Below are 71,016 nucleotides of genomic sequence, written 5' to 3'. Positions count from 1 at the left end.
AAACTAAGAAAAAGTAAACATAAATATTTCACGCCATTCTGATTCGGACTTAACTTTAATAAGTAATGCTTCTTGTCGTGTTTTATGGCATCCACTGTTAGTTCAATTTCTCACCTGTTGATCCTTAAGCCACCCACATGAAGGGGCGTGACCTTATCGACGGTTCTGGAATAAACTTCGGTCATGAATCGCTTCATAAGAAACTGAGAACACGCGAAATTTCAGAGAAGCAGAATTTACTCCTCTGAAAACTAAAGAACGAAGGTAATTTTTTTCTTCCTGTTTTATTTTGTGATCTTCTTATTTAACGTTCAGTGTTTCACCTGTTTATTTTAAAGCTAACCACGTACTGGTAATAATGTGACCTTACGGTCGGTTACGGCACGCTTAACAACAGTTGAGGCCTCAAATGTAATAATTGTCCCTAAATGTAACAAAGGTCTTAAGTGTAAAAATACACTGGCCCGGATGAGATGGAGATGGAGATTTGTACCTTGAGTACTTCTTTTTGGTTCCTCGTTTAAAATTTTCTGGTATCCAGCCAGTGCTTTCGCCCAATTAAAGACCTTTCTTCCCCATTTTTAAAGAATCATACTCCATCTTGGAACGTGGAGCACGAACCAAACAGCGCAGTGACTTCCATTTTTCTTTGAGACTGGGGATGGTATGGACGGCTGTGTACCAAGTGAATTTTACTTGCAATTTATGAAAAGGTCCTTTCACAGCTCCTTAAATTCATTCATGTATAAGCCTTTTACTCATACGTAACTGCTTTGTTATTTTTACGGCTTTAAACAGGTCTAAGACAAACGAGCCCGCTGAAAACATTCATAACGGATAATAAATATTGATAAACAATTCCTTGATCTGAAATTTAATCTTTCCCGCTTTCCAAGATTCAACAGACCTACTTGGTGTCTGACAAATACGAGAACAAACACGAGACGTAGTGGTTAGTTTTCCTTCTTTTCCTAATATCAGGCTGGGATTGAACAAGGCCAGGTGCCGTTGGGTTTGTTTAGAACTCTGATCTGGTTTTAGAGAAATTTTACCAATACCATCATGATCATTTAAGAATTTGTTGTTTGCTGTTTTTCTTTTAATCCACCGTATTGACACTGCCCAAATAATAACCTTGTTTACCGAACAAATTTTTGCCTAAGCCCTTGTTTTCAGTTTCCCTTGGGAAACCTTTAATACCCAGGAGAAACTGGAAACAATGGCTATGCAAAATAAGACAAATAATGGAGAGTAAACAAGGTTATTATGGACAATATGAAAATGGTAAATCTCTATACAGATTTCAATATGGTGAAGAGAGTGAATCGCCAGGCTATGACATTATCCCTTCAGACCGCTGCATGTTTCAGTCATTGTGATTACTTTCAACAAGTTTAGGGCCACTAGTTATTCTACTATTGTTAGGACTTTTATTACGTTTAGGACCAAAATTTATTACACTTAGGACCTTTATTACATTTAGGGCCAAAACTTGTTACAGTTATAACCTTTATTACATTTAGGGTCATTTATTACATTTAGGGCATCGTCAGCAATCGCGACTGGTTAATTTTTCTTTAAAATGTTTTTCATACATGAGCTGTTCTCTCATAAAGAACAAAAATAATAAAACCAGACAACTCACAAGATCGTTCACTGTTTAAAATGCTTGAAAGAGCGAGTTTAAGGAGCAATTTCTCGTCTTTTTATTTTTTTAGCGTGACCGAAGTAATCATGATAAGTGTATGGCGTTTTTCCTCACTTTGTTCTCCCTTGTTTGACTGTCTTATGGCGAACTGCAGTATAATTACAAGTATTATGGTTTCCCCAGCAATAGGTACATTGTGCTTCTATAATATATAATACATAAATATGTAAAAACCTTCATCGAGGAGGTTTTCTTAAATTCATTGCTACTTCCCCTAAACTGAGAAAAAGTAAGAACAAATATTTCAGGCCATTCTGATTCGGACTTAACTTTAATAAGTAATGCTTCTTGTCGTGTCTCACCTGTAAGCCACCCACATGAAGGGGCGTGACCTTATCGACGGTTCTGGAACAAACTTCCGTCATGAATCACTTCATAAGAAACTGAGAACACGCGAAATTTCAGAGAAGTAGAATTTACTCCTCTGGAAAATAAGGAGCGAAGGTAATTTTTTCTTCCCCTTTTGTTTTGTACTAACATTACCAACTTTTTCGATTTTCAATTCATTCTCGTTCTTTTCTATCATTTTTTTAGGTGCTTGTACTTTCTAGAACGTAGCTCTTGCATTGCAATATCAAAGTACATTATTTTTCAAGGAGAAGTGACTTAAAGTCTGCATAAAAAGTGTAAGTCTGAACGACCGTTGATCGGAAGTATAGATCTGAACGTATTTTAAGTTTAATTTAATTTTTGGAGGGGATTTTATTTTACCTCTTAAACTTCTTCAAACTGTCGCTACGGAGAAATTTCACTTTTGTAGACCATTTTGTATCCTGGTCTCAGCTTCATAAAGACCTTTGATGAATAAGTTAGAAAAATGAATTACATAAGTGTCCCGATGGGGGTCGAAGCGAGTACTAACAACTCCGGCGCTCTAACCAATTAGCAATACAATGATAAACTTACCCCCGAACATGCGTGAAGACAAAATGCGTAACCAAAGTCCCCTCTCTTTTTATTTGAACAGACAGAGATTTCCAAGTACTCAGATCTGAACAGAGTATTAATAACACATCCAAAAGAGCAAATAATGGAACAAAGAATTAATTTTTAGAGTCAATTTTCTGCTGCAATCACCTCTGATATCTCCCCTGAGCGTTAGCCGTAGTATTGGGAACAGGAAGAACTACGTGAAACGCAAAAAGATTGCTAAGGAATTTCGCTCCAATTTATCAACCTATCTGAAGAAAAGCTGAATCTGAGTCTCATTTCTTGCCTTTTAAAGTATGTCACACATACGCCGCAGGAATCAAAACTAATCACATGAGATAAAGAAAATTTCTAAGGAAATTCGCCCCTCTTTATATTTATAAACCCATTTGAAGTGAAACTGAACTTAAGTCCCATTTCTTGCCTTTTAGACTCCGTCGCAAACAAGCTCTTTTGGTTGTTGGCTACGACAATTTTAATGTAAAGGCCTGTCTTTCCTTCTGCAGTTTAAAAAAATACGCAACTAAGAAAACGTACTCTGTCACTGTACCCATTGTAATGAGACTTTTTTGCTGTTCTTTGAAGGTTAAATAATGAAGGTGTTTTTCCTTGTGCTTGTTTGCGCTACAGTCATGCTTGTGTGTCCACAAGGTACGTGCCGGATTACTTAACAGCAACTACCCCCGACCCTTTACCCCACCCCGTCCCCCGTCAAAAGAGAAAAATGATAATAACAAAATAGTGGCACCCTAAAGTACGTCGTATTTGTTACTTTTAAGGGGGATGTGGAAAGAAGACAAAGAGTGTTCACCAGGTTGATACGAAGGAGGCCTTGCCACAGGAAGCAATAGTGAAATGGACTCAAGGGCATCATAAGAGAGTAAGACCGTAATAATACCCCATGAGCCTTCATTCTACGAAGTACTTATGCGCACGACTATGCGCACAACATAAATTCGGATTAACCGCTGATTTGTATAGGTAGTAGTATGATTTGTGGTGATATTTGGCATAAATACCTCGAGTGATATTTCAAAATTGTTATACGTAAGTGAAATTTGAGACAATTTTAAAACATCACGAGTGGTATTTATGGCAAATATCACGTACAAATCATGCTATTATTTGTTTATACTACTACCCGCAAAAGGTTTGTAATTTTCACATGTAGGTATTTCAAATTAAGCTGAAATACCACTGCTCTCTGAGCCAATCAAATGGCAGAAATTTCTCATGTAGTAGTATAAAGTGATTAAGTACTATTACCGATTAAAAAAAAACTCTGATTACAGGCAAAACAAAACCAAGAAAAGCCATCCTCAAAGAAAGAAATGTTTACAGATAGCTCAGGTAAGATGTTTTATTTTTCTCATAATCCGTTCAGATATGATACAACGCCACCACGCTCTTGCATTTTGCTCTACAGTCAATGTTGTCAAGACCTTCACGCAATCAACGTTGGCAACCCCTATCACAACTTGTGATCTAAGTTAATTCTGTTTATAATTTATGTATGTGTGAATGTAAGAGTTTTTTCTAACAAGAAAAGGCCTTCAGTTTGTAACCGGAATCCGGCCAGAATAAAGATACCCTGTGGCCCCACCGCCCCAAGGGAAGAATTTTTGTGTGGGGATGTCCTTAGCCTATACTAGACCTACAGTAGTTCAGCTGTTCTATATTAGAATAAACACCCAAAATCTCTCCCTGTCCTAGAGTGCTTATTTTCTAGAAACTACGGAGATCGCCACCACAGTCCTGCAATAACCTCGTCTGGACTAAAATCTTCAATCAGTTGATCAGATTCCCTGCAAATGATACGCTATTCTGGACTCAAACTCTCTGATTCTTGTACCTTATCCTTGACTACAAACAGCTTGCAACCGTACCTATTTAGCCCTTATATGGAAGTATCCCTTGGGCCTGTAGCCTCTTGTTTTTGTTTTTGTTACTATTGTAGCCCCAAGAAACGCTATTGATGACATGAAAAGGAGATTTGACAACATGAGAGCGGAGTTGGCAGCGAAGGCGGATGGATTTTCCAAACGAGCCAAAAAAATGGTAGAGCGAGCAAAGGCAGGATTAGTCAGTCTCGATACCCGATGGAACGAGCTTACACCAGAAAGACGCGGTGCAATTGCTGGAGCTCTGAACACTGCCGCTGGAAAACTTTCAAGTTTCAAGGACATTTCGGGTGATCCTATTACCGCGCTCAAAGGAGCAATTGAAATTGCAGCGACCTTTGCAAACATACTCCTGAGCCTCACGGGATGGTGGTAGGCGTGGCGCTTAATTTTATTTCCGGCTTTCTTAGTCTTTTTGGCCTGGGTGGAGGAGCAGTCAGCCGTACATCTATGCACCTGATAGTCCGGCAGGAAATTGAGAAATGGTATTCTGAACATATGACCAATATGGCGCGAGGAGCCATTGGTGATTTTGAGACTTCTCAAGCATTTTTAGATGGGGTGATTTCTGACTTAGGACCAGACCAAAAGCTAAACGATTCGACAGCAATCGCTCTCCAGATCCACATACCAGTCTACAGAAACATTGCATTCATGGAAAACCTCAAGGCGCAGATTGAAGACATGAAAGACGAGAATAGAGACGAAGACGCCCAGAAATGTTTGAAGTACATCGAGCTGTGGGCGAGGATGGCACTACTAAAGGATATCATCTTGCAGAGGATGGCGGCCATTATGCCTGAATCACAGCGAAGTATCCGTGCTGGATTTTACTCAGTTCAATCCAGCTTGCGAGAAAAGGCGCGAAATTGGTTTAAATTTCTTTGGGAGGCTGAGGTGGGAAGTAAAATTATTCCTTATTTTGATCCAGATGAAAAGGGTGTGGTCGATGAGTATTTGTCCACAGTTTTAGAGGAAACTAATTACGACCGCTCTATGGGAGGACTGTATAAGATATTCGTACAAATGGCACCCAACTCCAATGGAACTATGGGATTTTGGTGGGCAACACCTCTTGTATCAAGTGAGCAGATGGCATCCATTTTGGACGGCCAAACGCACGGATTCCCTCTAGACTTTACGTGGAAGCTGGTACCTCACGGAAATAACCTTTTTACCATAATCAGGAAAAAGGATTTCCCAGACGGAATCAATTGTAATGCTTACTTGAGCTGGATCCCCGATGGAAACTTACACTTTGCTACGGTGAAAAAAAGTGATCCGGTTCTGTGGGAAATTACCAGAAGCCGTGGTGAATACAGGTAAAAACGAGGAGTATAGTTAAGAGGAACATTACTGTAGGTAACAAAGAATTAGATAGAAGGTTGGTTAGGTTTCCTGGATTGTGACAGTACAAAAGGTGGTACTCCGAGACCGTACCCTCCTTTATGGACCACTTTTTTAACCCCCTTGTAAGTGCAATAAAATGACACCGACGTAATAAAAGCGACGCTGCGAGCCCTAGAAAAAAAATCCTATGGAAGTTGGGTGTGGGTGGTAGTCTGGTAGAGTGGGGGTTGGGGGAGGCTTAATGTGCATCGACAACAGAAAAGCAGCAAACTCAAATCATTTTACCTGTGTTACACAGGTGACCCAACACGTGCACAGCAGACCCAACACAAGATTAATGTTTTTTTGCTATTATAGTGTTTTTTCCCTCTGATTCCTATAGGAGGAGTAACTATTATATTTTATGATATAGACATGGTGTTTTACTAGAAAATTCACCACTTGTAACATTTCATATACACGAAACGACATCCGAGTTTAGGCCTTTCCCGATTGTGCTCGGCAACTTTTGAGCAACTTGTTGCGGTTCTAGCAACCTCGAGCAAATTTTGCCTTTCTGAGCAACTTTTGAGCAAAATATAGGTTTAGAGCACATATCAAGCACGAAACAGTCAACGATTTCATAGAAAACTTCAATTCATGCGAATTTCTTGAATGTTTATCAATTTTTTCTTTTAATTTTTTTAAAATTAAAAATCGATAAGTTTCCAGCTATTCTTCTTGACCGATGTTAGTTATTATTGTGAAGAACGAAAAATAGAGATTTTAATTAACGTTTATATAAAAATATCAAGAAATTTAGGTGGCACCTTTTGAAATTAAGGTAACAACTTTTTGGATTTTTGGCAATTTTTTGGCACTTCGAATTCCAGTGAGCAACTTTCCAGAATTTTACGAGTACAATTGTGAAAGGCCTAGAAGTATTTTCTACAATATTATGCTCATACGTGAAGTTCGCGAGAACTTCATGACCTTGGCTTTCCCACTCAGTTTTTGTATTTGCTTTTCTGTCTGTATAAAACAATTATTCCAAGAAATCGAGTCGTACATGAGCTAAGGCATGTAGGCAATGAGGTGCGCAGTGCCGAAATGGCTACAGTTCTTGTACGACGAGATTGACTGGAATAATTGTTTGATCATATCTCTAACCCCTGGATATGAAAAATTGGAACTAGTTTGTACGACAATGATTGACTTTGTTGTTGTTTTGTAAACAGAACCATTTTGTTCTCGAGCCTGATATTGTTGTCGAGCCTATGTGAAAAACAGCTTCGGGCTCTTTCTTGAACATCTTTTTCATGTACTTGTCAAATTTCTTCGAGTTAGGGCCTGTTTACATGGAGTGGGGGACCCCGGTCTAGTGGGGTTGGTTTCTTTTGTTTTCACGCTCTGGGGAACACAAAACAAAAGAAACCTACCCCACTAGACCGGGGTCCCCCACTCCATGTAAACAGGGTCTTAGTGAACCAGTCTAATAATTAAGAGTGGAAAAAGTAGGCAGAAGTAAAAAAAAATCAGTTTACGGGCTCCACGGATGTTTCAAAATGGCAGCAGTTTGTAAGAATTTCACTTTAGCTCGTAGTGCTGACTGAAATATCATGTCAATTTCGCAACTGATTTAATTTGCTCACTTACTGTCCAATAATTCCATCCCGTATTTGTTTTCTTCGGTTGCATTTTTCGGCATGTACTTTTCAAGCAAGACTTAAATTTCTCCTCTTCTAATTCATACGTCATACTAGCAAACAGAGCATTCTGCAGTTCACTATATTGTTAAACCAAAATAAAATTAATTTCTCCAGCCAATCGCAACAAATTCGCACAAAAAAAATGACCCAATCAAAATTCAACGCAATTAAATGTGGTCAGCACTAAGCGTTTTACTTCTGATTGGCACGAGATTCCTTAATAAATCGCCTCGCCTTTTAGCAATGCAAAAAAATTACTATCGCCAGTGAATTGAAAACCACTCATATTTTGAAATTTCTCTGATTCAGAATAAAAAGCAAAAAGGGATGTGATTCTGATGACGCGTGGTGTAATGCCGAGCTGTCCTGGAAAAAGCACGGTAACTTCAGAACTGGACAATCATGGTACAGCGTTTTGCTAGACCAAAGTGAAGGAAAATCGTGGATATTGAATCGGGTAAGCAAACACAAAACTCTCAAGTTTAACTTATAGGAACTGTGTCCGGGGCACCCAACGTCAATTTTCGGAAAATATCTGTTGGGAAGACGATTTGAGATCTAGAATTTTCGGAACATTTGTTGTAAAATTTCTTACTTGCCTGCCTTCCCTAGGATTTTCGAACATCCAAAAAATGGTATAATTGCCCATTTTTAACGGATTTTTACCCTAAAAAAGTCACCTAGAATTTCCGGGAGCCTTTTTTTCTGGCTGAAATTTTCGAAAAGGTAAGCTTTGATCCCTATAATTTTCGGATCAGTAGACTTTCAGCTAGGAAATCCGAACAGTTGAAAAATTTTTAGGAGATAAAAATCTGCCTATATCTACCGTTTAAATACTAAACTGATACGTTTAACAATGCTATGTTTAAGTGGTTTTGAACTATATTCTCGTTCGGTGCCCCTGATTAAAGGCCCTGAGACAGTATGCCCCACGATCTTAAACTTTGTTTTCACACTTGACGTTCTTTTTAGATTAAAGCTGGTGTTACAGTTTTTTCCGTCATAGGTCGTGTGAAAAATTGCAAAGAGTAACATACCTTGCGAAAGGCAATTCTTTGCTCAATCATTTCCCATGGCATTACTTTTAGTACGGCTGCAGCGAGTTTTCCAAACGCAACAAGTCAAATTGAACTATGCATAGTGTAACAGTGCTCTCGTTATATATTGGTTTTAATGGAAAATCAGATAACAGAAAAAAGTTAAAAGCTCAAAATTTTTAGCTTTTCACTTTTTAAGGCCGAAACATTATTTGAAATTTGTCGGCCTATTCAGAGGTTCATCTTTTCGATTCCACCAAGTACACTTATCTATCTATTTCAGAAGACCCCAGAAGTTTGTTTTTTCGATTCCCCCAAGTACACTCAGGGGCGGATCTAGGGGGAGGGTGCAGGGGGTGCGCACCCCCCTCCCTGAGATGACCTGCGGTTTTCTAATACAACTGGTATTCTGCAAAAAAAAAAAAAACTGTGTGGTTTATTGGTGTTAAGGTAGAGCAAGAGACGAGTGCACCCCCTCCTAAAAAAAAAACACCTGGATCCACCCCTGACACCGTGAGTATCTATCTACTTCGACTACATTATTATTTATTGCTCTAGTTCAACTATTGAGCACTCTAATAGCCGATGAGGATTTCAACTCAATGTTTGGTTAAATTATATTTATCAGTATATATGATATAAAGTTCTCGTTTTTGTGATTGAAGGAGTAACAGAACGTTAATTATTGCCCGCTCCATTCTGGGTTCAAGTCGTTGTTCCGAAGACAGACACTTAAAACAATACGATTCAATAAGTCAATAAAGGAACTTAAATCGTGCTTGTGTTAAATGTTCATTTTGTGTGCCCCCCCCCCCCCCCCCCCCCCCACACACACACACTCCGCCATCTTGGAAAACAGTTTGCCTGCCTGACGTTATTCCCGCTTCTCGTCCCCGTTCTCTTTACGTCTATCAAACTGGCCCCAGTTGTTCGAACGCCGGTTAGCGCTGCTCTTGAGTGAAATCTTAATCCGGGTTTCTTTTTCTTGTTATCGAAAGCACTTTCTCGAATAATTTTCTCTATTCTTTTTAGAGTATTTAGTCATCAAATTGTAGGAATTAAAGTGAATTCGCTTTTTAAGCTCTCATATTTGAGTTCAAATTTCGCACTAGCCCTGGGTTATCTTAACCCAGCTTCGAACAACCTGGCCCTAAAATTTAAGTGCAGGGCATATTGAGAATTGATAGAGAAGGAATTATAGATGACGTCATATCGCACGACAAATGACGGTATTTGTGCCAAAAATGCTCGTTGATCACGATTAACGTACATATAGCACATAAACAGTTCATATGTAGCCACATCATTGCTTAAATTACAGTGGCATACCAAAATTTATGAGGAAACGTTCCATGTTAACAGTAGCTCAAACAACGCACAATATTTGAAATTTTATGGTCGGAAAGTCGAGTCTACAAGAAATAGCAACTTTGGCGATTATCCGGGAGATATCAGACTCTAATCTGGAGACCGGGAGGTACGATCCAAAATCTGGAGTCTCCCAGATTATCCGGGAAAGCTTACAGCACTGAAGTGGGAAGAGGTTGTTAAATTAATTTGAGATCCCAACGTGAGAAGTACTAAGCTGCCGATCCAGTCCACTCTCCGGTTGATGCCGAACTTCCCGAAATGCACGAGGAGCTTGGAAGACTGGGTGTGCTGTCTGAGTTGCAACCTTTATAGTCAAAGTGATGACGGTTCATTACGTGGAATTAAAACCATAAATACGTTCATACACTCCCGTAGTTTTCTCGAAAACCACACCCGATTCCAGACCAAAATAAGCAAAGTCTTTTCCCGTTTTTAGACTAGCCTCCCACAAAGGCGTTCTTAAGGGTTCGTCCCGCGTTCCTGCCTGGGGCAGGAACGCGTGACGAACACCTTAGAACGTCTGCGTGGGAGGCTATTTTTAGACCGAAACGGCACAAAAACCAGATCAATTTAGGTTCTTGTAAACTGCCCACCTACCCCTCCCGTACGCTTACATTAACACTTACTTCTCATTTAGGGCAAAATGTTGTCTTGGGGGAGGGGTAGGTGGACAGTTCCTCAGAAACCTGAATTTATCCTAAAAACCTTACCCATGAGGCAGTACATACCTATATGCCTTATATACAGGGTTCGCACGCACCTTGAAAGTCCTTCAATGTTAAAATAAAAATTCAAAGTCCTTGAAAAAATGGAGTTGGTGCTGAAAAGTTCTTGAATTGCAATGTTAACTTTATAGTTTAAGTAGAACTCCAAAGAGGAAGGAGCAAACACATTAAGACCTTCGCAATAAAATTACTCATGTTGTGAAAGAACTAAAAAAGACATAGACTTAAGGCTCTTTCTTGCACTGAATCGAGTGCTTGAAAAATGGGGAAAGTGTCCTTTAAAGTCCTTGTAAAGTCTTTGAATTTTTTGTTCAAAAAAGGGTACAAACCCTGTATATAAGGGAGTACCTATCCCCCTCCCCCCGCTGGGGAGGGGAACCATTGCCCCCTGTAAGGTAATCCAAGACAGTCTTGGATTGTGGATTCCATGCTGTGGATTTTGAACTCCAGAAACTGGATTCTGAATTCCTTGCCAATGGAACGTGGATTCTGCATTCTAGATTCCAATCGCTAGAAGGAATTCTTCAAGCTGAATACTGGATTACAAAGCCCAGCATTCCAGATTCCAGAGTTTGCAAGCAAACAACTTCCAGGATGCCAGAATCCAGATTACCTTTCATTGGTCTCTCAATCTTGTAAATGTTGTTCAATTAATGTTCTTATCTCAGATAATTTTTTTTTGTTTTGTTTAATTTTTGTTTTTGGGTATGGTAATGTGTGCTAATGCAGTTAAAACAAACGAAAAATAAAAATTACCTGAGATAAAAAATTAACTACAACATATACACTGAAACCTTCTACAACTGTATGGGTAAATTTGTGTGTTCATAAGCCAAAATTAAGGTAAACAATGATCATACTATGGATTCACCCATAGAATATTAATTTTTGGGATGGCACCATTGAACTACAAATATGGACATTTAAAAAACTAAATGCACCTTTGGTCTTGTAGTGTGTTAACCTCCTTAAAATTAAACTTTATTGACCATAAAAATTTGAAGTTTACACAACTGAAAGTCTATCCTGTCATGTATGAAAAAATCCTTGATTTAAAAGAAGTGGAAATAGCTTTTTTTATTTTGATAAATATAATAATAATACGGCTAAAACAAGTTTTTAATGCCACATAAAAGCAATTCTGAAATATTATGTACCAACAAGGTTTCCGATTGTCAAACCAGTTGGGCAGGACTGTAAACAAAACGTTGGTGATATGCAAAAACTAGCAGCTCTTTCTCATTGCTTCTTTTGACATTAGTTCTGCTCATTGTAGCTAATTTCTTAAAATAACAGTCTAGCTGACTTAATTATGGTGTTACTATTGAAGTTTAATCAGCTGTATCTCAAATTCTAACGTACTGTTTGGTGGAATTGGTCCCATCTTCTTATTTCCGTACCTATGAAGAATGAAAAGAATATTATTGAACTAGTGAGTACTGTAGATCCTATATTAACGTCCCCCTCTAGGCCTATCTATTTCGAGCAGGTTTGAGGCAGGAGGGCGGGTGTTGAAAGGGATCACGGGCTTATTTGAGAGGAGGGGCTTAACAAATTCAGCCAAGGTGATGGTATCATTTTTCCTAAAAGCTAGAATGCAAAGTGAACAAGCTCTTTATGAGAAGTTGAAGGTCATTGTAAGCTGAAAATCAAAAACAAATCTGAACTTCCACAGGAGTCCCAAGCTCACATTACAAGGGTAGAATGCAATTTCCACCCTACATAATGTGAGCTTGAGATAATCAATCACTAATCTTTATTTATTCTTGAATTGAAAGATAGCAATAAGATAAATATCTCTGAGGATAAATAGCAAAAACAAATAAATAAACATAAATATTACAAAATTCTGATTTTAAATTTGTTGCTGACTGCTGCACCTTTTGTAGTTAATCTTACCAAATTTTATCTTAATCAGTCAGTTGATCAATAATATTACTTTATCCATATTTTGTACTATTACTATTAATATCTATTTTTCATTTTAATTTATTATTTATTACTAAAGAGACACGAGTGTTTTACTGGAAAATATACAACTCGTAAAATTCATAAAGACTACATCCAGGACCCAAGTGGTTTATTTTCCATAATCTCACACGTGAGTTTATCGATGACGTAATTTCGGTAATTTCCCTCTATTATTTTATCAATGTCTTTTTGTCTATATAATAAAAAGAACATTACGCGGCGGCTTGAAGATATGAAGTTTAGTTTCTCGTGGCAAAAACAATAATTATTTTACTCACTTGCTACGCTTGTTCGTAAAATATTGTTTTGCCACTCGAAAATAAAATTCATATCTTTGCGCCACCGTGTAGTATCCTCTATATATTAAATTAATATTAAATAATAAATGAAAATAAAAAATAGATATTAATAGTAACAGCACAGAATATGAAAAAAAAATTGGTCAACTGAGTAACTAAAAATAACATTTGATAAGATTAACTACAAAAGGTGCAGCAGTCAGCATCAAATTTGAGATCAGAAATGGCCAATTTAAATTTACTTAACTCTGGAATAGCTCTAATATTGTTAGGAAGGGAATACCATAGCTTACAACCATGATAAGAGAGAGAATGAAGCCCATGTGTGGTGGTGTTAACTCTTGGCGCAGTTAGGATATCTATGCCCCGCAGATCCCTATTACAATTTCGAAAAGTGAATAGCCTAGATATGTATTCAGGGCTTAAACTTAAAAGATGCCTTTGAAACCTCCAACATGTAAATTAACCACTCCTGATCAGTCCACATGACGTGTGAGAGTTGTGATTAATTACCATTTATTATTTTTTGTTAGTGAAGTTTAAAAAAGGAGGAGGAGGGCTAATGAAAATTCTTCCCCTAAAAAAGGGATGATTGTTAGGGGGCAAAAAAATCAAAAACCAAAAAAATCTATAGAGCTTCCAACAAAACCCCACAAATTCTTTTCCCTTATTCTATGACTGGAATGCATTTAATGTTCAAACAAACACAAAACAAGTTTTATCAGGTAGAACTATGCCTGATGTTATGAGAATAAACACGTCCTTTCTATTTTAACCCCACCCTTAGACCCCTGAAATTAAATATACGCACCAAGTATAATACCATTAATTTACAGTACTCATGCAAGCTACATGTGCACAGTTACTACTAACAGTGGTACCTCGATATAACGAAGGGCCAAGAGACTGGCAAAATTTGTTCGCTATAACGAGGTTTCTTTATACTAAGGTTATTTTTCATATATATTACTATTACTGGGGTAAAGAAAATCATTTGTTATACCCAGGACTTTGTTATACAGAGGTTCGTTACATCAAAGTTTCACCGTACTGATAACTTACCCTTGTGAGGGGGGCACTGTAAGTCGTCTTTTGCCTCCAACCTGCATTCCTGTAAACAAGGTTGAACAAAGTGTGAAAAAAAATCTATGCATGAACTTATAGTATAGCTTGGTAGTTTCTACATGTAGCTGTGGCTTACAAAGGTGTGCACAGCAACCCCACCAGGGTTGTAGATAGCATGAAGGAGGATGAAGGGGAACCTAATATTATCTTATCATCTTATGACAATTCCTTGAATAAGTGCCAAATCCCATGGCAGAGATTCCAACCCTCCCAATTTGCTCAGGAGTCTCCTGATTTAATGTGTTACCTCCCGCTCTCCCAATTTTTGCAGATTCTCCTGACTTATCATGAAATTCTGAACAGGAAAAAATTGCTTATCTTGAGTATTTTTGTGCAATCTGAGCATAAAATGTTTCATATTACACTTTCCTATCCTATAATGTCTCACTCAGTCTCTCCACTGAAAAACATTGCAGTGTCAAGTAGAAAATGCAGGAAATACTGCTTGAGAGAAATTAAATTTGCCAAATTTCCTGGTGGGGTATAAACCCCAGACCTTAGGCGCTAAAAAGTACTCCCTATTTTCCTTAAAAAGGGGTTGGAATCTCTGTCATAGCTAAATTAGCAAAACTACCTGTAAGACCTCTCCCTCACATTGACCTAGATCTCAGACCTCGGCCTTGACGTATTGACCTCGCTATCGCTTAGTCAATACAACAATAATTAAGGCCTTGATCTAAGATTTCCCTGTAACGACCTCACTCTCAGTTAATAAGTAGTATTTAAAACATGGAACAAACTCAAATCAGCTACAAAAACAGCTTTCCATTAAATTAATGATTTCCAACACCAATATAATTCTAAAATAGAAACTCACCAGCTACACCTAGATCCCAGCCTTTAATAACCTCCCCTGCTCCAAGTCTGAATGAAAATGGACGTCCGCTTAAACAAGAATCAAATTGTTTCTTGTTCTTGGCTAAATTACCCTTATAGTACACATGAACCTGTAGTAAAAGTCAAGAATAGGCATTATAATGTACAAGGTTTCCAGAATGATTATGAAAGCTAAAGTGTGCACCCTCCTTAAAAACCTCTCTATCTCCCATGGCCCCTTGCAACCCCGTCCCCCTACCCCACCCTTTTTTTCAAATGGATCACGCTTGTCAGGACAGTCACTGGTCAAGGATCGCGGAATAAAAGTAACTGTCCATTAAACCAAGGACATGCTTACACGGGGCATTTATAGTAAGAAAGTAAATGGAAATGCAGGTAAAACCATTATGATATTTAACTGTTGCAAATCAATGGGGATTTCAAGTGAGTTTTAAACTTACTTGAAAAGTTAGAGATGAATAAAAAGTTATAAACAACATTAATATCAGGAATTTTCAATGGAGATACACTAAGGTTGCATTATAAAAAATTAATAACCTTGCTGCATTGAGCAATATTAACCAGCCATCCACCCACAGAGATTTGTCGAAAAAGATGCCATTTGAAGTTAGTAAAGCTGTTTTCTTGCCATTACCCAACCAAACATTGTTTTCTAGTCAAGTAATTTTGAACCAACACTTCTTTTCCAGTGAAAAATATTTGTTTTATGGTTATCGTTCCTGTAAAGTTGAGCACTCTGGGAAATTGTTCTTCCAAGTGAAATCAGAATTTGTTTTCTAAGTTTAGGTATGTACAGATGGTGAACTTGTAAGAATTGGATATTTTAAAGTGACATTGCAAGCAAAGTACAGATGGACATTGGCTGTGTTTGAAAACACATCCAGCTTATCCTTTGGGCAAGCAGCTTTCACATTTTGCTTGCCTTGGACTACTTCTTGCTCATTTTAGTTAATAACTTTGTTAGAGGATGAATTGCCTTGACCTTTGCCCATTGACCTTTTACCCGGCAAGAAAATTTACTCTTCCCAGACTATCAGACGGGACTTTTCTCGAGCCCTGATTGGGACACAACTTTCATCCAAACTCTCAGTTATGCAGGATGTGATTTATAGTTGCAAACATCACAGTATGACTAAAAAATAATATCTATTTCCCCTACATAAATTATTAAAGCATGGAAGTTAATTACATTAAAGAATTTTGTCACAGAAATCGGTACGAGAGATGCAGTGTGTGCACAACACAGACAGATATGGGTGATTGTCGTGCTAATGAGTTACACAAATTCAAAGAAGTTAAGCTTACTGTTTGTCCTTTCTTGGCTGTTTGTCCTTGCCCTCTTTTAAGATCTTCCACAACAGTTCCACCTGGTAGTTTTCTTTTCGTTGTCTGTCATTTTCAACAAATATTGCTAAGCTTATTTCATGTTCACAAGTCAGAAAACTTGCACACAAACATAACTGTACTTAGTACATGAATATATTTAAAGAACCCCCCACACCTTTAAGTAAGTCTCTCAATAAGCACCGCACATGAGAGAAAAAAACATAATAAACACCTCTTCTGAAGAAGATGTGCCACATTCGCCCAGAAACAATACAATTTACATTGATTTTTGGTATTGGTAATGCCGAAATGCAAACATCAATGTTATTTTTTTATGTTATGGAAAGGAAAATACTGACACTTTAAGGTAACTGTTACAGTTGCTTAGTGGACAGCACTATCTAAAGTTTCAGCAAACGGGCCTAGGACCCGTTTCTCAAAAGTCCTGCTAACTTTTAGGGCCCAGAAACCTGTTTTATGTTTGCAGTATTTGCATTCAAGATAAAAGTTTCAATAAAAGTGAAAATGATGCAATAACATTATCAGTTAACAAAGCGAAATTGAATGATTTTTTAGCTAGCAACTGCACCACTATTCAACAGGTTGTGATTTTAAAATTTACCTATGGGCCAAAAAGTTACCAGGCCTTTCAAGAAATAGGCCCCCAAAGTATATCAGCAATTAAGCTAATTATTTTATACATGTAAACCATTGTACCTCAGTGGCTTGTGATTGATTGCTGTTTTTTGTGGGGCTACCTTGCTTGTTTCCAAGCTGTTTATCACTGGAATTTGTAAGAGAGTCAATTGGCTTTACTGGACTGGAAGCACTGTTCTGACTTTGCTTATTACTATCCAAACTATTTACATTCTCTGCCTTCTCTTTTCCACGTAATTTTTTCTTGGCTTTCTTTGTCAGTTTTTGAGGTTGTGTTTCTCCATTTTCAACTGTTTCATTTTCTCTTCTCTTCAATTTCCTCTTCTGTTGCTTTGTAACTTTCATTTTAACAGCTTTTGAATCTGAATTTACTTTCTTGTCTGGACTCCATTCTTCGTCATCATCATCCTCACCATCATCATCATCATTATCATTATTGTCATCATCAAAACTGCTTATTAGTAGTTTGCGATCACTTTCAGTTTCTTCTTCGTTCATACTCTCATCCTGTCTTTCTGAATGGTCTTTCTTTGAGTTCTTTTTCTTTTTGTCTTTTTTATTTCTTTTTTTCCGTTTTGGGTTGTCTTTTGACGGATCCCAGTCATCATCACCACTCTCCTCATCTTCTTCCTCATTGTCCTCATTTTCATTTTCAATGTCGCCACTTTGAAGTAACTGGCTAAGAGTGATTTCATCACTGGAAGACTCATCTTCATCTTCAGAATCACTACCTGCTGAAGCTGTTTCAGATTCTTCACTCTCACCAGATAACTCTTCTTCATCTTCTTCAAATTCCAGAGCATTTGGCTCGTCCATCAAATAGCCTAGCCAGAGAGTAATGTTACTGAATTAATGAGACTTAGAAGGTAGGGATTCTGGGATCTTATCAGAAATATGCAAAGAACAGTGTGATGACAATGTGGGTGTGGGAGTTACCCTGTCCAGAAAGGTCTTGCAAAAAAACTCAGAACTAAGGGATCCAAAACTGGGGGAAAGATTTTTGTTTCCAAGTCTTGGGTCTTAGGGGTGTTAGCAACCCTGCTATCAAGACACCTAAGATTTTAATATAACCTCAGATGAAAATTAGGCATTCAGATCACCTATTTTAATATATTTTTGTTTACTCGTGTCAGCAACAGCCTGAACAGCAGCAAGCCATCCCGTTAATTTGCAAAATGTATTAAAATGAAGTACACGTAGCATGAACATTTTGATCACAAAATTTGTTCAAAACTGGGGGTGAAGCTTGAGAGAAAACTGTGTATTTCCCAGAATCATGATCCCCCCCAAAACAAAAACAACTTAACAGATCAACCTCAAGCAAGAGAATGCTTATAAAATTGTGATAAATGCCTTTTTGTTAAATTCACTACTGCTGAGGACCTCTATGGCAATTCATTAAATATAAATGATCATTTTAAGAAGGGCCAAGTGTTCTGGTTCTATATACTAAAGAAATTGATGTTTCAGTGAATATCAAAATATCAAAGCAAGCTACACCATTTAAAATCACTTCTTGATGACAAAGTCCTACCATCAGACAAGTCATTATTTTGAAGGGAGATACTTGGAAAAGTCTAGGATAGCAGTGTCCACCGTATTACTGCTTGAAGAAACATTTTTTTATTCCCCTTGATCATAGAGTACTAAAGTGATGACGTCATAAAAATGAAATTTCTGAAATTATGGGATTTGTCAGGATATTCTGAAAGAACAATGTCCAAGAGGCCTACTTGCCAAAAATGAGCATTTGGGGGCAAATTGTCTCTGAGATCGTAGCCCAGTTATACTCAGAAAACTCCATACAAACCCTTCTAATTTTTTTTTGGGTCGACCCAAAAAAAGTTTAGAAGGGTTTGTATGGAGTTTTGTAAGCATAACTGGGCTACGATCTCAGAGACAATTTGCCCCCAAATGCTCATTTTTGGCAAGTAGGCCTCTTGGACATTGTTCTTTCAGAATATCCTGACAAATCCCATAATTTCAGAAATTTCATTTTTATGACGTCATCACTTTAGTACTCTATTTGGAGGTTTTTTAGCCTTTAACAAAGAGTTTTGAAAAAAAAGTCGCGCATATACAGTATATAAAATTAATATTTGTTCAAAAACTGAATCATAAAATTGTTGAAAGTTGGTAATGGGATGGCCACTGATGGGTGCTGCTGGAGCATAACTTTACAATGTACTTGTATTCCTATTAAGAGCTGACATAATACTAAGTCACGAGCAACTTGGCTCTTGATGTAAGGGGAGAATGTTTTCCAAATAATTTACATATATACGGCTATTTCAAGAAAGGTTGTCTGAAAAAGTACACACGACAATCAGGAAAGGTATTGGGGCGGTTTTGAGTTCACTGTTCTTCAAAGAAATTTGCAAGAATGGCACGAGAGGCCATGGACGTATGTTTGCGATTGCTAAAGGAAAGCAACAAAAGTAAGTTCAACAGCTACAGAGTCAGGAACAGTGTATTGATCATGTCCCACATTACGTACCTTTCGGGATTGTTGCATGCACATTTTATCCGACAACCCTTCTTGAAATAGCTGTATATATTTCTAAACTCAGGCTGTGGTTCATATCCTGGTGTTTACAGTAATCTTATAAACCTGTTAAATGAACATCCCCGGGTCCTTCCATGAAGAAAGTTATCTCCTCTCCTTCAGTGAAACAATAGTCTAACGGCTGCTGTGGAATTTTTCCAGGTTGCAGTGTACACAGCGCAAATTGAGCTTTGTCAACTTCAACCATCACAGTAACTGGCAAAGATGAACAGTTTTGAAAGCCTAGAGCAGCCATTGACAAATGGAATGATTTCTCCACTGTTTGAGTGTATCGCTTTCCAGAATCAAGAGTCACCCCTAAAACACAAATGTGGTCAAAGTCAGAAAATACTTCAAAAGGATTCATTACTTAGTTTTACAAAATAATGACAAAAAATGATAACACTACCAAAGAGGTTTAATGGTGCACTTCTAAAGATACCATAAAAATACTATCATCCTCACTCAGTGACCCATCTACTTGCGGGTCCAGCAGTGTCTTTGATGCATAGAATGTCTGAAAAGACGCATAAGTCATTTGTGTGAAGGAGTTTTTCACTCCAGGGGGTGGGGCAATGGTAGCTTTTTGTAGAGAAATATTGTTCTTGGTCGCTGGGGATTTGTAAACGCCATTGTGTAAATAACTTGGGTAACAGCCCCCCTCCCGACCTGGATGGCCTGACACTCGAAATCGTTTGATGAAAAAAGTGAATTTCGAGGAATCTATGTTGAATGACTTCCAGGGATTCACCTAAAATACGGAAAGCATGGACTCCCACGTGCATGCAACATTGTAAACAATCCTATCAAATTAAAAAAAGTTACGTCTTAAAATGCCTATACAATTTATACCTAGTTTTCAAATTTTCACTGTCGTGAGATGTACAACATGTAAGCTTGCGTAAGCTTTTTACCGAATTCTGCTAGCAGCGTGTTTCCAGTACACAGACAATTATCGAGCAAGTTATTGATACGTGCGCACGTCCGACCGTCTAAAACAGTCGAATGTACTCCTTTGATTTGCTGCAGATTGTTATTTTGCTACTTTGCTATAATACGTATATACGTATATACTAACCCCAAAACATCGTGATCAAAGTAGTTATCCGAAAAAAGAGATCAAAATCGTTAGTTTTGATGACTCGATAATCTTACTTGGACGCCATTTTGAATTACGTCGGGCCTGCGCAGTGGAACTGCCATAGCGAAAGGGTTTCTGGGTACATGTCCTCTTTCAGCCTTCCTCTTCGAAGGTGAGATAGCGTTCAATGTGCTGTGAATATCAACAATTATCTATCCCATCCTTTCTTATAACTTCTCCAATAAATTAATTATGTAAAGAATAACCATTACTCCTTCTCTTTGGAGTGTTAAATTTGTACTCAAGCCAGGGTTATTGCAAGGAATTTAATGTTTAGAAAACCGATCTTTGATTCCACTTTCCAACTAATGTATTGCTTTTGTAATTTCTTCGTTTTGCATTTGTGGACGCTTTTTAAGAGCAACCACGTTTTATTTCTTAGTGATTTCATTGCCTTGAGGCATACAGTTTTGAATCGTGCAAATGCTGTGTTAATGTTTGTGTCTATCACTTGAAGGGATGTTGTAGATGTTCGTATTAAAAAACAAACGTTCACGTTTTCTAGGTAATATAACGCAAAATGACTCGGTATTCAACCGATCCCGAGAATCCAACGAAGTCGTGCAAAGCACGAGGCTCAAACCTCCGCGTGCACTTCAAGAACACGCACGAAACAGCTGTGGCCATTAAAGGCATGCATATCCGCAAGGCCAACAAGTACCTGAAGGATGTGGTTGCTAAAAAACAGATCATACCTTTCCTCAGATTCAATGGTGGTGTTGGTCGTAAAGCTCAGGTATGCTCCATCTGTATGTTTATTCAAGAAACCATTAATAAAAAGGGAAAGACCTATTTTTTTAACCTCCTTTGGCCATCCTTTTTCTTTTCTTGTTTAACATCATGGATTGGGTCAGTCGGTCGGTCGGTCAGATGGAAAAAAAAAAAATCTCGGCAAGAAAGCTGGGATTAGGGGGCCTGGTACCCCAGCATAGTAGCGAGCCTGGAAATAATAAACATGGTCACAAAATCAATGTGGCGGAAATTGCGATGGTCATTGTCATAGATGGCGAAAGATGGAAGAGAAAAAAAAAGGGGTGGCCTTTGGGTTCAGCTATTCTATAAAGGATTGATATGGCTGTCAGGTGATAAAAACAGCTGATGTGTTGTGAATAGCTTCCAAGATCTTAACAAAAACAGACATATGAGAACTGTCACTATCCCTTTTAATGCTCACTGATCAAAAACCAATTGCACAAGATCCTTTTCTTCTTACACCTAGCCTATTTTTATCTAAAATTACAGAGTAAACTGAGAAGCTATCTGTTAACAGATCTGCTTAGAGTTCATTTAGTAACGCAAGCGTCACACATTCACTTTAGTTCTCAACAGATGTTTCACAGGGGCGTAGTTACCTGTACGCATGGTACGCGCTTGTGATCTGAAAAAGTTGAGGCAAGAGAACATAAAGGTCCTTTATGTTCTCTTGGTCGTGGGTAAATATAAAATAAAAAGATTATAACAAAAATAAGCAAGTAAAGATAATTATTTCATAAAGCTCAGCTTTCCCTTTTTGTTAGGTCATGCGCATTAATTTTTAAAACTTACCAAATAACCTGGAACAATTTTACAGCAATTCAGAAGAGTTCAAGTTGTTCTAATGCAAATTTGTTTGTTTACATTGCTGTCATAGGCCCTTTTATCGATAGAGTTTTACAAATGTATATTAAAGGGATGATCCACTCACTACTTACTGTACATTTACAGGCTGCTTTATGCCACAGTCATAATAGCCAGATTTTGTTGGACAATAGTGTCAGAGCAAAGAGATTAGAGACCTTTAGTTTTTAAGACGAGTACAACAACGAGTTCAAGATTTGACTTGGAGCTTTTATGTGTATTCTCAAAAAATAGACTCCCCGGAACGCTTCATTTTACAATTTTTCACGAGAAAAGTTAGCTATGTTACCTTTAGTGAAGGAGGTTACATCCTCTCCTGATCGCAAAATGATAAAACTTCTAAAACATTTGATAACTTGTTTCCGCCACCTCAACATTCTCACTAAAACTCATAGTAGAGTGATGACAACTACCACATTTTCCCACCAAAATGACACTGGTTCATGTGCAAGCACTACTAGGACTAAGAAAATCTTGTACCTGTTGTCGTACTCATCTTAGAATCTAGAGGTCCCTATTTTTCAACAACCACGTCAACCAGAAGTGGACATCTTACATTCTTGGGCAATGCTGTCGTTCAAATTCTCAGGCAAATTGTCTCTGTAAGAGTAAAGACACTAAGCAAGATAAAATTGGTATTGTCAAGGCAAAATAAAGGGGAAAAGGCCCCTTTTCTGGTTGACATGGGTGGCTCTAAAACATCTTTGCTCTTTAAGTTTCCTATTATAAGAGTGCCAACTTCTCGGCAGCGCTACTTACAAAAATTAGGAATGAAACTGAAAAAAAGAAAGGAGTTTACAAGATGGAGTATTCCCAATACAGATCCCTACCTACCTACTTTTTTATGTACCTCCTTACTCACTTATTCACATCCTTACTTCCAAATGTAAATACTTCCTTCCTTACTTACCTATCTGCCTGCCTGCCTTCCTGCCTGCCTACCCATCCCCTCTATTACCATTTTTCTGTACCTATTAATGGTTACCACTAGAATAGAAAGGAATTTATTCAGTACAAGACTATGCTGTAGTAGTGCCTGGTTACCCCTGGCACCTAACTTTTGTTCCCTGGATGGCAAGTAGAAAATTTTAGTTTTTTCATAGCAGTCATAGGCTGGGGACCCTTGATTTCACTGGTTCAAAGCACTGGGCTTCCTCAAGTTTTCTTAGAGCCCAGCCTTGCGGTGTTTGTTTGACGTAACAAAAACCCTGCTGATCGAGAAACCATTAATTACTTTTAGGCCAAGAATCATAAAGCCCCAGGATCCCAGGGACGATGGCCAAAGAAGAGTGCTGAGATTCTTCTTCAGCTTCTCAAGAATGCTGAGAGCAATGCCGAGTTCAAGGTGAGTGTACAATGTAGGTTTCAGGTCAATACAGTGGTACCCTGCCTTCGGGCCACCTTGGTAATACTGTCACCTTGTTATTACAGCCACTTTTATTTGGCCACCTGGGAAAATGGCCATACATTTTCAGGGTGTTCATTAGGCATCAGAGATTGGAGAATTCTCCATTTACTGTGCAGAATTCTCTGACTAACATTTGGTAGCTTATGACGATTTTTTATTTTGACATGGAGCCTCTCTCATGATATTCTCCTGTAACGTTACACCTTTCTCCTGCTACTAGGAATCTTAATGAAAACCCTGCATTTTTTATAAAAAAAACCCTTGTTAATACGGTCTCCCATTAAGATGGCCAAATTTTTTCGGCCCATTGGTGACTGTATTAAGGTGGTTCCACTGTATATATTTTGCACTGAAATGAATTTTTGTACTTGGCATACTCATGCACTCTTACTTTCATTGACCTTTACTTGTGGACAAGCTATTCATTTAGTTTGTAAGTTTTCTTTCCGTGCATCGTTAAGTCTGTTTGTGTACCATCCACTGGAACCATAAAAATGTTCTTTTCTTGACATGTGCGTTCTATTTTTGTCCAGGGATTAGATGTGGACTCGCTGGTGGTCGAGCACATTCAAGTTAATGCGGCTCCCAAGATGAGAAGGAGAACCTACAGAGCACATGGACGTATAAATCGTAAGTCACTTTTTATTTTTATTGTAAATGCTTTGAAGCCAGGAGTCATGTCATAGGAAGTCAAGTACAATTTTCTTGAGGAGCGTACATCATTGTACAGTAAGTCCTGAATAAGGCTGTTAGTGACTGCTATTGATGTTTTGACAACCAGTGCAGAAGCCAAATGAAAGGCTCTGCTAGCAAGGTGATGTGCCACATTTGGATTGTTATTTTTTCATGCCCATCACTATGTAAGTTACCGATCCCCACATAGTCAGTGATGACTGTTGAGGCACCACAGATGACTTGGTTAGAGTAGCCTGCATAACTGGCGGGATCACTGTAGTGTGGGAGTGTTGTATTGTTTTTGCAGTGGAGCCACGAGAAGAGTGGGTACAAGCCAATTTGAAATCTGGGTAGCATTCAAAACTCATAAGAAATGTGGCAGGTGGTATTTTCCCTTGTGGTTCCGCCTCTCCTTTGGCACAGTAGCTCGGCTTCCAGAACGTACCCCGGCCACAAGAATGTGCCAGCTATGCAGGGTATAGGTACAGCAGTGGGGTAATTTTATATGCTGTTTTCCTTGTTGATTGCAGCGTACATGAGTTCGCCATGTCACATAGAGATGATCTTGGCAGAACGCGAGCAAGTGGTGCCACGAGGAGAAGATGAAGTTGAAGTTAAAAAAGTTTCCAAGAAGAAGATGGCGCGAGAAAAGATGAAGTCCAGGGAATAGATTCCCGCTTTGAATGCTGTAAAATAAAATTTCTCAAATTGGAAAACGATTGTTTATTGTGTTTAATAATATACTATTCCATCCTTGATCCACTGTCCACAGCGCCACACTGATATAAAATGATTCGCACGATCACGCAATACAAGCAACTCCTTCTCAACTCTGGTTCTCGCTATTTGTACTCGCACAATACTAAGGCGTTAGTTTTCTTATAACACTTTTTAAAGGTCATGGCAAATTAACTTTGTCAATTTAGTTGGCAAAACAATATTTTTGTGTTTTATTCCCCAGGCATTCTAACCGATGATCAGGCCTTGTTTTAGTGATCTATTTTGGGAGATATAGGGAGGGCATGATCGCAGTCTACAGGCGTTGCAGCAGAGTTGCCTGTGAAACTAGTTTTTCAGCCTAATAAGGGATTCAAGACCCACAGTGGATGTAGACTGCAAAACAGCCGTATTTTTGCGTATTCAAGTACGCGCGAGCTGTCCAAGAAAAGGTCTGGAGCGAAGCTGAAAATAGAGAGCGAGACTGCGACGAGACGCAAAAAATACTCCAGGCTAAACTCCAGGGCCCGGAAAGATGGTTAAGTTTAACCCAGGATTAAGCCAAATTTCAAGTACGGTTTTCTCGTCTATAAGAACATGCAACTCGAGGTTACAAATTACTGTGGAGCCTTTACTACGAGAAAGCAATGCTTAGGAATATAAAAAACAAAAACGGAACAATTTTTTAATCCTGGATTAACGCTAATCGGCCTTTCAGGAACCGAGCCCTGCAGGCTACAGGATAACGCTATCCACCGGATAAATCACTATCCACTGAATAGCGCATCACACTGAATTGGTTTCCCTAACACTTATCCGCTGGATAGTGATTTACCCGGTGGATGGCGCTATCCGACTTTCGATTAACTGAGTCTAGGTTAACGTTCGTTTAAAGGTTATTGGAAAACTTCCGTTATGGCGTGCCAATAAGTAGCCTGTGTAGTGGGGAGGGGGGGGGGGAGGGGTGGGAAGGGGAGGTGTACACAGGCTGGCCAAGACGCTTATATTTTGTCGCAGATTTCCCAAGTAGAACCACGATCCGCGGGCGAGTGGTTTCACTGCAAAGTTTTGAACATTTTATGGCGTCATTTCTATATATGGTCTAGAAAAGTGTAGCCCATGGAAAATTGTGGTCGATTTGTTTTTTACAATAACATTTTTTATTTTTTTACGAAAAACCAAAAACAAAACAACCGGCACTGCGTGACATTTAACGTCATTTCCATGGTCTATTTAACAACTATCCCTCGAGCCCGAATGGGCTCTGAGTCGATAGCACGGGCTACTGACTCAGAGGCCATAAGCGCGAGAGGAATAATTGTTTTAGTAAAATCCAACTAGTTGGTCAAAAATATCGGGAAAAAATTTTTAGCTAGTTAAAGCTAGACTTTAATCCTTTTTTGCCGCCAAAAAGCGCGCACTTTTCGCTACTAGTGGGCTATAACCCATATAGCCTCGTAGTAGCTCAACCAATCAGAACACAGCATTGATAATAGACCACTAGTTGGATTTTACTAAACTCTCATAGACCATGGCTCTCGACCAATCAGCGCACGAGGATTCGCTCAGTTATTGTAAAATTTCGTTTACCTTCTATTGACAAATGGTACCTCTTTTATACTTTCTGTTTAGTACTTTGCATCCTTTTAACTGCTGTAAATGCATTGTCATTTAAATAGGAATGAATCACAAACCTAGAACGTTTTCCCGACTTCAGTAACGCCATTAAATTCATCTGTTCAGGCCTTTGGGCCCTTTCACAGACCCAAATGACAGATTTCCCTTCTCTTTCGTATACTTCAGCGGGTAAAATCTCTACCCTTTCATACACCTGAAGCCCAAAAAAGCTACGCCTTTCGGGCGGGGCCTCCCCGTATAGGCCGTTATAGGGGTTACCCCCTCCCCGGGGGATAAACCAAAGAACGTGAATGGACTAATGGTAGAGAAAGCCCCCATAACGATTCAACAACTTCATGATGGAAAAAAGCACTATTCTAAGATTGATAAAACCTTTTTTGGTGCGAAATAGCCACTTTGAGGTTTCGTTTCAGTAGAACTTTAACCTTAGATACCGTATTTATTCGATTAACCGCCCTGGGCGCTTATTAAATTTTTGGACCTTGAGAGTGGGCGCTTATTCGAGGTGGGCGCTTGTTCGAGGCTGGGCGCTTATTAAATTTTCACCATTTTCAGCAAGTAAAGTATGTTTATTTTGCAACAAAACAATAAATGCTAATAACAAAACGCGAGGAAGTAACAAAGCAAGGTTTCTGTAAAATACTCTGAAGAAAACTCCGTCCTCGGGAAAGTCTCTTATTAAAGTTTATTCACTCAAGTGGGTGGGGTGGGGGTGAGCGCCTATTTGAGTTTGATTGGGAGGAGGAGGGGGTGGGCGCTTATTCGAGGCTGGGCGCTTATTAACTTTTTCTGCCTTTAGGATGGGCGGTTATTCGAGGTGGGCGCTAATTCGAGGTTGGGCGCTTATTCGAATAAATACGGTAAGGCCGAACCGAATCAGTTTAGCAACTCTCACACATTCTTACTTATCGCGCTCCAAGAAAGTAATGGGTCCACCAAGTGAGATAGCCTGAATTTCAGACGATTACTTCGTGTCGTTTTTACTCCTTCCAGTAATCGGCTCCTGCTCCCTCAGTAAGCTGGGAGTAAGGAGAAGAAAACGACTCGAAGTAATCGTTTGAAATTCTAGCTACCAAGTGAGATAGATCTATCTCACAGTTTGAGATAGATTCCTTGGAAAATGATCCTCTGCATAATGTTTAACTTTCAGGCTGTTCTGTTCTGTTCTGTTTTTTCTTTTGTTGTTGTTTTTATCTAGCACGGACTTTGAGTTTATTTTTAGAAAAATATAAACTTAGCTGAAAAAAGCTTTTACCATCGCATCATGGGACTCGCGCGGGGTTCAGGATTCGCACGATTTCGAGTCCTTCAGTCCGTGTTGTGTCACTTTTTCTGTAGCCTTTTTTGCATTATAACCAAGTTTTTTTTTTTTGGAAATACGTAAGAAGGTTTTTTTTTTTCCAAAAAAATACAACATGAAAGTGATTTTGATTGTTTGATTTTGAAAAATCCCAGAACTTAAAGTATTAAAATAATAATTAATTCTTGCTTGGACACATATGGGTTCGTCTTGGCCTGTTGCAATGTGAACACCGACTTCTCAGTGCACTTTTTAGCGCAAAGAGAGGCAGTTCATACTGAATCACAGCGGTGCCGAGTTGCTCCTTGTATGCCTGTTATAAATGTAACCAAGGCTGCTTTCCTAGAAACAGCCAAAGCAAACAATAAACAATGCCGTGCAAAGTGACACGAGGGTGGAGTGGGAGTGAGACAGAGTTCATAGATCATGACGTCATCGACACCTTCTGCTTGAAGGTTCAAAAACTGCATCATTTGCATCATGCAGAACAAAGAGAGTTATGGATACGTTTCTTCCGTCTATTTATGAAGTTAACGACCTTTCAAAGTGAGTGTTTCTCGATAAAACATTTCTAGTGCCACACTGAAGGACTTAGAATTATGGAGCTGAAGAGAATCGAGTGGATTACGCGCCAAATGAGGTCTAAAGGTGGTTAGTAAAGTTTAGTCTGGTTAAGGAAAGTATGGATGGAATGTCTCTAACCAAAGAACAATATGAACAACGCTGGTTCCACTTGAGATATAAACACTATGACTGAAATTAAGGCTTCTTCTTTAACTGTTTTTAATTCTCCACCAACAAACAAGGCTTCGGGAACCCAAAGTAGAACTTCTCTACGGAAGGATGTCGTTAATGAAGACGAGATCAGAACGTTTGAATTCGAAGGTTGCTCGTCGGGCAATTTTGGAGTTTCACTAGAAAATAAAGCCACCGGAAGCTCAAATCGTACAAGAAGTGCTTTGGGGAATATAAGAATTGCTGAAATATCGCCTGATGGTTCAGCCAAACAGGACGGAAGGCTATCGGTCGGGGATCGAGTCTTGGAAATTAATGGCCATGATTTGAGTAGGGCAAGTTTGGAACGTGCAAGGTAATCTTCATCAAAGTTTACAAATAACCACAACAGGTAGTTTATGAGTGGAAAAGAGTAAATGAATTAATCTCGTAATGTGGATTCTTTTGGCATGTGTTTATAACAAGGGTTAATTCTAAGGTGGCCAAAGTATTTGTCTGCTCTTTGCGACGAATGCAATCCCGATCTTTTTACTGATTTTACTGTGTGAGCGCTTTACCTTTTCGTAATTTATTCAAGGTACTTTTAAGGCTAAAACAACTTGTATTGCTTGTGGTTTTAGCATACTTGTACGCTATTTTCAGATGTTGGCCCCTTATGTTTGTGTTGTAGCCTAGTAGGTGTTTATATCTCTATTGCGTTTTACGTGTTTTGTGTGACCCCTGTCTATATCAGAGAATGTATTCTCCGAGAGTCTTGTTGATGTCTTCTATTTTTCCATTGTAGCGTTGCTTTATAATTGACACCTTGGAAAAATGGAAATGAGAGCAACTCATTAATTAATAATTTTTGTTCGTTTCCTTCAATCTGATTGTAAAGAGGCTAGACTAGACTAAATTAAGATGTTATTTGTCCGATTCGAAACCTAGCGAAAAGTACAGTATTCATTTATTAAATTCATCCCCTTTAAATAATGGAATCATTTCTGTAGATTTCACTATGAAATTGAATAATTCTTGCAAAATTATTTTCTTTGCATCAAATGCCCATTCAACTAATGCCTTTTTTAAAAATTCAATATATAATAACAATTATTATTGGTGTTAAGTATTCATTTGCAAATGTTTTTCTATAGGTGGTACTTGGGCAGTGCATTGCGAAGTGGCAAATTAAAAATACTGGTTGTTCAAAACACTGTTGAAGACAAAAACACAACTTTGACAAATGGTGTTGAAAGCCCTATTGAAAAGATACCTCAGGCGTTAAAACCGGTAAATAAATAATACACAACTCTCCATTTTGAAATTATGACTAAAACTTTTTGAAATAATAAGTCTCATAAATATCTTGCGAATTATGATTGCTTTAGAGGATATAATTAGATTAAAATGCCAGCATTATTTCCCATTGCAGACCATTGTAAGGACAGTTAACAAATAAGCTCATGATAATATTGCCCTTTTTTGGAGAAAATGGTTGCAAAAGATGCTCTCTAGATAAAGTGAATTTAATATGAAAAATAGAATTGTTATTAAAATAGTTTTTCATTTTGGTAATACTACAATGTTACTTTCAGTCCATGAAGGTGCAGAAAAATGTGGTGAAGAAGATTCATATTTTGAAAGACGGTCGAGGGCTTGGAGTACAAATATCCATGAAGTTGAACCATGTTACTGGTGAAAAAGGTGTCTTTGTCAGTGATGTTAGCCCAGGGGGAGCTGCTGAAAGGTTAGCTATTAATAATAGTTTTTTGAGGGTTAAAGTGAGTTTGAGCTCAATTTTGCACTTTTTTTAAAGTCTTTTTTTTTAAATCAGTGAAATGTATCAAACATTGGACACAATCGAGAGGAGAAGTTGATACATCATGTTGCCATGGTAGCAAAATTTGCGGATCCCAACAAACCATGGTCCTGCAGATATGACAGGAAAAAAAATGACATGTAATGACTTTCCTGTGCGTCATTGCACTCAGAAACAAAATGGTACCCGATTACTTTTCGACAATGCAAATGACCGTCTCCGTCAAGAAAGATTGTTGAGATCCAGAGATTTTGTTTCCATAATAATGCAATGTTACTCTGTTCCTCTCTATATAATAGTATTTTGTAGACATGTTGTCAGTCTTAAGTACAAAAATACCTAGTGTGCATGTAAGAGATGCAGTCAGTCACACAAGATAACAAAAGGGACACTGAGGACTGCACTCAGATTAGTTGTGCATTATACACACATATAGTTTGTTAGTCACACAATGCACTAAAAGGTGTTCCGTATTTCTAGCCACCTAAGGTAAACAGCTGTTTTACAATATTATTAATTTGTTTGAAAATCAGGGCTGTCATTAAGATTTCAAGTTGCTGGGTAGATTATACAAGTAGGCGGGGAATCAAACAACTTGGGATTTTGTTTGGTTCTATTTTTCCTCTTTTTCACTGCAAAAGTAGGTGGGGGTATCATTCATGATAGCTGGGGGAAATCCCCGGCCCCCAGTCCTTAATGACAGCCCTGAAAACAAAACTATCGTATAGTAGGTTAGTACCTTATAAATCACTGAGACACTTACATTTCTGGTCACTTTAAGTGCAGTTGATATTGAATGACAGTATTGTATTGTAGGGTGAAGGAGTTATAATCTGTCACATATTGGGTTAAGTTGCTTATTGGTAAACAATCAACAGTGAAAATATTTTTGTTTATGATTTAATGGCTATTGTATTTTGGTCTCATGGCATAATTTGGTTTTAGGTTTGAGCAGTATAATGGTTGACTAGTATTTATAATGGAACATTTATTTGTTTATTTATTTACAAATTGATATTCTGTTTCTCCTTTAATTTTGGGAGTTCAGTTGGGTTAGATGCTTATAATTCAATGAGCTTGTAACCTACATAAAGGATTGAATCCTGTTTCAGGTTTTTATCCTTAAAATGTGAGTTAAAGTCTGTTTTCATTAAATGTTGCAGCCTTCGTCGAAAAGTGTATAGATATTTTAAGAGTGAGGGCTAGGGTCCAAAGTTACTTTAATTTGAGGTAGAGTACATGTAGAACAAGAACAGAATTTCCGGGTGAGGGAGGTGAGGGATGGGAATTAACACTTTTGTAGTGGGTGTATGGATGTTTTTTTCATACAGTCGACTCCCGACAATTTGAACCTTCAAGGGAAATAGAAAAAAATTCCAGTTATCAAGGGTGAAATTATATTGAAAATGATCTGAAGGGAAATGAAAATTGCTTTGAATTAGCCGGAGGTTCATGTTAGAGAGGGTTAGAGTCACTGGGAGTCGACTGTATTTTATATAATACATGTAAGATGCACTCTATCTGACTACACCTTGGTTTGACAGTGATTAGCTGATCTGCATGGTTGCATTTAGCCAAGGTCATTAATAAGGTCATGAATATCATTAAAGGCTGTTAAGAGTATGTTCAATATATAATATGTTCTTTAAATAAGTGTTAACATTTTTTATGGTTTTATTTGACACTATCCTTTAAAACCAGTAAAAAACTCAGTAGTTTTCATTTGTTGACTGGCATTTATGTACATGTAGGGATGGTCGTCTCAAGGAAGGTGATGAGTTGTTATGGATCAATGGCCACAGCTTAATAGGTGTTACTCAACTGGAAGCTGTAGACCTGTTGCGTGCATCACCCAAACTTATACAGTTGGTCATTTCTACTCAGGTTAGTCATTGTTTACTAGTGATATGAAAAATAAATGATAAGTTAATGAAATAAATGGGGAACAAAAACTGTAGTCGGAAAACAAAATAATATACTAATAAAATAACTTCAAACTGTGAAATGAAGCCAGGGCTGACCAGCTTTTATTTTTACTGAACAAAAAGAGACTTTGTGTGTGTTGAACTATGTGTTTAAGGTCAAAAAATACCCTAAAACAAGGAAAGTTTTTAACATTTTTGAAAGTGACAGCTAAAACATAAGGTCATGGAAAACATGAAAGGGTCATGGAAAAAGTCAAGGAAAGTCATGGAATTTGAAGAGTTCAAAAGAGTACGAACCCTGTACCTTTCCATCCTGATATTAGGGAGACTTTGCTTAATGACCACAACGGTGGCAAACACTTCTCTTAAAAAGTAAATTCACTCTGTTGCAAAATTCATGGATCCTCTTATTCCATGTCATTCAATTTATCAAATGTTTGTGAATTTTTCTGGGGTTGAATTCTAAAGGACTGTATCTCATTTTAAATAAAAGAATTAGAAAATTGTTATCTCGTGTTCACGTCCTTGAAAAATCGTGAAATTAGAAAGTTTCATGTGACGATCAAAAAAGATGATACGCAACTCAGGTACCACCACCACCTAGAAAATAGCTCTAAGCTAATCTAGCTATAAAGCATATGCTTCTTCCCTGTTACTTTAGTCAGACATTGGAACCCCCTTAATAAAGTCACCAATGGGCCAAAAAAGTTTGGCCGTATTAACATGAGGGTTTTTTTTACAAGAAAATGTATGGCGGTTTTTGCCAGGCAGCCAAAAAAAGTGGTCATAGTAATGAGGTGACCGTGAGGCAGTGTTTCACTGTATTATTTAAAACAGAGAAAAAAGTCCAACCACATTTTCCTCTTCTCAAACGAAATTGATGACTTAGTAGGACATTAGTCCTTTTAGTAGGGCATTGGTCTTTATAGAGGTGATTTTGAAGTGGGATGTTGATCAGTGTTTCAGTTTGTTAGAGGCATATCAGTGCATTTTAGCAATACAAAGTATAGGTAATTTAAACATTATAAAATAGGAAACTGAATTTTACTACAATAAAAAGTGAAAAAACATGTTAATTACTGTAATTGGGATAGAAGTAATAATTTTTTCTTCCATTTCTGAGTTCTCAAATTTATCCTTTAGGTAACCATTAATGGTTGTTGTGTTGCTCTCTTGATAGGGTGAAATGCCTTCTGGTGGAAAGAAATTAACATCCAGAGCTCGGTCAGGATCACAGGAAAATGTTCATACAAATTCAAGAACAACTAAAACTGGCCAGCTAACCAAGCAACATCGAGCTGCCTCAACAGACAGTCTGATTAGCAAAAGCAGGAAAAAATCCCTGGATCAGATTACAACTAGAAATCCCAACAAACCTCTTGCAATATCTGGAAACGGCTCAAAAGACGTGACCCCTAAACAGAGGCAGGGAAGTGACCCTTTTAGGAAAGAGGATCACATTTTAGACATGGAAAATGTTAAAAAACTTAAAGAGATGCAGGAAGAGCCAAGGAAAAAACAAAACAATTTTCTGTTAAATGGAAGTGCTTCAAACATGGCCAATGGCCAGCGTCGGCTGTCAAGTACTTCATCTGAGAGTTCAAATGGAGGGTCAAAGTTTAATTCTGAGGATGTCTTATTATCTGACAGTGAACCAGTTACTCTTGAGGATAAGCCTCTTTCAAAGTCACCTGCAAATGGTTCATCTCCTAAAGCATCATCCTCCCCAGTTGTACAGTCTGTAAAGAAAAGAAATATTCCAAGTCCCTTGTTAAACATTCCAAAAGGAGAAGCTGGCTCTAATAAAACAGGCTTAGCTCCTGGTCAAATCTCACCCTCCCTTCCCCGACCTCAAAAACCAGGAGGCTTGGGTATCGCTTTCCCTGCGAGATACCTTGGGGAAGCCTCTCCCCAAATGACGACAGTTGGTGTTCCTACGCCAGTTAACGTCATCGGCAATAATGATCGTGACTCACCCCAGGCTAAGCGGAAAGTGAGTAATGATGCTGCGCATAGCAAGAGCAGTTCAAAAGGAATAGAAGAGGAGGTCATGACAATAGTCCTTGTGAAGGGGATGAGTGGTAAAGGCCTTGGATTTACTATTGTCGGAGGTAAGGGGTCCCCTCATGGTGACATGGCTGTTTATGTGAAGAGTATTCTTCCTGGAGGTGCGGCAGAAGCAGATGGCAGAATGAGAAGAGGTATGATAGAAATCTTTGGTGCCTTATATAACTTGTAAACATATATTTTTCATTTTGGTGTCTAGGGGTTTATATATAGACAAATACTGTTAATGATTTTAAAAAAAAATATAGATACAGGGCAGTATGTGTATAATGTTGGCTCCAAATATTTTCTCATTGCTTTCTACAAATTAATATTGTAATTTGGGTCAAATATGACATTTTTTTGGATAACAAAATGATGGACAAGAAAATATGTGGGTCATGGAACTAGTTAAATATGAGGAATGTAACGATTTTTTTGTACCTATCCCTGGTGTAAGTGCAAGAACAAGTGGTCGCTCACAAGAGGTGGTTATGGGAAAAAATCAACAACAAAATAAGGTCAAACTGTATATGATTATAAATGTGATTACATGAATTATTTTCTAACAAGCTAAAACTGGCAAACAGACAACTGGCAGTAATTAATGTTTCGTATTGAATAGGGCTTGTTACTGTTGAAACTTTGTACATAACATTTGCATCAATGTTGCAATCTACCTTTTTACCTACGGGATTATATTACAGCCCTCTTTTTTGTAATGATCGGTCAGCATGCTTGTTCAGCACTTTCTAAAACCAAACTTTTGTGACATTGCAGCAGTGTTTTTCATATAATCATACGTGATCATGCTGGGTGGTCATTTATGAGAAACAGAAAACAAAAGAATATGTTGAATTTCTGGTTTAAAAAGAGGTCCCGGTTGTTTATAAGGAATTTAAGTAGTGATTGCTTATGAGAGAGTTTTTGAGACAGAATTTGACTGACAAACAAAACAGTTTTCCAAGTGGTCACTTACGGGAAGTGGTCGCTTATGAAAAGTAGTTGATAAGAGAGAGTTGACTGTATTTTGAATAACTTATTTATTATTTTTTTTGTTATTGTTTCACTGTCCTTTTTTATACGTGTAGGTGATGAATTATTGTCAGTAAATGGAACATCTTTTGAAAGTTTTACTCACCAACAGGCCTTGGATACTTTCAAGGTAAACTCTGAATAAATGCTTCTAACTTTTCTATTATTAATTGTTGTGGTCAAAAATGATTAAAAGTACCAGTAACTTTATTCCTTGGAAACATAACAAATTGGTTCAGGAGAGCAATATATTTGAGTGTAAGGTCCGGATCAGATGCCGATCTTTGCATTAGCTGAACCTAATATATTAAATTATTAAAATACATGAAAGGTCCTGTGTCTGAATCAATTAGGAATGCCTATATATTCAATTTGGAACAGCTCAGCTGATCTTCACGCCTAGCCTGGCCGGGGATTCTGACTATGGAACAACTTTGGAAAGGCTTTGATTCAGACGCCAAACTTTTCATGTTTCGAGCCTAAAGTATTAATTATATAATGTATTTTGCAAGCAGTTTGACCAGAATGAGCATTTTTCTCCTTTTGAATTTAGTTCGGCTGGAGTTAAGATTGACGTCTGAATCAATTCAGGCAGTCTAAATAGTTTGGGTCGGCCTTAATTCAATTAGGTTTGTCTCATCAAAAAAAGGCGTCTGAAGCGTGCCTAAGTACACTCAATATCTTTAACTGCAGCTAGCAAGGCTTGGTCTCCATATCCTTGGGGTGTCAGGATACACCTGCAATTCTCCCATCAAAGCAAATTGAGATGTTTATGCCTCGTGACCCATCCTCCAAACTACCCTATATTTATATTTTTATGAGGAAGAACTTGCCTTCAAATTAATTAAATAAGGAGTTTAAATCAACCACTGCTGTGTAATGCCCCCACAAGGTCACATGACTGAAGATCATACCTTAGTGGTAACACACACTACTTATAGTCAAAAGAGTCTAATAAAAAGTCTGTATGGTCTGGTTTCAATAAATGTTTGCTTCAGGTCTCCATTTTCGTTGTGTATTATTGTTGTTCTTTAGGTTCCTTTTGGTTGAGGTTTTCTTTGATTTGGAAAAATAAGTCTAAGTTATTTTTGTTTTCCTTTGTATCAAAACTAGATAATGGTAATAGTTCTGAAACATTGGAAAATATTATCATAACAATATAATCCTAGCCCCATTTCCAGGTTGTAGCAGGGCTGCCTAGTTGTTTTGGCATGAGTGCAGAACTCATATTTACGAGAAACTGGGTCCATGAACACCAAATAGCTAAATTTCTATCCAGACAAACACCAAATAAAACAAATGCAAGAATGGGCTGGCAAAAAATATAGCTTGATGGACGCTCTCTGGTTTTTGAGAAAAAAAATTATCTGTTCATGTTCTGAAAACATGTCAAAAAACAGGCAAAATGACATGTTTGGAAGAAAGCCCATGAGGAGGCAAGAATGTTAAGATTTTTAATAAAACAATATTAGTGAATTTGCCTTTCAAATGTTATGACTTACATTAGGCTATTATCCACCTCGGCAACACTCTTTTTTGATCTGCATTATATAATTATTCTTCATATCATACTATACTCAGCCTCATTCACTGTTGGAGACTGTGTATTGTTATTATAATAAATTTGTGTTAATTACCCTGAAATGACTTAATTCTCCAAATAGGATGAAACAGAACTAATAGTCTAGTATGTAAAATTGGAGGTGAACAGGAGTATAGAACAGAATTATTGTTAGTATTTCTATGTGACAGAAATACTTTTAATTTTTTGCACTAAACAAATGCACCTTTTTTTAAACGAAAAGTATGAATTTATGTGAGAACAATAATAAATTTTTCATGAAATCCTTTTCCTAAACTATAGAGTAAGGTCAGGGTAAAGTTTGTTTTGTAAATGAATAATGTTTTTGTTTTGTAATTTTGAAGTGAATTATTATATTTTATTCGCTTTTCTCTATTAAATTTTTGTGCTTCATAATCACAACAGCTTTGTTCTGTTTTGTTTGTTCCTGAAGGAAAATAAAGAACCACCTCTTAAATAATTAGAATATAGAGCACTGATGTGATATGGTACCAGAGTTTGAAACCAACAAAGATGTATTTGTAAAGATTCTTCTAAGAATCATTAACAAAAGCAGAACAAAATATTATGATAATGTTATTGCGTGATAAGTTAAAAGCCCTGAGTTTTATTTTTCACCTGAGATGATACAATTTATTATCAAATTTTGAATAACTGTAAGTTACACCTGCTGCAGGGCCCATTGATCAAAGCAAACAAAGGAATTCATTCACACATGTCAGTCAATCATAAAAACTAATCAGTGCTTATATCCACTGTTGTGTTGCATTCATGAATTTTGAGTATGAGGAGATGTATTAAACTTTCACATAAATAGTCTTTATTGGTGAGTGAATTTACTGAAATAAATTTGCACCAGGCTAGCAGTGATCATTTTTGTTAAATGCTTAATGATCTTAAATTTTATTAGATTTTTTTTCTAGTTTTAATTACTTGACAGGTGAAAAGTATAAATTATTTTGACCTTTGCTGTTGCAAATTTTAGTATTATTCTATTTTTTGCAGACTATTCGCAGGGGAATTGTGACTTTAAAAGTAAGAAGAAATAGTACTGGAGCACCTAGCTTGTCAACATTTACAACTCCTAGGAGTTCACCAGGAAGTTCTCGCCGTAACAGCAAAGATGTGACCGCTGAATCATCTAGCTCAAGCAATTCTTCATCACCAACAATGTTTCGAAAGCTCTGTCAAAGGAGAAACAAGAAAGAAAAAAGCATCGAGCTTGTGTTGTATAAAGGTGTGATAATTAAACCAATATGACGGTTGTAATTTTATTGCTAGTACAGTATCATTTCAGTTTAAAGCTGTGACTGTGTTTGATGATTTTCTAGTGAACCCTTTTTTTATTCTTAGCCCTCTAAATAAAAAAGTCAAATTTCCATTTTTTTTGTAGAATCGAGATCACAATAAAAATATGAATATGCAAAATTTTGACTCAGCTGAGGGAACTTACAGATCATTCAATCCACATAATTGTTTTGATTTTTAAGTGATTCAGATAATTAATGACACTTTGTTATATAGGTTACATTATCATTGTAAAGCAATTATGGATGTGATGTATATGTTCTGTTGCAAATTACTATTTTTTCAATTGACAATTACAAAATACCTCCTGAAAATGTTGCATCACGCAATAGTCAATATCCAATACATAACAAAACCCAAAAAGTACTGCTTCATAAGAATTTAAAGAATGCAACAAAACATTTATTTTCTTACTTTCAATTAGTTAAAACAGTTTTGAAATTCAATGCAAATGAAGGCTGCGAGGAATGGGTGATTCCGGAAAATATCCATACCCTACCACGGGTGGCATGAGTATTTTAACCCCCCCTTGCCCTCGGAAATTCCAAAATGCTTATCCCCCCCTTGCCTTCCGAATTCCAAAATCGCTAACCCCCCCTCTCCTCCGGAATTTTCCACTTTTGTTTCAGACCCTTTGGAATTCCTGTTCGTCTGCCTAAATCTTCAAACGAACGAGAAACTTGCAAGTTTTTCCCTCTGCAAAAGGATTCTGTTCACAATTTTTAGTCACACGATCAAGCAACTCAAGTTTGTTAATGTTAGTACACCGTAGCTATTCCTTCTAAGCATTATCTTTAAGCTGCTTACCACCTAATAGAACTTTTTGTTTTCCATTCAATACCGTCATATTTTCAGGAGTAGATCGTATTTATACCAGTGGACGCTGACAAGAGTAAAGTTTACGATCGATATTCAGTCACCCGCCATATTGCACCCTGTCGGATTTTACTACCTACATGTTGGCGTGAAAATCGGCTCGAAACACAAAATCTGTCAGGCATTCTATTTGGAAACGAGAGACTGGTGCGAGTTTTCAGCACGCAACAACACATCGTCGATCGACAATCGGCGAGAAACACCGACTTGGTTATATTTTTATTAATCAGTTGACTAATAATTCATCAACTTTAAGGCCTCTTCGATGTGGAGCTTGCTGCACAACCCATCTACTTACCCATCTGCATGAACGCATACTTCCTCCGTGGTCGGTTCGTGCTTCATTTACAAACTGGGAATGTTAACAGGTCAGCGATTTCAAAGAGCTTTCGCCGTCTTTCCTCTGGAAATTCACTGAATTCAGAGCTGAAACACCCCCCATGCCTTTGGAATTCCAAACTGCGTTACCCCCCCACGTCTTCGGAATTCCAGTCCAAGAAACCCCCCCTCTCCCTCGGAATTCCAAGATGCCGCCCGTGGTATGGTATGGATATTTTCTGGAATCACCCAATGAGCTAATTATTAAAGTGACTTCGATTCTGTCTATTATTTTAAAGGGGCCCTGTTACGGCTGAGACATTCTAGGGTTGCGCAGTGGTGAGAGCACTTGCCTCCCACCAATGTGGCCAGGTTCGAATCCTGGTATTAATGCCATATGTGCGTTTAGTTTGTTGTTAGTTCTCTCCTTTGCTCCAAGAGGCTTTTTTTGCGTACTCCGGTTTTCTCCACTCCACCAAAACCAACATTTCTAAATGCTGGTTCAACTATTTAAAGTATGGTAGACGAAGAACCACTATGCGGATTTGCTACCTCTAAATCGTTATTTATTTATTTATTTATTTATTGAAATAGGTTGCATTTACTTTGCCTTGCTCTCCAATGGGAAACATCAGATCTCCTTAACCTAAGTGGCCAATGAAAAAATTGACAAAAAAATCAATTTTTTTTTCGTGAATTCCTGAGAGTATTTTCTCATTCCTTAATGATGCCACGGTTTGGTGAAAGCTCAAATTGGGAAAAAATATTATTCAGTGGCCTAAGGCCTCCCTTGAGCTGTTTGCTCTTTAGAAAAGAGTACTAACAGCTGTAGCAGTAGTTAACAATAATAAAATATCAGAGTAACTAGGCTATTCTTGCTTTTTTTACCACTTGCCACATCTTTAAGATAATGCTGGTTTGTTCTGTTTTGGTAAGTGTGTAGTGAAAAAATATTTTAAAATTGATTTCTTTTTCAGAGCCTGGAAGTAGCTTAGGAATTGGGCTGCGTGGATCAAATCCAGTATCCCAGCAACAAGGAAACTTTGTTCAGTGCATTTTAGAGGATTCCCCTGCAGCTAATGATGGAAGATTGAGGTGAATTTGACACAGATCTCAGAGCTCTTTATTATTAATACAGTCAAACTCTGTTCATGGGGACACCAAGGGGGTCACAGAAAGTGTCCGTATTAACACTTTAAGCACCAATATCCACAAACAAATTCTCCAAACTGATCTCTATACATTTCCTATGAGAATTAGTTGGGAGAAATTGATAAAAGATCAGGGATTTTTCTCTTTGTGATCATTTGATTAATTCTCATAGGTGTTGCACTTGACAGTCTATGGATATTGTTAGGAGAAAATTGATGTTGGTCACTATTGGGACATAAAGGGTTAATGGGGTGTCTGTATTAAGGAGGCTGAATTAAGAGAAAATGTCAGGGCTTTCTTTTTCCAGGGACAAAAGGACACTGTCCATGATCATGAGTGAGGTGTCGGTATTAAGCGGGTGTCTGCAAAACAGGGTTTGATTGTATTAGGTGCGTTGAACTAATCTATGACAAACTTTTTGACATAACTTTTGTTGGTTTTAACCTAATGGCTACAAAACTTTGAGAAGAGCTACAGCTATCATTCAGGAATAATATGAAATAATAAATTTGTTTTACTGGTGGTTCAAATTTTTACAAAATTTGTTGAGATGCGATATCCTTGCAGAACTGTTGCTCGTTTCCCTCCAATTTATTTATAAGCCGATCCTGTTTTTAAACATAATTTTTCCTGCTATAATAAGCTCCTCGAAATGGCCCTTTGAAAAATTCAAGTCCCAGAACTTATTTTCAGAATTTTAGGCTATTTTGATATTATGAAAATTAGTGAATATTTTTAAGTGTAAAATAAATTGGTTCTTGGTGTTAAACTAACTACATTTTATTTGGTTCTTCACTTACAGATCTGGTGATCAACTCATTGAAATAAATGATCAAAAACTTGAAGGACTAACAGTTGAGAGGGTTTATGAAATTCTTGACAAAACTCCCCCTGGAAAAGTATACATTAAAGTATTACAGGGTGACATATCAGAAAAACTACCTCTGCAACTGAATGATGCACTTTCAAAGCTTCAGAGCGAGCGACAAATACTTGATAAAAAGATGGCCAACAAGCCAAAGGGGACAGGAATGGCATCAAGACTTTCAGTTTCTTCGGGTGATTCTGGTGGTGAGCTGGGATTTTTTTTTATTATTGATCTCAGTTTTTATTATATCAGGTCAAAAGAGTGTAAAATCCTTTTAATTAATTGTTTGAGAACCGTCTTTATAGTGTCTTAGGCCAAGCAAAGCCCTTGTGGTTATACTGTAAAAATACAGTGTCTAAATTTTGTGAGGGAATGTTAGTGTTGACTTAATAGACACTTGAGTTTTTGACATTTTGACGTCTTTTTTGCGGTCGGTGTGGACAATGGAAAATTGTTGCCTTTTTTAAAACCGCGCCATCCTCAAGGCATTTTATGGTCTTGATTCTCTCACAAACCATTCCCGATTGATCAACCCGAGAGATATTGCTCAGTTATTGTAAAAACTCTATTACATACCACAGAAATGACGTCAAAATACGCAACCACGAAAGATTGTGACTTCAGAATATTATTTAGACCAGGGCAAGATGGACACCTTCTCAAAATGGACACTCAGAAGTGGTCCCTACCATTCTCCGGTCATCTCCTTTGACTCTCCACAAGGCAAAGACCTCAGCAAGAGAGAATAACAGAAAAAGAAAGAAAAAAGCCCAGTCTAGCCCTTGGGATGTGCGAATTTCGCCAAAGTTATTTTTAGACTAATTAAACGCTTGAAATTAATCTGAATTTAGTTTCCGGAGAGGTCCGCAAACCGTCATTCAATGTTTCAAGAGAGATTCAGAATAGTGGAACGTTATGCTCTCTTGGTGTGTCGCCATTAAAATATTCTGCACTGTTGGCTTTGAGGCAGACTCTTTGGCGTCGCCAGAATTAGACTTCCGTTTAATTACAACCTCTAAAAATAACTTTGGTGAATTTCACATATCCTGGCCTACTTAGATTCCCTCCTCCTTAGTCTGTAAGAATCCTAGCTGGGTTCTAAAAAAGTCCCATGCCCTCCCATTGGACTTAACTCGATTTCTCAAATTTCAAGCTTCCCTTTGTGTGCTTGCCTGTGAAATGCAAACGATGACGCTAGTTCTACATACGTGATTTCTGTATTCTACTCTGACAATTTCTTACTTGTCTGATTTTTCAGAAAATATAACAAACCTTTCTGCATCTTGTGAACCTCTTATACCGCTTTCCGCAGAACCAAACAAGAAAAGCAAAGAGAAGGTAATACAAACTGAAGTCATTTTTTTCCCTCTGTGTCATCACAGGACCTTGTACGTTTCAGACTGGGTAGCCTGTAAGCAAGTTCTCCATTTATGGCTTGCGAAGCGAACCGCGAGAGAATGGGCGAACGTGCAGCGAAGCCCCACGCACTCGCGTCTCCTTTCTCTTGCTGCTCTCGCGTGACTTCGCGCGATTCTCCTAAATGGAGAGCTTGCTCGCGTGCAAAATCCTGATTAGTTAGTTGGTAAAAGCTTAGTAGCGTTATCAGCCGGCGTATATGAACGTAATACCCCCTGTGCCTCTGTTTTCTAGCAGTGTTCAGGCCGGTGGCGATAAGTTCTTCCTGAACATGTGTTGTTGGTTAGAAGTAGTGAGCTTGCCGTTCGCTAATGACTAATCAATTCCACCGCCTTGTTGTTTCGATCCGAAAAATCAAATTTCCTTTTATATCATGTCCATAAAGTGATCCTTTTCCATCATTGCCCTCTTTTGCCACTTCTTTATGTCCTACCGTAAATACTGTTGTACATTGTTATCTCTTCTTTTTTTTGCAGAAACAAGCTACTGATTTGGATGACGATGTTTTTACAGATGAAACAGGTATGCTATGTAGAAATAGTCTCTCAACTTCCAGTGTAAGAATATGAACAACCTGACAAAACTACCGTGGAATCCCGATATTCTTATGCTCCTCTCAGTTAGTGCGAAAAACGATAAATCGCGGACAAACTTATGTTTGGCCGGGGAAGAGAAGTTAGTTTTGGATGGAATCATCAGGAGGATCGAAAAACCGAGGGTTCGGAAAATGAAGTTTCTACTTTTGTAAGGACGACATCAACTTCGCTGTGATATGTTTAAGGCCTCAATAAGAGGGTGTGGTTTTGTAGAAAGGATCAAAGAATAATGGCCGCCTTTTCATCGTCATCATCCTTCGACCACCGGAGTAAATGACCAGCAAACTGGAGAGCTAGTACAGACACCTCGCAAAGAAAAATGGCTATATTCGCAGACTGCTTTTTACCAATTACATTGTTTTTAGGAAGAAAAGGAAAATTATTTGCAGCACTTCCTATAAAACGATGGCGGATGCTTCCGAGGAGGCTGACGCATGCGCGGTCGAAGGCCGAACCAACAGGCGGCGAGGCCGCGAGAAAAAACTTTGGCAAAGAGCGATTTGGTTTACATGTTATCTAATCTGCCGAATGGGCCTTCACCTTTCCACTAAACTGTAAATCAAGTGTTTCGATCACGCGTCCATTGTCATTGTCACCCAATCACAGCGCTTGGTACATGTAACATTCCCTTGGATGAAATTGTCGGCCTTTATTTCCGCGATGACCTACTGAACGTCCTGCCGCCATTTTTATCTGGTTTATCCCTAGTACACTAGGATTTCCTAACGAAGGCAGTTAACATGGAGCTAGGATCTTCTTACCTGTCAGCTAAGAAGATCCTAGCGCTAAGGACAAGTGCAACCCTTTGTATGTAAACTGAATACAGAAAACTTATGGCACTGAGATGATCCGCGCTTCTAGGATCTTCCTCCCTCAGGTCCATGTAAATAGCCCTTTAGACATGAAACTCTTCTCCCCATTTTTAAAAATGTATGGAAGAGGACCCAGATATAACATACACGACGCCATTTTTCATTTCAGATAACGATGAATACGTTGAGGACATATATACTGTTATAAAACCAGTGACAGGTTAGCATGGTGACTTTGAAACTTCATTATTACAGTGATGTTATGTATAATCTGCCAGTTTCAGTCAATTCAACTTATTTTGGGTTATAATATATTGTCTTCTTTTCCGTGAAAAAATTCTGATGTAAACTTATGAGCCTTCCTTTGGCTCGAAGCATCTTTGTCTGCCATTAGGGGCATAGTTTTATACTCTTTTTGGCGGAAATCCCGCAAGGCCTTGGCCTAGTTATAAAAATAGAGGCCTTTGGATACGAGGACGAGGACGATTGCGAGGATTTTTTCGGGTGTCCTCAAAAACTACACCTCCAGGAAAGCTTCATTGTACTTTTTTTCACCAGAAAAGTTAGCAAGATTATTTTTATTGAAGAGGTTTGAGCCCTCTCCCGATAGCAAAATGATAAAAAATCCAACATGTGATGACTTGTTTCCATCACTATGACATTCTCACCAAAAATTGTAGTAGAATGACGAGAGCTATCACGTTTTCCCGCCAAAATGAAGCTGGTTCACGCGTGCACACTACTTAGTAGAGAGAAAATCTTGTGTTCGTAGTCGTACTCGTCTTAGAATCTAAAGGTCTCTATCCAAGTAAGCTAGGGAAAGTTGTCATCCTCACTCCTGCGTTTTGTCTTGTCTTACGTTCTATAAGGTGGGCTTGGCATGGGAGTCACAATTGACAAGTCTCGAGGGAATACTATTGCTGAGTGTGTGTCAATCAAGACTGTCACCGAAGGAGGAGCGGCTGCCCTGGCAACAAGCCCCAGGGGAGTAGGGTTGAAGTTAGGTAAGATTCATCTCAAAAAATGGCGGACATGAGCCGACTGATCGGTTTCGTAAAAATGTGTAGGGATTTGGACATGGAAATTAAACAGCAAATATCTATCAGAGAAAAAAGAAAGTAAAAACTTACAAGTCTGGTTTGGGAGGCTGATGTATAATGACGCAAATTATACAAAAATCGTGATAAAGTGAACGATAGATTCTTAAGACGAGGAGCGCCGATTCAGGTGTTGCATTCGGTCGAAGCGGGAAGAATCATAGTTTAAGAACTGAGAATAACGACAAAGTATAAAGTGTGATGGAAATAAAGTGCAACTGTAGACATAAAAACAAAAACATGCTTTTAACTAAATCACTAAATCTTTGGTAAGCTGTGTACTTTACCTTTCAACTGTGTTTGCTGTGGTTGAAAACTCTACACAGATGCAATCTCAGTACACTGGAACCCCACGCTAAAATCCCAAAAATACATTGAGTTCTAGAAGCTTTTCTTGACATTTGGTGTCTCAAATGCCCGTGAAAGTCCGGCATTGTTCCAGCGTTCGTTTTGCCACACTTTCAGTCAGCGGCTTTTATTTGACCACAAACTACTGTGTATTTCATTACTCCGTTTGTCGCAAACATTTGAGCCCGGGAATAACTATCAGATCCAGCGGTAAAGACTATTGCTTATGTAGGGACGTGGTGCAACCATCATGACCATAGCTTGATACCCTGAATATAAGTCGCACAAAATTCGATGTCCAAGATTTTAACTGTAATCTGTGTTTTATGCATACGCTAGTGTAAGGCACAAAACAGAATAGGGCCTTCTTGGGCAATTCAATTCAATTCCATACCATTTAAGTTTCCTGATAGAACTAAGGCATTTGGTCTTGTTTTCTGCACAAAACGGGAGCTGAGCGTTGTTTTCTTTAGTTCCTGCCTTCAACTTGATAAGCACTGCCCTGGAGAGAGTTCTTGTATGCTAACTTATATACCAAGGGACTCGGGTGCAGTGTTGATTGGGGTGCTGGAAGAGCTTGTATCGAGAACTTTCATTCCGTTTTAAATATGTTCCAGCTTCTCTATCAATGTTTGAGCCTTCCTTTGTTACTTTCCTCAGGGGATCAAATTATTGAAGTAAATGGTACGTATTTGCGAGGAATGGACCAAGAAGATGTCATTAAGATATTCAAAGATTTACCGAGCACAACGCAGATGAAAATCAGGAGATCAAGAAAAGTACCTGAGCAGGCTCCTTCTACGAAAGTACCAGAAAGGAAGAAGGAAACTTCCCCAAAAAATCCCCCTCATGAACCTACGCCTCTGCCCAAACCTCCTGAGAATAGACGGAGGTCTAGCTTGAGAAATAAGGGACAGTCTGTTAAACCAGAGTTGCAAGAAGAAAAACCTGTTACCCCGGATGTACAAAATAATATTATTAACTCGCAAATAGAGGGTAAACCTGTTAAACAAGAAATGCAGAACGGGAAACTTGGTAAACAAGAAATCCCAGATAGAAAAACTGCTCAACAGGAAATGAATAATGGTGAACGTCTATATACTGCAAAAGTGGATGGTGTTTCATCTTCCAAGCATCCAAACGTTAAACCCGAAGACGATTCTCGCAAGAAAGGATCTCTTTCACAGGAATTAAAACGGAAGGAAATAAGAACGATACAGGAAACGAAAATGAACTCGGATGTTCCTTCCTCCGCCAGAAATACGTCGAACACCAACCCCGATGTAACTCACACCAAATCTGTCAAATTAACAAATGAACTGGGAGATAATTTAATTATTCCAAGCGGTTTCAGGAAAATAACTGTGAGTATAAGAAAAGGAAGTAACTCAACGCTTGGGATTTCCTTGGTGCCGAGTTATGGAAAACTGAAAGGGTACTTTCAGGTATGTTGGCTTTCAATTCGTGTTATTTTATTGTCCTTATTATTTTGAAGAAACTCTGAAGTCCCTAACCTATCCCAGACCTTTTATTCCCTATTCTTGACAACCTAATCCGCTTCCTAGTAAGTGATACTGTTTCCACACCATGCAAACCTATCTGCGACCTGGGCTGAGTGGCCTCCTATGAAGCCATGTTTAGGTTAGTTTATTACTATGTTCAAAGACGGTTAACTCTTTCATAAACGAATGTATGGAAGCCTGTGAAAACTACTGTTTGGAAAACGCTTGCATGCAGTGGCGTTTGTTAATCGGTAAAGTACACCCGTACTAGCCCCCACCATTGGGCACCCACCAACAAAAGTTTTGCTCGGCTTTTTTCACTGTTCTGGAAACCACGTTTGTAACTGGTCAAGGTTGCTCTCCTCCCACCGGTCGTCATTCATATGAAATCTCTGCTGTAAAAGACCCTCCCCACCACGGCCTCTCCCAACCCTGTGCTGTTTGACTTTTAACCATAAAAACGAAAATCCTGTTGAGCACAAACGCCACAGTTATTTTTAAGAAGTTATGATAACTCCTTTAGTGGGGTAAATTTAACTCCTTACAGTGGAGTTTTATTGGAGGGGAGTTTTTTTAACTCCAAAAAGGAGTTTAAAGAACTCTTTTTCAGGAGTGAAAAACACCCCAGATATTAAGGAGTTAAAATAACCCCCATAAAGGAGTTATCCCTGTACCTAAATTTTTCACTCCACTTCCAGAGTTAAAGTAACTCCAAAAAGAGTAAAAGCAACCCATGTAAGGAGTAAAAATAACCCCATTTTCGGAGTTATTTTAACTTAAAGAACTCTTTTTCAGGAGTAAAAATGACCCAAATTTGGAGTTAAATTAGGAGTTAAAGTAACCCCAAAAAGGGGTTATCCTGTACCTAAAATTTTACTCCATTTTTGGAGTTATAATAACTCCTTAAAAATTACTGTGTGGATATGGAGAGCACCTTGGCATTGAGCAAAGCGAATGCCTAGACTGTGGGTAGTCTCTTTTTGTTCAGCGCAGTAGAGGCTCGGCAGGACTGGAGAGTTTTATTGGCCGAGAGAAAAAATTAACAGTTCTCTCGCTTCAGTCCCCCAGAGTCTTGATTCGACAGAGTAAAAAGGGAATGCTGGACTTGACCAGTCTCAGTCTCGTGACTGGAAAGGGAATACCTGCATTTTACGCCATTGCAGTACTCTAATAGACAGTTGCACTCAGAATGTATCGCTCTGTGTTGTCTTACCTCGCAGATTCGTAGATTGCTGTCTGGTATGGTGTGTGCACAGGATGGCCAGCTCCACATAGGTGACAGACTTGTTTCTGTTAATGGGGTGTCTTTGAAAGGCATAACGCATTCAATGGCGTTACAGTTGCTAAAGAAACCAATGGAAATCGTCACATTTGTTATTTTACGAGAAGGTTTAGCAAAGGATGAAGAAATAACCACTGCCTCTACTAATACAAAAAAGGATTCCACCATTCAGGCTTCTACAAATACACAAGTCAAGAGCAGGTTTCCTGAGTCTAAAGATAGTCCTTCTGCTAACAGTTCCTTATTGTCTCCAGTCAGTTTTGAATCTCAGCGTGATGAATTTCTTCTCAATTCTGTACCCTCACACAACAGTAGTGTTACTGAAAGACAGGAACGGATACAAATCGACAATTTACAGGAGTTGCACGATGTTTCCTACTCAGATGCGTCTTCAGAGACTGGACAAAATAGGGAATCCGCAAACAAATCAGATGAGATTGAGTTAGGAAGTGATGAAGATGAGACAGTGCTAGGGAATCCTCCAGCTTTGCCTTGTTCACCGCCACCTCCACCTCTTTTAGATGGAGACGAGTTTTTAGATCAACATTTCTCCACCTCTTCTCCTGTGCCACCGTTTTCGCCCCCATCACCTCCCCCTGAAGGAGATATAGTACAATGTGAAGACGAACTGCAGATGTCGTCTATTCGCGTTGTTTCTCCACCTCCTGAACTTAGCCCGAGAATGAAGGAATTAATTGAACAGGATCTTTTTAGCACTGAAGTTTACCAAGAAACAAGTGATGTAGAATCTACTCGTAATGATGAGGCCTTCTTGGATACCTCTTCTTTTGTTAACCAAACTGATGTTTTGGGTTTGAATATGGAAACCAAAGATGATACTTTGACCTCAGAACATGCGCTCATCACGGAGTCGCCGTTTTCATCAACAAATTTACTGGCGTCACCTTCGTCTACCTTGCCTCTCTTTGAGAGTGAGAAAGATAAACAGCCCGCCATCAATGGTATTGCTACACCATCTCATGTAGTGGGTGTTGATAATGACTTGTCATTAGGGCACTCGGTGAACACGGCTCCGATTTCTGGACGTGATACTAGAGATAAAAAGTGGGAGGAAAGGCATCCAGGGGAGGATATTACAAGCTCAGTATTACCATTCGATGTTGAAGACGCTGAAAGAGCCGACACTGTTAAGCCAGTAGAAGGGAGGCGAGTTGAAAATGTCCCATTTGTTATCACATACCAAAGAAAGTTTCGGGGCCTGGGTGTCAAAGTGGATTTGTCAGGTGAAAGAAAAGTTCTGGTGACTGAAGTGTCATCGTTTGGAATGGTTGGAAGAGATGGAAATATCAGGTACCGTCACAAAAAAAAGATTAGCTTGAGAAAACTCATGAGAAAACTGCCAACACTTCGCGACACCACGACTGGTTTACTCGCGAAATGACGTCTGAGAAACGAGCGCAGAAATTCCATACTGATGACGCGTCAGTAGTGGCGCGTCATCAGTGTGGAATTTCTGCGCTCGTTTCTCAGACGTCATTTCGCGAGCAAACCAGTGGTGGCGTTGCGAAATGTTGGCGGTTTTCTCAGGCTAAAAAGAGATAAGTGTCCTAAGTTTCAGGGGTACCATATTTATTCGTTTAAACATAGCCGCTGTACAAACGTCTCCTACTACAAAGGAAATAGGACACGTAGGTTAGTTTAAACGCCACGGCGTTGATAAACTATAAGTTTTTCCGATGTGGCGTTTATTCAAGGGCGGTGTTTACTTCAAAATCACGTTTCTTAAATCACCGACAACAATTACGGTAAATCATTTGTAAATATTATGAAAAACCGTAAGATGTTTAAAGTTGTCTAGATGATGTAGATTACAAAGCTGTAATGAGTACAGTTTTTGTTTAAAATCCCCAAATTAACGCGGAGTTTATTCGAGGGCGGCAGTTATTGGTAATCTTGCTTCCTTCTGCGGCATTGATGAGTAAATACGGTATAGCTTGATATGGGATTACGTTCCTATATCGAAGTTTATCATCTTGTGTTCCCTGAGAACAGTTATCATAGAAAGATAAAAAAGTGAGTAAACACTCAAATTTGTGCACGCTAAAGGGCAACAGCACAAGATCTAAGCTTCGACTCCTGTTTAACCTTCTTACTCGACCCACGGTATTAGAACTACTGAACCCCCTTCACCGTTTCGACAAGTGTAATGAACTTTCTATTGGGCAAATATCAAACGCAATGTAGCACGCTATGAAAAACTGCTTATTATATTTTCCTGTTAAATCACTTAAGATTTTTTGTAAAAAAAAGCAATTGCACCAGTTATTTCCAGGTTAAGTTATTAATTTCTGCTACGTTTCATTAGAAAGTGTAAGGATTTTTCTTGAAATTGGCTTCATTAATCGGGCCTCCGCGGCCGTATTTTTATCACTTACTATTCTATCGTGACGAAGAAAGCGTTGAAGTTACGTTTCATACATTCCAAGTACTGAGGCTTATTTGTTTCTGTTATCTGAATGTCGCATATTTTACATCCTAGAGTTGGAGATGTGCTTCTGTCCATCGGTGACACGCCACTGGAAGGACTCGACATTGAAGTTGTTCAAAGCATTATCAAAAACTGCCCGAGAGGAGATGTCAGAATTGTAGCCCGGGCAGGACAAAAATCTCGATCTGATGCTGATGAAGACTTCGTAGGTGATGATGAAGTGTCTATTTCAAAACTTAAAGTGGAACAAGAATATCAACCTGACTCGCTGCTAGACAACACATTCCTGAAGACGCAGGTGGAGTTACCAAGGGAACTAGTCTTGCAAGAAACTCCACACCTAGGCAGTAAAATATTTTCAAACGTGGCTTCCTCTCGGAGTACGGATGAGACGTTAACGCATGGTAGCACACCCCAGCGAAATATGGAAGTGGTTGAAGCACAGGACAGTGAATCTGCCGTGGAAAACAGTGATTTGGAAGTGTCTGAGTTTGATGATCTTCCTCCATCCGTCCCACCGCCCCCAGTTCCGGTAAACGACATGCAGTTGGAAGGCTCGTCGCTGATTGTAGATGAGCCTGTCCTTGATAACGACGTGGAAGACATTTCTTTGCGCCCTCCGTCATTCTTTAATGATGCCTTTGTTGATAATCAAGGTGTCAATTTGCCAGTGCTCGATGATTCTGAGGACGAGGATGCTCAACTGAGATCAACACAGGCTCCTCCTGTCAGTCCTGTGGTTTCTGAGCCTGTCAATAAGTTAAGTTCACCGGTCAACAAGGAACCGTTCCACGTTGCAGAATTATCACCCAGATTTCAGCAACAGCCTGTAATGCCGCCTGAAGAGACTCAGCCTCAGGTTCCAGTTAGACCCCCTAGTTTGTTTGGAGATGATACTGAAAGCACATTAGGGGCCTCTCCGTCAAAACCCGAACAAACGGCGCTTTATGACGATGCTCCTGAGGATGGAGAACCGATTATCACAATCAGACCACCAAGCTTGTTTAACGATGACCTTGAGAGTCTGCCGCCCAAGCCACCAAGGTTATTTGACGATGACCTTCAAAGCCTCCCAGGGTCGTCCCGTACCCCTTCCCCACTAAGAGTAGAGAGTCAGTGCAGTGTTAACTGCGAAGTAGACACAGTTTCTTCAAACTCTTCCGCAACAAGTCAGTCGCCTTGGTTTAAACGAAAATCTCCCAAACAAGCAAGGAAGGTTAAGCAATTAAATATCACTCTATCAGGATCAGAACTCAGATCGTCTTCTCCTTCTTTCAGCGGCACCGTCTCTGCAGTAGATGTTGATGATCAACGTAGTGGTGAGTCAATTGAACCAGAAGATGTCCAGGATGATGATATGGCCAGCCTACCACCCGCTCCTCCGCCCCCAAGGTCACCAGTCAATAGGTCTGCAAGTTGGTCTGTCAGAGCTTCTGAAACAAAGCCGCATGGACATCACGAAATGCCTTACATCAGTAGCCCCCTTCCAGCACCAACCAAGCCAGAACGGAAGAATTCCAAGAAAAGGATATTACCTTTACGAATAAGGTCAAAGAAGGGTCGGAAATCTTCTGACGAGGCTGACCAGCATGGTGATGATCACAATAACGCCCTAACTCAGTCAGTCCAAGTAGGGTTTGACGATAATTCACAATCAGTGACACATGTTGAGCCGCCCGAAGATGACATGGAAAGCTTGCCACCTGCTCCCCCGCCACCTAGAATGTCACCTTTGACTGTGCAGAGTTTAGAAAATTTTGTTGATGGATTTCAACCAACGAACGTCACGGAACAAAAACGTCTTTTATCTCAGTTGGAGGACCAAAGTGCCGGAATTTCAACTGATAGAGCTGTTTCCCGTTCATCCCCTAGTCCAAAAAAGAAGAAATCATTTCGTAAACATTTTGTACAGACAGATGCCAAGGAATCCTTTTCTGAATCGTCAAACCAATCATCCGTTCCATCTGTGCCTGACGTGAAGGCTGCGGTGGACATCTCAGTTAAGCAACTGAGTCCACAAGAAGATGCTGCTGTCACTGAATCTTCGGATGCAATGTCACCACCTCCTCTGCCCCCTGAAATGGAGCTGTGGTCAGAGGCTGGATCGGCAGAAGCTGAGCTTGCTCTACTGGACCAAATATTAAGCTTAGAAGACTCGTCCAGGTCAGGAAATGAGCAAAGTAGCGAAGGTGGCAGCCCGAATTCATCTAAACGTGCACCATTATCAGAAATTGTCCCGGAGGAATCACCCACTAGAGAGGTTCAGGACGCACCAACAATTTCTAAATTTCAAGAAGCAAATAACGAAAGGGAACCATTAGAGAACACCTTCGTGGCAGGCACTGTTACAGCATCACCACCAGTGCATACAGACTTGCCCGAGGGCTCCCTTCCCGAAAGTGATGTCGCCGACAGTTCTGATTCTGCAGCTGTTGCTGTTGATTCTAGCAGTTCTTTAGCTAATGAAAACTCACGTCAAGGTGTGCCTGGTAGGTTATCAAAACAGCAGAGTGAAGATCGTGACAGTGTGAAGGTGATCAAGCATAGAAGGCCAGCCCCACCTGTTCCTACAGCCCCTCGGGCCCAGAATAAAACTGGTAGCGTTTCTAGGAAACCATTTCCACCAGGTTTAGGCGTAGAAGTACTTCCTTCTATGCCTCACATCAACCCTAAAGCTGCTCCTTCATCACAGCAGCCTGTACCCAGTCATCAGAAGGAGCAGAAGATAACCTCGCCATCTAAGGAAAAGAAAAAGCTTTTCTCTAAAAGCCATAAAAACAAGCAGAAGCAACCGGATTATCTCGAGTCACCAGACACATCATTTGATGAAAAGCCAGCTGGACGTGAACGATCGCGGTCGTGGACTCAGAAACTCTTCGGGTTTCGCAGTAGAAGCAAGAGTCGGGACAAAGTTAAAGAGCGCGGGGATAGGGGTCGTCAAGGTGACAGGAGTCGATCAGTGTCACCCCCAAGAGGACTATTTTCCAAATCGAAGAGATCTTCTTTACCACGATCCACGCCACCTTTACCTCCCCCCTCAGTAAAGAAGGTGTCCGCAATGAAAGGTGAAGTTCAGAACGAACTAGGCGAGGATGGAAGTGAGCATTATGAGACTGTAGAAAAGAGAGGTAGAGCCTTACACCCACAAACGTCTTTGGAGCTGAATAATCATCCGTTGCCGTCTGAAGAAAACAACAACAAATCCGAAATGTCAGCTGAAGATGATTCTGTTCGTCATACTGAAGACGATCATGTAGCAAATGCCGAAGTGTACATTTACGATGTAGTCTCAAGAGAGCCAACTGAATCCTACCAAACTGAAGGAGAAAATCATCGTTTTGCTCAAGAAGAAAATGCCTTGTATGATAGTGAAAAACAGACCACAGGCTTTGCAGTGGAATGTGAAGTTGAGGCGGACCCTTCTGTTAATTCTGACCTGGATACATCAAAACCAACTAAGCCACTCCCAATACCTCCTGTCAGGACCCGTGATGAAACTAGCCGTGTTAACGAGGACGAGAAAGATAACGTTGCCGATGAGTTGCCAAAAAAACTGACTTCCAAACCGCCCGTACCAAGGAAGCCATTGTTGTTTAAATTGGATAGCAAACCAGACAACCAACAACAGAGAACTTTAGAAGAACTAAAACAAAACTTCAACGCTCCTTCTTCTGATGCTGAAGGAATAGAAGGAGCACCCAACACCTCGGAGAAACTCGGATTTGAGATACATGATTTAGAAATACAAGGGCCCTTAAATAGTAATGAGAATCCGCCGTCTCCAGGCCCTCCGAAGTTTAAACCTGTGCCACCACCCTTGGTGTTACATGGAAATGCGAATCTGAGGCAAATGGATGATAGAAAGCCTGCTTGTCCGAACTCCCCTGGGCCTCCAAAGTTTAAACCTGTTCCACCTCCATTATCGTTGAAGACAAACACGATGTCAAGTGCTGAAAGAAACGATGAAGTATCTAGTTATCTTAACTCTCCAGGTCCTCCGCGATTTAAACCACAGCCCCCTCCTCTGTACTTGAAAAACGACACTAAGGATCGTCCCAGTTTGCCTGATCAACCGCATTTCAAACCGTTGCCCCCACTTCCCGTTTCTGCCGCAGTAAGTCCAAGTTTAGATGACGACAATAAAATACGGGAAACCGTTGGTCAGGATATTCCTGTGGAAAACAACGAAGTGCTTGGATTACAGATTGTCACGAAAAGGCAAATGAAGCCGTTACCTCCAGTACCCACTGGTTTTGCTCTGAAGACAGAGGATAATAAGGATGCTTCCAAGCTTTCCTTATCAAGGCAAGATGCTCAAGATGAGTACGATACTGAAGATGACATCAAGCTGGGTACTTCGCAATACCAATCAGAGTTCTCACAGACTGACTACAAAGAAGAAAATGCAAACTTTCAAATAGAAGAGCCATTGATTGCGCAACATCTCTCTGATCCTCTCAAAGCATCTAACAGTGACGACCTAGAGAGCTCAGACTTCTCGTCTGAATGGGACGAAACATGTAGTTCAACTCAAGAAGATCATGGCTTGCCTATGCATGGTATCAAGGTTGCGCGAAGTGCTAGTTTCTCGCCTGGGGACCACCATATTGAGCAGGAAATGTTTCTAGACAACCCGAAAACTCCCGCCTCTGTTAGCTTCAAACGTCCTCCGCCGCCGATGCGAAGGCGATCATCCTCTCTACCTCAATTGTTCCTAGACCTGGACCCCTCCAAAGCGAGATCCGATGCGACAAATTACTGGCATACTGGAAACCTACAGGAACTGATCAACAGTAGGAATCAGGAGCCTGACGTAGATGAAGGGATTATCGAGGTGCAGGTAGGCGAAAGGAACTTTGTTTTGTCAAATTATTGAGAACTAGTTTTTATTGACAAATTATCGCCAAACTATAATAAGGATCTTAAGCAAAGACCTTTTTCAACGACGTACGTCAAGCGGAAGTGAGGCCTTCTCCGTGTTAATACGCCGCTACCAAACTTGTATTGCTAAGTGTCTTTATTCTTCTGGACACGGTTTGCCTAGCCTCTTTACAGACCCTCTATTTTCTCTTCAAAGTCCGTCGAGCGGCGTGATAAAAAAATAAAAACCGCAGGGGATTTATTGACCGCCAGCGCAAGAGGCTAGAGGTGGGGGAAGAAGATAATTCTTTATTTTTCTTTCTCGAGCTCCGCGCTGGTTCTTGGGCGTTCGCCGATGTAACGAAAAAAAAAAATAAAACAACGTCTGTGTACAGGCCACTGTTTGCCGGAAAATTTGAGCAAAAGCACCGCCCAAGAATGCAGCAAGTCCACTCCCGGTTTATGTGCATCGCTCAAAAACGTCTTTTGTTAAGCTCCCTGATGCAGAGCATAGTCAATGAAAATAAATGTAAAAAGTAGTTCGGGGATAACGTGCAATATTATAAAGTTGAACGTGGATTTCAGAAAAATGTGGCAACGTTTTGGCCGTTTTTTGTTTTATCAGCGCAAATATCGTTAGCGGTTTTATCAATTTTAGTGTCGAGCAATCTAGATTAAAACTTCATGAGTATTTGTATTTATGTTCTTACTCAATTATTTCAGTCCACAAAATAAGAAGTTGGGTTTTACACTAAACTTAAAGTCATACATTAAACCACTGCTTAGTGGCCTGCATTTGTATAACTTAGGTTGCCCCTGGCCCAGGGTAGGAAATATTATCCAGATAGTAATTTCCTTCAAAGGGGGATTCATCGAAGTATTTCTAGTAACCTATGTTGATCGGTGTCCATACATTGCAGCTTCTAAAAGAACAGCAATCGATAGGCCTCATGGTTGTTGGTGGGCTAGACACCCACCTTGGGATGCTTTACATCAAGGATATTACACCTAACTCTCCAGCAGCCAATTGCAACCGTCTAAGAATAGGGGACCAGCTGTTACAGGTGAATGATCAGTGTCTTGTAGGAGTGACTCATGGTGAGGCGTTGAACATTCTTAAGAACACACCACCGTTGGTCAAACTCACGTTGGCAAGAAAGCAAAACAGCGACAATAATGTTCTTGAACTGGAAGCCGAACGAAGGCGAATTTCAGATTTTGAAGAACCAATAGTGAATCAAGCCCGTCAGTCCAGCACAGTTTCAAAGACCTCGCAAGAATTGTCCTTCAGCCCACCACCCGAGAGAGGCCAACGCCCCAAGTCAGTAATTAGCATGTCTTCATTTGGCTCCCCTCTCAGTGATGATCTGTCTCCCACCGCGTCTCTGTATGGCTCATTTGACGAGCCCGAGGAGTACGTCCCTGCTTATCTGGAGCGTGAGAGTCCAACTCTCAACTTGCGTCAAGATGATGTACCCGTGACTGTCATTGATGGCATTCCAGGCGAAGACAGTGATGCCACAGAAGAGGAGGAGCCCAAGTCTGTCAGTAAGAGCGTGAGCTGGGCTGTTAGTGACGCACAAAGTGAGGTGTTTACTGTAGAAATCCTGAAAAATGGTCGCGTTGGATTAGGGATGAGCGTTAGCGGTGGAGTTGACACACCTTACGATGACATCATGGTGAGCATTTCCTAACCCTTTAAGTCCCTGAATCCACATGCAAATTCTCCAAACTGATCTCCATACTTTTCTTTAAACAGTTGGTTGGGAGGATTTGATAAAAGATCAAGGATTTTCCCTTTGGTGATCTTTTTATGAAATTCTCATTACCTTTACTCTAAATGATGTATGGATATTGATAGGAGAAAAACTATTTTTGTGACTCTCAAGACTGGAGTTTTGCTCGTTATTCCTTAGTTCGGACCTCTGCTGATCTCAGTCAACAATTCTGCCTGGTGCAATTTTACTTGGGTTTCTTCAAGGGGCTATGCCACAAGGATGGCACAGTTTTAGGTCAATTCCGTGCTGAAGTCATTTCTTAGTGCCCTTAACCATACACAAAATGCTCCTACAGAGATATAAAGCAGACATCAAACAACACTCATCATGGAACACTAACCATAATAATTGTTTTGGTGATTTTGCTGGCGTAGCATTAAAACTTGAAAACGTTGGCTTAATGTTTTCACGAATCCATGTCCATCTTTGCCATCCATCGCAAGAGGCAGCATGAAATAGTTTCGATGCCTAAATATAGCCTGAAATAACAAAACTGGAACATTATTTTTGGGGATGCGAAGACAAGTATTGGCTTTTTGAAAAGATAGCAAATAGTGTGACGTGGCCCCTTTACCTTCGTTATATTTGTTTCAGCCATTTGCTCTGCACCACTTGCCTTTGGGCTATGAATACTGTCCTTGGTAAATAATGGTTCTTTTTCATTGTATTTATTTATTATTTTGGTTTTCAGGTTCGTCAGATCCTGTCAAATAGCGTGACAGCTCAAAATGGACTCATCAAGAAAGGTGACATCCTTCTGTCTGTTAACGGCAAGTCGTTTAAAGGATTAACAAACACGGAAGCCTTAACTCTCCTTAAAAACACCACCGATCGGGTCACACTTGTCGTTTGCCGACCGGTGGGATCTAAACACCACGGGAGATTGGCTGCTAACAGGGAGATCTTCTCAGACTCAGATGCTTGGCCAACAAAAGAGGAGATGACCAAGAAAAAGAACTTGGCAAATACAACGAACAGCACACTGCCGACTCTTGAAAAAATACCACTGGATCTCACTAAACAGAATGGAGAGAGCTCCACGTATGATCGCCTTAAGAAGAGATTATTCTCTAACGGTGGTTCCAAGAGTTTGAAGGAAAGGCTTCAAAAGGCTCCTCAGGGACCCTACGTGACTGAGATCACTTTGGAAAAGGGGGCTTCTGGATTAGGGTTCTCTTTGGGTGGGGGCCAGGACTCGCTGTATGGCGATGCCCCTATTCATGTGCGCTACGTGTTTAAAGACAGTGTCGCTGGCAGGAGTGGAAAACTGAAACCAGGAGATGAGATATTAGAAGTTAATGGACAGCGAGTGGCGTATATGACGAGCGTGGACGCCCTTGAACTGATCAGAAGATTACCTTATGGACCGGTGGTAATGAAGATACGGCGGAAATAGCACTGAATCTGAAGTGAAAGATTGTTAGTACTTTAGGTTAATTACGTTTCCAGGGGAAAACGGTTTTCCTGGATGGCAATTGAATGTGATTAGATTTGGTGGTATTGTGTATTCAGTTTTACAGACACTGTGCAGAAGTAGGCATAATTTGGTAGATTATCTTGAAGTGGACAATTGACATTACAAGATTTTTTAAAATATTATGCTAAAGCTGCTTAACCGTTTTCATGGTATAGGTAAGGTTGATTCGTTCGTTTTAAAACTGCATATGTTTTGTCTGGATTTGTGTGGATGGGGTATTAACCCAGGGTTAAATTTAAACCTGGGTTCCTCTCTCTTTTGTTTAAAAGTAGTTTCTTGGATAAATTTTTCTTGACTTTTTCGAGCATCCAATCATCAAATTGTAGACAAAAGGGATTAAATTGAATTTGCTTTTTAAGCTTTCATATCTGAATTCAAATTTGGCACTAACCCTGGGTTATCTTAACCCTGCCTTGAACAACCCAGCCCATCTAGAGAACGGTTTCAAAACAATGCGGTTTCGGTGTTAGGATTCACGGGGTTCGTGTGGACGGAAAGACAATTTGTGTTAAAAAAAGTCTGCGGTTTCTAACATATCTGGATTTTTCTGTACGTAGCCCAATATAGCGTTTTCACAAAACGTCACGGCGGCCATATTGGTGTTCCAAAACAATGAAACGGCAACCATGTTGGTGTACCAAGACAATCCTGTGGGAGTTGAACTCTTTTCTTATGCAAACGCTTTCTTTTGTTCCAATAAATTTGCATAGATGCTGGCCACGTAAGTGAAAACGCTTTACGTGGCCAGGATCTATGCTAATTTATCGGAACAAAAGAAAGCATTTACATGAGAAAAGAGTTCAACTCCCACAGGATTTTCTTAGTACACCAACAAGGCCGCCGTTTTATTGTTTTAGAACACCAATATGGCCGCCGTGACGTCATGTGAAAACGCTCTAGACAGTGTAATCTAGTAATATATTTCAGGAACGTTGACGTGCCGCAACTTGTGTATTCGTGGCGTTAAGATTGTTAAAAGAATATTTGCATCTCATTGGTTTTGTACCTTAAAATGAAATTTGCATTTAATTTTTGTTTTTGAAGAATCTGATGAAAATATTTTTAACTTATAGAAATATAATGTATAGAAATTTTCTGACCAACAGTCAAATGTAGACATATTCTGACACGCCACTTCTAAACATTTTAGTTTTTTTTTCAGTAATTTTTAAGGTATTGTACGTTAGATAATCATATATAATGTTTTATCACCTCAGGCAGTTAAATGTTGTACAGATATCATCTATCACACATGCATTTATTTATTTTATACATATGGCTTATACTCCTGCATTGCGAGCAGTAATAATTTAGGGTTTGTTTAAATCAGTCATTTATGAAATGCTAACCGTTGACTTATTATTTGAAAATGGTGTGTACGGGATGCGCGCCCAAAACTAAGCATTTTTAAAATGATATCAGAGATTTCCTGTAAATAAAATTATTTAATTTTTTACTGGTGTTTTGTCGATATTGCCCATCTACTCTTTCAACCCTTTTTTGTCTCATTTTATATAGTTCGACATTTAGACCCCATTATTCACCACTCCAGAAAATACCATAACATACCATAATGCTATTTGTTTGTCACCCCAAATTTTGCATAAGAATTGTTTCAGTTTCTCTTGGGGCCTTTTAAGTCCCAAGAGAAACTGAAGACAATGCTTAAGCAAAATTTTAGAGTGACAAACAAAGAGCATTATGGCATGTTATGATATTTCTGGAGTGGTCAATTGGCCATGGTTTGGCCAGGCAGTTTTAACAGACAAAAATGTTGCCAATTACAAAATGTCACCAATTATAAAACTATTGTTTAACGATCGGGAACAACCGACGAATAAATGAACAAAGAAGAGTTTAACACTGTAAGTACAGACGTCATTAATTGAAGAAAAATTAAACGTATTGCAATGTTGGCATCAATTGAAAAAGATTATAGATCTCATCTGATGTCAAACCCCAATATAAAGGCCTGGGCCCAGTTGTTTGAAGGCTGATTAGCGCTTAACCAGGGTTTCTTTTTCTTATGTTCAAAACATTTTCTCGGATAATTTTCTATGTAATTTTTAGAACATCCAACCATCTGCTTGTAGACAAAAAGAATTAAAACTAACATGCTTCTTAAGCTTTCAAGTCTGAATTCAAATCTCGCACTAACCCTGGGTTATCTTAACCCAGCTTTGAACTATTAAAAAAAAACCACCCTTCAAGAAAAAGATAGTACTTTGTAGCTATTCAGTGCCACTGGACAGCAAGAAATGAAAATTTATTGAAAGTTAAAACAAATGTTGAAATTAGTATATATCGATAATATTAAAGTGCGACTACTTGAACCATGTCAATTGGAAGATTATCCAATCACAACGTCGTTTGAAAATAATAGATTCTCCAGGAAATTCAAGGTTGAACTATGCATGTGATAATGCAACTATTGAGAACTTTTTAAAAAACCATTAGAACATACCTGACCTCTCACGAAACAACCCTCAAAATATTTATGAATGTTACTAGTCCATTTGTAACAAAACTTGTGAATCTTGTTTTCAAACAACATTGTGATTGGATAATCTTCCAAGTGCCCCGATTCGAGTGCCCCAATTCCGAGGCTGCTCTATGATATTCAAAACACATATTTAGCAAGAGCAAGTTTGCCAGTTGAAAGTACGGTACATGAAGCTGCAAGATAGCCGCAGTTTGTACTTGGAGAGCTTTCCATCCGTATGATTAATTTTAATTAAGAGGTGGGGGCTGGGGATTTCCTCCGGCTACTATGAATCTTGCCCCTGGCTACTTTCAAAGGAAAATAGAAGAAAAAAAGAACCAAAAGAAACCCTTCACTGATTGATTCCCCACCTAAAATCTTCGTGACAACCCTGAACCCTCTTGCACAACAGAAGGGAAGTATTGTTTGGACACCTCAACCAAACTGTTCAATCATTGAACTTTCTACTGTGAACAACACACATTTTTTACACTTGTGACATTAACTTTTTAAGCAAATGAACGATGCCATATATAAATAGCCTTAGTAAGTCTTGGATGTGATCTAACCCTCACTGTAAACGTCTCCGAAACAGTGGAGAGAACCTTGTTCTGGGCCTCGGATGGACTCGATGAATTACCAGAAGTGTGTGTTGAAAGTCCCTGCAACATGATTCGCAAATCGACAATCATGACAATTACTCAAATCCTAAAACACAGGTTCGTGCCCACTACATAGATTTTGGTGTTGGCTTGCAGAAAGCATAGTCTTAACCAGAGGTTTAGTTTCCTCTCTGGCATATACCACATCATACAGACCTGTGTACATCTTTTTTCTAGGAATTGCCCTCATGACTTTCATATTTAAACAGAGAATTACTTGATACCCTCTTGGGACAAATGAACTACAAATGTTGAGAGATAACATTGAACAATATTTTTTAATAGCACTTCCTGTTTTATGTTAAGAAGTTCAAAACGAACATAGACAATCAAAATAATCCTTTCGTCCAAGAAAGTAGATCATTAGTTAACAAATCTCACTTCCTCACCTTCAATACCCAGTCATAACAAACAGTACCCACAAAAAATGTATCTACCATTTCAGTGATATCTATTAAAGAATGATTGTACTTTATAGGAAATTAAAATTTGGATCAAAAGAAGATTGGTGCCGAAAAGCAACTAATTTGGCAAAAACGTAAGGCTTTTTAATGGAAGTTCAGGGTTAAAGTCCACAACTAAGCATTTCAGTGGTGTGTGTGACACCTGGAAGAATGATATTCACAATCAAATAATTATTTAATAATATGTTTGTTATCATACAGTTTAGAACAGCTTTATAGTAACATAATAAGACAAATACCTGGTCAATGCAACCAAATTTTCATGTCGACATTATTAAGATCAAAGATGTCACAAATTTGTCAAAAATACCTCAGAAAACTGGAGAGGTAACAATAGATACATTTTAATCTACTCTAATCAGTTATTAATGACCGGTATTACTATTACCAAACTCGGGGTGGCATTGATAAGATTTCCAGCTACAGCGAAGAGGACTTAATTATTGCAGCTACTTTTCTTAACGTATATAAGATGGATGGAAAACAGCCATTGTGAGGTGTAATTTAACATTTTTATTCTATGTTCAATTGATTTGATACACAAGCCCTCTCACATTCCTTCCTATGAACAAGCCACAGCTACACAGCATTATTTTGATAACATAGAAATGTGTAGCATCACAGATGGAAGAAGAGAATCTCCACAAAACTCCTGAGTCGTTTTTTAATTACCATAAAAACCAATGCTATCTACTAATAACCAGTGAATACGTTATTTATAGGAATGAGCTCTAAGACTAAACTGCAAGTTAGTCAGCATTCTGGTCTAATACAGCAGCTCATTAGTGCCCAGGCAATGACCTTATTTATGATTTCATTACCTTTAAGTTGCTTGGTCCTACCTAGTCCAGCCCATTTATTTAATGAAAGCTGAAATTACACACCACATGACCTCGTTAGCATTTGGCTTCTGTGCTTGCTCCTCGGGTTCAAGTTCTAAGAGATCTCGAACCCTTTTCATTGCTAGTTCATAATCGTCATCAGAGAGAGGATTAAATGCATTCTCCAAAACATCGGAGGAGTGTGCAAGATAAATCAATGACAGCACTCTTTTATCCATCCTATTAGGATCATTCACCCATTTTGATAAGACTGCATCTTGAACTTTTTTTACAACTTTTTGTTTGAGACCTGAATCCACAAGAGGATGTGTTGTCATGTCGAACAAGAGGAAATTCTGTTTCTCCGTTGTGAGCACTCCCTTCTCAACAAGATTCTTTGCAAGTCGCTCACGCACATTCCTGAGCTGATATCTAAGTTTTAAGGGATTCCACGTCTCTCCTGCAGGAAAAAGAAAAGAAATATGTTCAAGAATACTACACTAAATTTCATGTAGCAACAAGAAAAATTACAGGGGGGACTAACGGATAAAAAAATACAGCAAATTTGGCATTTTTTTAAGTCAAAAATATATCCACGACTCCAAAGAATTACTGACAGGATCGATTTGACTCCAACACAGAAATGTTTAGCCAAATTTTATTTTTTGCCTGCCAAAATTCTTTAAAATATAAAAATCATAGTAAAAGATAACAAAATATAAAAAGCAATAATTTGCCTAACAATGATGATGATTATTAAAATTATTATTATTATTATTATTATTATTATTATTACAAATGAAAATTTCAAGAGAAATAATCAAATGCAACAATGCAAATTTTACTTCAAAGGTTTTGGGATATTGTGATGGATGATAATAACTGAAATATTAAAAGGAAAATATAATTTGAACCAGTCTCAAAGTTGCACCACAGCACATCTAACAAAATGACAACAAGGCTAAAATTCACTTGGTTAGTGGATCAAGATCAGGGGTTTCAAAAAGCACTGATGGCCAATAAAATGCATCAGCTACTTTGCTCATAGAAGTCAGCTCCTACAAGCAACTAAGCAACTAGTTTGAATAATGTTGTACACAAAAATATATATATCGTAAAATCTGAATGAAAACATAATTATGATGTGTTTTCATAAAGGCCCACTAGTTTTACATTATGCAGTCATCTGAACACTATATTTTAGTCACTATGACTTTTTCACAGGTTTATACAGAATTTGTTTATGTGCAAAAGTACATAATTTAGTTATCATTGTAGGAATTGACTGTGTGACTGATAAATCAAAAGATGGATGAAAGCTGCATTTTCTTGAATGAGATACACTCTTCTGTCATCAGTTTAGTCCCCAGAATCTTAAAAATCACATTTTAAGGCTTTGGAGTGTCAAAATTTTCTGGGGAAGCATGCCACCAAACCCCTTTGCCCACCATAGAAAAAAGGGGATAATGGCCCCTTGTTGATACAGTTGGTTAATCTATTCAAACCTGCCAGCTACTTCAATTTTTATTGAGACTCCTGATGGTAAAAGAGGCTTCTTTTTTAAAAGGAAACATTACTGTTGCCTGCTTTTACTTTTAAATTTTCTGGGGTACCATTACAATTTTTCAAGATGTCATTTGGTCTGTTACTGTGGTTGAAAAGTGACATTTTTCATGTGACTGCAATCACATACACTGTAATTCGTTAAAATTCAAATAGGTCCAATGATCACGTCCTGATTTGATGCACACCAATTTTAAAGTATCTTCAACGGCTGGATACACGCTCACAGGTTTCCTTTTATGTCACATGGATGCAGTTAAGAAGGAATTTGTGTAACAAGCTGAAAGAATGTCTGAGTTTTGTAGAAGCTACTGTTTTCCCCTACAATAATTTCAGACGCACATGCAAGTCTGTAATATTTTCCCAAATGCAATCAAATTACAAAAATGTCTCAACAAGTGTTACTAACGCGGTACAAGTATTAAGGATCTACGAAGAGAAGTTATAGGTCGTAACTTTAAAATTGACCAAATAAAGTTTTTTGATTCTGCAAACATTATATACAGATATATGCTAAACAGTGACACGTTCACCGTATCCAATGCCGACCACAGTCTGTTCTAAAACCTCCAAAAATTCAGTCTCTTGAGAAAAATTCTTATTCCTGTACTTTCCAGTATCCAAATGCACAACATAAACCAGAAACGGCTTAGTTTTTAGCTTTTTTGGATTATCAACACGTAATCGACGCACAGGATTAACTCATAAATGTTCAACATAGGCAACGGAAACAAATAATAAGTTTAAAAGCAAATCGGGATGTTTCGCGGGCTAAATGCGGCGAAAAAACGCAATGTAAGAAAAGACAGGGATAGGAATTTTTCATGGTGTTTGATTCTAACAAATTGAATATGGTGGCAAGTAGATGACGACATGAATAATTACGTTTTCTTACTCACCGCTTAGTAGTTCGATCCAATTTTGCGCAGTATCTGGGGGATCGGTCTCTTTAATGTGCTTCAAGGCTTCATCCAAAAGTACATCGCCAGTTAAATTATCGCTCTTGCATAAAACCCGCCTGTTAAGCAAGCTCCTTCGCCGCATTCCAGTCTTCTCGAGTTCGATTCTTCCACGCAATCCTAACTCAATCACCATACAGCCACGCAGACCGGATGAAATGCAGTCGTTCCAAAATGACGTATAACCCTAGCGATCAGGAGCGAAATAGTTCATTACACAGAGACCTAACGACATCAAGGACAAACGAAAGCTTCTAACGTTTACCTCTTTATCCTTAAGACCTAACAGTAGCACTTCTTCCATCAGAGTGAGTCGAGTTTCTTTTCTGTCGCCTGTCTCTTCGTCGCTCTCGTAACCTTCGTTACCTTCGATGTCCGGGTTATCCTCGGGTAAAATTCCACTAGAGGCCGTGCTACGCTGTACTAGTTGCCCTGTCCTTCTCGTTGCCATTTTGCGACAAGAGAAGAACCGACGAACGAAAGATGTACAGAAAAGACAACGAAAAGAACCATAAACTTCACAACTATTTTTGTCCAAGATGGCCGTCTTTGGCCGGTTTTTGCTGTGTTCCCTGGCCGAACTGACATATGGGTAAATATTGATGCGCATTCCCCACCCCACCCTACATGTGGCTGTATAGTGATTGCTTCAGTAATTACACACATTTTTTTGACTCTCAAAATATCGTTAAGGCAACATCGACATTTGGACAATATTCAATAACAATAATGTATCCCTCATCCTCGGAATTTGTAACACTTTAACTGAAGTTTCCAGTAATATTTACAGGAAGATAATTCCATTGTCTGTTCAAAACATCCTTGCACGAAACATTGTACCCCCGGGCCCCCGGAAGTATTTTCAAATAAATTTTGAAAAGGCAATATCTAATGTTAGAAAAGAACAAGAATCGCCGAAAGGCGTTTCTAACTGGGCTGCAACAGAACGATTTTTTATGAGGGAAGGGCTTGGGGAGGGCGGCAGCCATAATCTCGTGGCCAGGCCTCTCACGGCCTTTTCTACTTTTCAGCTCAAGACAGAGTGAGATCTCGGTAACCATAAAACCTTGTCGCCGACCATTGAGTGACATAGAATCTGAAGTCAGAGAGTGAGACATTTTACCTTTTTGGAAGACTTTCGTAACAAGAGAAATGAGTACCATCAGGCTCCTGGTACCATTCAGTTAAGTCGGGGCTGTATAATAACTTTTTACATAACTTCTAATTTTACATAACTTCTAATTTGGTGAGGGTGTCTGTGCAAACTGTCGAGGCCACCACTTTGTCACTGACCATTGTATGAGTTAAACATAAGAAACTCATCTGAACATTGTACCCCGAAAGACTTTCGTAACAAGAAAAATGAGTACCATTTTTAAATCAGGGCTGTAACTTTTCAAATTCCACCATTTTGAATAAAAATAAGCAAGTGAGCCATTCTAAGCAGGAAACGATTAGCAGTATTTTAACGAACGCCTCCCCCAATCCCTCTGCGCCCCCCCCCCCCCCCGTCCAAAAAAAAAAAAATTAGCGTGACAGTATAACGTGACTAATTTGACCTAACCGGAGATTCCAAAAGTTATTGTCCTTCTATGGGTCATAAAACGCGACAGGGTCAGCTATTGCTGGTTTTCAGTGTCACGCCATTCAAAATAGATCAACATGAAGATCAAAACCGTTCAATAGATAAAGTCAAGAATCTGGGAAATGAAAGGAAGTACATATACAAAGACTCGCGCCAAGAACAAACATCTGTTACCGAGTTTTGCTACAAAAGCGTGAATTTATTCTTCGATAAACTCATAAACATTAAAGTAATATTTTTTCTAATACGTGAACTGTTTAGATATCAAAATTTCCTGAAATGACTCATTTTTTTAACCACCTACATGATGGGGGAGAAATGAATGCGCGACAAACGAACCCCAAAGGACGTCTGCGGGGAGGCTACTCTCTTGGCCGTCATGTAAATGCCGAATCACGCAAAAGCTTAGAAATTCAAGCGTACTCTATCACAAAACCAAGAACCCTTTGGAAGCGAAAATTTGTATGAAAATTAGTTTTCAGCTGCTCTGATGCATCGTGAAAGAAAAATCTCGGTAGGATCGATAGTTTTTTTAGTTTGAATTTTAGTGACGTCATGGGAAAACCAACAATACAACCTCGTCCCCAGGGCTTTTCCCTCAAAAAATGGGTGAGGTGGGGCGCCCCACCCATTTTTTGAGGGAAAAGCCCTAGGGACGAGGTTGTCAGCTATACCGTTGACAAGCAATACATTTCTCAATTCTGGTTCTTAGAAATAACAAAACAAATTAAATTTAAGTTTCGTTTTTGTCTGATATCAGTTTAAAGCCTTTCTCAGACTGTCCAAGTGTATACACTAAAATGGAGAGTGTTTTTCGCACGCTCTGATTGGCTATTCAATCAGTGAATATTCTGCACTATTCACTGATTCACCTCCAGTTCCTCCGAGCGAGCGACGCCGCGCAAGTTGCGAGCAAAATGCCCTCCCAGTTTGCTACCGTAACAAACAAAGAAATTTCAAAACTAATCAAGCAAGCTGTTCCCGACATACACGAAGAAGGTGACGAAGTCCGGTTTGAAAGTTTTAACAGGTAAAGCTTTGTCTTTTTGACTCGAATTTATCGATAAAACCGGTGAAAAAGTTTTTTGTTTACAAATGCAAATTAAGCGTAAGTCTTGCGTTACTTTGTTTGGTTGACTTGTTCATAAATAAGCTTTAAACTAAATTTAAATACAAAATGAATTCACAACTACTTTTGAAGAAATTTCCCCGCAAGAGCTAAACAAAAACCTTCAAAAGTTTTATTTGTCGGCAAGAAAAAGCGACGGCCGCGGACGTTCGGTCATTGGGCTATTGCATTTAATATCCATACCCCACCGGTTGAGGACTTACTTTTTGTTCTTTCCCCTGAAGATTAGCTAAAATTGCATTCACCCCTGAAGACTTCCATAAAATATGGGTTTACCCCTGAGGAATTGGGTCATACCACTGAAGAATATGGGTTTACCCCTGAAGAATTTCGTTAAACTTAAGGCCTCACCCTAAAGAATTCCATCTTTTTTTACTCTACCCCTAAAGAAATCCTCAATTCATATAACTTACCCCTGGAGAATTCCATGGTTCCTCAACTGTGGGGTGCAGATATTAAATGCAATAGCCCATTATGCGCCAAAATTGTAATCGTTGGCAACAGTATTTGAGTTAAAAATAATCACTTTTGTGCTCAATTATCTCACTGTTTTAGTATGTACTAAAACAATTATTCACCTCAGTGTTGATGGCTAGTGGTGGATATTAAACTCACACCTTCGCAGCTCTGTAAATTTTCACGACTAGCCACCTCCACTTGAGGTGAATAATTGTTATATATACTTTTTTTTTTTGACGTGGCGATCTACAATGAGTACATTCCTTTCCTGTAAGGAATGAATTTTCACACGTACGCTGAGCAAGAATCGCAATAAGATAAAAAGAGACATTGCCCGTCACATTTCAAACGGTTTAAACTTCAGGATAAAGCGAAGAGAAACCTCAAGAGCGACCCATCCTACCATCTTTTGAAGAAAGCACTGAAAAAAGTGCCAGTGATAGCTTGAAAGACGTCTTAATTCAATGGATGTACACACACACATTAGCTACACACACAGAGAGACTTGCAATCACGTTTTTTGGCTACATTGAGCCATTTGTTACTTCCTTGTTGTACATACTAATAATAATCGTAGGCTAGAATTTATGCTAACCGACAGTTTCTCCCTTTTCATACAGTCACACATTATCCCTTGCTATTTTTAATTTCCCCGTCTAATTCCTTTGGAACTGTAATACAATCGAAGCTCCACCGTGTGAACACCTAAGCGACCACGAATAAGAATGGTGACCACTGATTCAAAACACATAAATTTTCCCTGTCAGAGCGCAAAAGTTGGAACCACTCGTAAGCGACCGAGACCATTTTTGGGGGCTGATGGTTTTATAGCTTTTCATTGTTGTTCTCAACCCTATGGGCGTGACCTCTTCATTCGTCATGGTCTGATCTCAGCGTTAAATGTATCCAAACGCTATTCAGAGTTTACAAAGAACTTTTACCCGGCGGGACTGCCATATGAAAAGGGCAGGGATGCTCGTCGTCTTACTTAGGGGTGTACATTTCGGATTTTGGTCTTACTTAGGGTGTTCTGGGCAAAACGCCATTATCTCTAGCTGGAAAGGTCTCTTTTAGGGTTGCACACGAAGAAATATTAAAAATTATATATTTTCAATTCGTTTTATTTACTCAATTCATGTAATCAACGCTTAAAATGATGTCTTTTAGGAGTGAAGAAAAGGTTGGGCCACGCCCAGATTGGTCTCCTTTAGGGGTTTAATTCAAAATTTCCGACGACTATCCTGGCCCCGCCGCTTTTAGATGGGACTTCCCCCCCGGGAACTTTTATTGACAACATAATATAAAAACTTAGTAATTGCATGCAATCCGGAACCCTGATGCAATGAATTCCCTTCCAAAGAAGAAAATGTGTCAGGACTTCAGTTTTTCATCCGCGAAAGAAACCCTCTTAAGCGAATTTCCCAGAGGTTAACGTTCCCTGGAATTTCTCTAACGAGCTTCTCTGAGCCTTTCTTAATCCCTAACGCACCTACAACCACTGGAATTATTTCGGTCTTCATATTCCACATGCTCGGGTAATTTCGATCTCCAGATCTTTATACTTGGAGAGTTTAACCGTGGTGGAGCTATTTTTATCAGAGGGTATAGCCACATCAACGAGAGTGCATTTCGTATCCCGATTGTTCTTGATGACAATGTCAGGACG

General features: G+C 39.0%; 5 protein-coding genes across 5 annotated transcripts; 3 read left to right on the top strand and 2 right to left on the bottom strand.

The window, feature by feature from the left end:
- Positions 1 to 11,705: 11,705 nt before the first annotated feature.
- Positions 11,706 to 20,674, bottom strand: LOC140936985 (46 kDa FK506-binding nuclear protein-like). The gene is made up of 7 exons (XM_073386500.1): positions 20,549 to 20,674; positions 19,537 to 19,788; positions 16,986 to 17,749; positions 16,248 to 16,331; positions 14,923 to 15,052; positions 14,043 to 14,091; positions 11,706 to 12,110 (listed from the first exon to the last, which is right to left on the bottom strand). Exons 1-7 carry the CDS (start codon positions 20,556 to 20,558, stop codon positions 12,032 to 12,034), a joined length of 1,368 nt encoding a protein of 455 aa, XP_073242601.1. The 5' UTR covers positions 20,559 to 20,674; the 3' UTR covers positions 11,706 to 12,031.
- On the top strand, positions 20,674 to 25,030 carry LOC140936986 (large ribosomal subunit protein uL22-like). The gene is made up of 5 exons (XM_073386501.1): positions 20,674 to 20,723; positions 21,117 to 21,347; positions 23,469 to 23,573; positions 24,170 to 24,266; positions 24,842 to 25,030. Exons 2-5 carry the CDS (start codon positions 21,132 to 21,134, stop codon positions 24,979 to 24,981), a joined length of 558 nt encoding a protein of 185 aa, XP_073242602.1. The 5' UTR covers positions 20,674 to 20,723; positions 21,117 to 21,131; the 3' UTR covers positions 24,982 to 25,030.
- Positions 25,031 to 28,439: 3,409 nt separating this feature from the next.
- LOC140938677 (uncharacterized) lies at positions 28,440 to 29,995 on the top strand. Its single transcript, XM_073388174.1, has 2 exons — positions 28,440 to 29,056; positions 29,835 to 29,995. Exons 1-2 carry the CDS (start codon positions 28,716 to 28,718, stop codon positions 29,980 to 29,982), a joined length of 489 nt encoding a protein of 162 aa, XP_073244275.1. The 5' UTR covers positions 28,440 to 28,715; the 3' UTR covers positions 29,983 to 29,995.
- A 285-nt stretch (positions 29,996 to 30,280) lies between these two features.
- Positions 30,281 to 59,905, top strand: LOC140938676 (uncharacterized). Its single transcript, XM_073388172.1, has 16 exons — positions 30,281 to 30,427; positions 32,251 to 32,383; positions 33,605 to 34,625; positions 35,562 to 35,635; positions 38,093 to 38,324; positions 40,567 to 40,684; positions 41,544 to 41,812; positions 42,868 to 42,947; positions 43,502 to 43,547; positions 44,603 to 44,653; positions 45,303 to 45,437; positions 46,539 to 47,323; positions 48,601 to 49,973; positions 51,163 to 55,951; positions 56,892 to 57,650; positions 58,441 to 59,905. The coding sequence occupies exons 1-16, from the start codon at positions 30,354 to 30,356 to the stop codon at positions 59,143 to 59,145; spliced, it is 10,644 nt and encodes a 3,547-aa protein (XP_073244273.1). The 5' UTR covers positions 30,281 to 30,353; the 3' UTR covers positions 59,146 to 59,905.
- Positions 59,906 to 62,621: 2,716 nt separating this feature from the next.
- LOC140937118 (Golgi phosphoprotein 3 homolog sauron-like) lies at positions 62,622 to 66,746 on the bottom strand. The gene is made up of 3 exons (XM_073386650.1): positions 66,443 to 66,746; positions 66,118 to 66,364; positions 62,622 to 64,115 (listed from the first exon to the last, which is right to left on the bottom strand). Exons 1-3 carry the CDS (start codon positions 66,626 to 66,628, stop codon positions 63,691 to 63,693), a joined length of 858 nt encoding a protein of 285 aa, XP_073242751.1. The 5' UTR covers positions 66,629 to 66,746; the 3' UTR covers positions 62,622 to 63,690.
- Between the last annotated feature and the right edge of the window lie 4,270 nt (positions 66,747 to 71,016).

This window comes from Porites lutea, chromosome 5 (assembly GCF_958299795.1).
Source record: "Porites lutea chromosome 5, jaPorLute2.1, whole genome shotgun sequence".
Classification (NCBI taxonomy): Eukaryota; Metazoa; Cnidaria; class Anthozoa; order Scleractinia; family Poritidae; genus Porites; species Porites lutea.
The sequence above is the reverse complement of the archived record's forward strand: the minus strand, read 5'-3'. Positions and strand labels throughout refer to the sequence as shown.

Excerpts from the sequence above, each read along its gene's own strand:
- LOC140937118 (XM_073386650.1), bottom strand. The coding sequence starts at position 66,628 with ATGGCAACGAGAAGGACAGGGCAACTAGTACAGCGTAGCACGGCCTCT. Across the intron at positions 66,365-66,442 it reads TAGGTCTTAAGGATAAAGAG|GGTTATACGTCATTTTGGAA; the intron begins GTAAACGTTAGA and ends CCTGATCGCTAG. Across the intron at positions 64,116-66,117 it reads TTGGATCGAACTACTAAGCG|GAGAGACGTGGAATCCCTTA; the intron begins GTGAGTAAGAAA and ends TTTTTCCTGCAG.
- LOC140938676 (XM_073388172.1), top strand. The coding sequence starts at position 30,354 with ATGAAGTTGAACCATGTTACTGGTGAAAAAGGTGTCTTTGTCAGTGAT. Across the intron at positions 45,438-46,538 it reads GGGAGTAGGGTTGAAGTTAG|GGGATCAAATTATTGAAGTA; the intron begins GTAAGATTCATC and ends TACTTTCCTCAG. Across the intron at positions 49,974-51,162 it reads GGAAGAGATGGAAATATCAG|AGTTGGAGATGTGCTTCTGT; the intron begins GTACCGTCACAA and ends TTTACATCCTAG.
- LOC140936986 (XM_073386501.1), top strand. The coding sequence starts at position 21,132 with ATGACTCGGTATTCAACCGATCCCGAGAATCCAACGAAGTCGTGCAAA. Across the intron at positions 21,348-23,468 it reads GTGTTGGTCGTAAAGCTCAG|GCCAAGAATCATAAAGCCCC; the intron begins GTATGCTCCATC and ends AATTACTTTTAG. Across the intron at positions 23,574-24,169 it reads AGAGCAATGCCGAGTTCAAG|GGATTAGATGTGGACTCGCT; the intron begins GTGAGTGTACAA and ends ATTTTTGTCCAG.
- LOC140938677 (XM_073388174.1), top strand. The coding sequence starts at position 28,716 with ATGACTGAAATTAAGGCTTCTTCTTTAACTGTTTTTAATTCTCCACCA. Across the intron at positions 29,057-29,834 it reads GCAAGTTTGGAACGTGCAAG|GTGGTACTTGGGCAGTGCAT; the intron begins GTAATCTTCATC and ends GTTTTTCTATAG.
- LOC140936985 (XM_073386500.1), bottom strand. Across the intron at positions 16,332-16,985 it reads ATCAATCACAAGCCACTGAG|ACAACGAAAAGAAAACTACC; the intron begins GTACAATGGTTT and ends TGAAAATGACAG. Across the intron at positions 12,111-14,042 it reads ACAGTGCCCCCCTCACAAGG|GTACGGAAATAAGAAGATGG; the intron begins GTAAGTTATCAG and ends CATTCTTCATAG.